This window comes from Ascaphus truei, unplaced genomic scaffold (assembly GCF_040206685.1).
Source record: "Ascaphus truei isolate aAscTru1 unplaced genomic scaffold, aAscTru1.hap1 HAP1_SCAFFOLD_1856, whole genome shotgun sequence".
Taxonomy (NCBI): Eukaryota; Metazoa; Chordata; class Amphibia; order Anura; family Ascaphidae; genus Ascaphus; species Ascaphus truei.
Window position 1 is genome coordinate 1 of NW_027454759.1, and position 61,575 is coordinate 61,575.

The 61,575-nt window shown below is 52.1% G+C and overlaps 1 protein-coding gene across 1 annotated transcript; it reads right to left on the reverse strand.

Annotated features, from left to right (window-relative positions):
* Positions 1-497: 497 nt before the first annotated feature.
* LOC142477007 (atrial natriuretic peptide receptor 1-like) lies at positions 498-56,218 on the reverse strand. The gene is made up of 10 exons (XM_075582064.1): positions 56,129-56,218; positions 34,387-34,586; positions 30,862-30,975; positions 21,222-21,357; positions 19,617-19,708; positions 19,386-19,521; positions 17,840-17,924; positions 16,826-16,946; positions 1,062-1,136; positions 498-715 (listed from the first exon to the last, which is right to left on the reverse strand). The coding sequence occupies exons 2-10, from the start codon at positions 34,558-34,560 to the stop codon at positions 611-613; spliced, it is 1,038 nt and encodes a 345-aa protein (XP_075438179.1). The 5' UTR covers positions 34,561-34,586; positions 56,129-56,218; the 3' UTR covers positions 498-610.
* Between the last annotated feature and the right edge of the window lie 5,357 nt (positions 56,219-61,575).

Consider the following 61,575-nt stretch of genomic DNA (forward strand, 5'->3'; position numbering starts at 1 on the left):
GAGAGGGGAGGGAGAGGATGGGGAGAAAAAGAGAGAGAGAAGGAGGGGGAGAGCAGAGAGAGGGAGGGAGAGAAAGAGAGAGGGAGGGAGGGAGGGAGAGAGAGAGAGAAAGGGTAAAAAAAAGGCCAAAGAGGAGAATAAAGAGAAAAAGGAGCGAAAACTATAGATAAAGGGCACATTCTTTCTATCAGGAGGCTCGTCACTGTCACATGAGGGGGACAGTCGGCCTTTAAGAGCGGGGAAGATCCCAGGCAGGGATCCAATCCAATTACAGCCCCCTGGGGAGGTGTGCGTGTGTGTGTGTGTGTGTGTGCATGCGTGTGCGTGTGCACGTGTGGGAGAAGGCCAGCTCATCCCACCCAGGTTAAGTAGAGGGGAGACCTGTCCTGCGCAGACAGTAAAACTGCGCTGTTTATGGAGTTTTCCTGCAGTGTCAGCAGCTTCTCCTGGGACTCAGAGCCAGGGATGTGTCTGCCCCAGTGACAGCTCCAGGTGGGCCTGGTGAGCACAGCAGGAGGCGGCTCCTTACAGCAGGGAGGGTGGGGGGTTATAGGAGTGAAGTGGTCACTGGGAGACTGGTCATTTAGTGGTCAGCAGGAGGGGCCCCAGATCAGTGGTGGCCCCCAAAGTTACTTACGTGCTTCAGCTCAAACAGCACATGTCGAGTCAGCTCTATCCTCTTGCGGTTGATGTGTTTAACAGCGGCTATGTTACCCTGTGAGGGCAGAGCAGGGGCGAGGGGTCACAGGTAGGGTTATTAGTGAGGCCACAGGTATAGTTATGGGTGAGGTTATAGGTTGTCTCATCCATTGGGTCGTAGGTCGGGGTATCAGTGAGGTCACAGGCGGGATCATTGGACAGGTCACATACAGGCTCATGGGAAAATACTCAGAGAGGGCCACATTTAGGGGCAATGACTATGTCAAAGTCACAGATGGAGCTATGGAGTTCTGATTGAGTTGAGTAGGACCAGTTTGCCGAGATCAGAGGTCAAAGCCCAGCAGGTTATGGCCAGTGCCAGGAAGAGGTCACAGGGGGACAGGAGAAGGAATCCTACCTACCTTGTAATACGTAGTCTTGGCATAAACTTGGAACTGACCTTCAGTGGTCAGCAGGGAGCCGTAGTTAGAACCTCTCTGGGGAGAAGACAAGGAGCAGACACATATCCATGAAAAAAAGCACACCGGAGGGGGTAACCAGGCTACACAATAAAGGGTTAAGCCCATTCTGGTTACCCCTGAAACCGTGGGGTCCCTGGCAGCTATATAGCACCATAAGCCAGGTACCAGGGATTATACATGGAAAATAAAGGGACCCGCTTTTCCTGTTTACATGTTCCCTTTGCCCTAGAAACGTGAAGCTTCTTACGTGTAAGTTTTATGTGGGATATTTGGGTCAAAATGCAATTATTTTGTTTGCAGGAGCTCGGGGGCCAAAGATACCGGCAGTCCCCTAATTCTCCCCGACGTGCAGGCACTATTTGCCGGTACGCGAGGGGAATTACACCGGGGCTGCCCGGTGTCCCCCAGACTCCTGGTTTTCGAGCCAGTGAGCCCAGATCCATCTCCCGCACAGATATGGGTCTCCCCAAGACATATTGTGTAATAAAACATATTTTATTATGAGTTGTGCATTTACTATAAATATCTATTCTGCCAGCCCGGGCACATACCAAGGTGCCAGGAAGTCTGGATAGACATCGTAGTTTACAGGCGAGACAGGATGTTGAGAGGTGTCAGGGCGCTAAGTGACCGGAGCATGGCGGAGTACTGAGTCCGGAGAACAGAGACTCCCTGCGGGGAGGATCCTCTGGTCTGCCACTCAGTGGTGGCAATGGGTTGACTGGGGGAAGCGGCAGAATGTCGGCGCGTTTCCCATTGGTCAATTCGTATGTCCCACCCACGGGGCATCCCGACCGGTTTAGCACGCCCCTCCTCTGACATCAGCCAAAGCACGAGCCCTTATTCCTATTGGCTGGCGGGAAGGAATTCCCATGCTCTGATTGGTCGCTCCTCCTACATCCATGCTGAGGATAGCTCAGTGGAGGGTATGTACGGAGAAGCCCCAGTCAGCGAACCAGGCCATCTTGTGGCTTGAGTTGATGACGCGAGGGCGGGCTTTTCAAAGTGGCTCTGTTCCAAATAGCAAAGCAACCGGCTTCGTTTTGAAGCTAAGAAAGTCTGCCCTGCAGAGACTGCGCTTATCGTGCTGGCGACAGCACGCTTGCGGCCGCTGGGAAAATCAAATTGACTTGACTTCCAGCGATCGCTGGAAGCGCACGCGATGGCGGCAATACATCTGTTTTGCCGCGACGTCGCACCGCCGGCACTATAAGCGCTGATTAAGGCCTCGGACATGGTCAGCACTTATGCGCTGACCCGTGCTGAGGCGCGCTGCTGCTCGGCAGTGAGCCCCTGCAGCCGCAATGAGAGCGTACGGAAGAGTAGATCTTAGCAAACTTTTAAATTCAAGCGCTCATGGGAGCGCAGGGCCGGTCACGTGAGCGGTTCGCCCAATGAGGGCGAACCAGCTCCGTGACGTCACAGGCCCCCCCCCCCCTCCCGACACGCCCCCGGACGGCACGCGGACCTAGGCCAGGGAAAGCATCCGCTTTCCCTCAGCCTCCGCGCGCCTCCACACGGCTGCAGTCCTATGGACGCAGCCTAAGTCAGACGCGAAGACTAAGTTCTCGTTTTGACGGTCGCAGCTAGGAACTGAAGCCGGAAAGAGGACCAGGAAGCCCGGGTGTAGATCCCGGTCAGGTAAGCCGTCCGAAGCGGGCGTCCTGCACCTATTTTAGCCCAGATTTCACCCCCAGCGCCCCAGCAAGTGTGTATACTTCCTGTATCTTGGTACGTCACTGTGTGCCGCGGGTTTACCCGAATAAACCTCATTTTATTCCACTACTGTGTTTTGCCTAGTGAATGATCCCGGTATAAAAGTGTTAAAGGACCTGGTCTCCCGTGACACCCCTACTATATACACACAAATACATCTATGCATACCTGCACCCCCTCACCCCTCTACACATGTAGTGTATTATATATACAGTGACACATATATACACAATGTGTTGTGATCTGGAATAGAAGGCGCTCCGAGCTCAGCAGGACTCTTGGGACCTCGGATGAGATAAAGAGGTTTAGATGATCCTGAGTACATCACTGCGCTATCCTCCGTACACCAGTTCCCCCAATTCCAACTCTTCAAAAGCAACAGTATCCCAGTTCCACAAATCGCCCAACCCCCCTCACGCTGCAGCAATGAACTCCACCTCCTTCTTACCACCATAGAACCATCAACAGATCAATCACGTACCCACGCCTATCCCCACTTCTTCTACAGCTCAGTGGTAACACCTCTCCTAAATCCTGGTCCCACTCACATGCCCACCCTCTCACGTTCCACCCCAATCCTCCTAACTTTTCCTCTCCATACACCACTAACCCCCTCCTGCCTCCCCTTAGCTTCCCCCCCAGCCCCCCATTTCTCCTTTTCTTGGGGGAATGCCCGCTCTGTCTGCCATAATGTTACAGTAGAGATGGGTGAGGGGGAGAAGGTATTCTTCTCTCTCCCAGGGGCAAATTTAAAGCCATACCCACCCGCCCATTCTTCTCATTGTCATCCTTCAAAGTTCATGCTACCCGTCCCTTCTCTCCTTTCCCTCTCTGTGGTGTCCACCCCCCCCCCCCCCCCTGGGCCACCCGCCCAATTCCTTGGTAACTTTACTGCCTGGCTCACACATTTCCTTTGCTCTGGCACTTCTACCGTGATTTTAGCTGATTTCAACATGTCTATTAGCAACTACAATGTCTCTCGGTGGACCAACTCTTCCACCTTTCATGATGGAAACTCCCTTGATTTTGTATTCTCTAATCTTTTGTTTTTTTTAACATACCCAGCCCCTGTCCAATCACCACCTCCTCCTCTCTTTCACCCTCCCTGTACCTCCTGTGACTCGCACTGTTCCTCTCTCCTCACGCTTTTCACGCAATCTGCTCGCACTAGACTTCATCCAATTCTCCAACTCTCTAGCCCAGGGGTGGGCCAACTGCAGTCCTCAAGGGCCACCAACAGGTCAGGATTTCAGATATCTATACATATATATTTAGGCACTGTACCGTGTATAGGTTTCACTGGATGTGCATTGAGCTCTGTCTGTGTTTCATGTTCTGTCTCTGGTTTTAAATATATATCGCCATGCTCAGTAGCACTCCTCTGTGACACCTATATGCATATATATATATATATATATATATATATATATATATATATATATATATAGTTGGTTCAATATGAGCTTGTAGGTGTCCTGTATGTTTTACAAATCTTGTTCAGCTGGTCTTAGCTGATTGGAGGGTGGCAACCTCCTATCTTGTTGAAGCTCACCCCCTCCCACATTTAAAAGGTTAAAAGCTTACTCCATAGCATCTCCCACTCTCAGGGGAACTTGCTTGCTTGCAATATGATTGTGACAAATCTAATACAGAGTGCTTTTCCTGGTAATGTACAGGTTAATAAAAGCTTCAATCAGACTTAAAACTATGCAACTAATTTTGACAGATTTATTATAAATCATTCTTCCTGTTACTACACAGGTTATTAAGAATTTATATTAGTGTTAGGGACCCTTGAGATGTGGTCTGCCGTGTAGTGGCTCAGGGGCTTACAACACTTTGGCCAAAATGTTAACCTAAAAGACCATTTATTTAATAGATATCTATACATATATATTTAGGCACTGTACCGTGTATTGGTTTCACTGGATGTGCACTGAGCTCTGTCTGTGTTTCAAGTTCTGTCTCTGGTTTTAAATATATATCGCCATGCTCAGTAGCACTCCTCTGTGACACCTATATGCTTATATATATATATATATTGTGACAGAAACCAGGGGATGGTAATAAATTCCATATATAGGGCTCCCAGGATACTGAACAGTTTCTATCCTGTCTGGCCTGGGAGTGCAGCCTTATAATACATGCACTCCATCCCACAGTTTTGGGCAAGCGCTGGAACTGAGGGATTTCTGTCACCTGTCATGCTAATTAGAAATCAGGTATGTAAGACTGATTTCCTGTTTGCTCTTGTCTCTTCTCCAGAGCCTGGAAGGCTGCTGAACACAGTGGGGAGAAGCCCCTTCCCCACACAGGTTCAATTGTTCTGTTCATTTGGCTAACTCTGCAAAAGTACCTTGTTTTGTTGTTGGAAAGTGGAAAAGCCACTTCCACCCTGAGTTAGGGAAATCTAAGTTAAGTTATCGCTCAGGTGAGCAGCTTTTGTTTTGATGTGTTTTGTTGTATGCACTGTGGCAGTCTCAGTGCCTGGGACTGAATAAACCAGGCACAGCCTGTTTAAAGGAACAGTACGTGACGCCTCCTCATTTAACCTACCCCAAAAGACCGTGTTCTAACCGTCCCGGACAAGCAGCGGAGCCCCGGAGTAAGCTGTTTGTCACATATGGTGGAGAATGCGGGCAGAACACTAAAAGGTCTGGGGGTTAAAGAACTTTAAAAAAAAAAAAAAAAAAAAGTTTTTTTTCTCTCTCTCCAAACAAGATGGAAGACGTGGTGAGTGCGCTGGTACGCAATGTCGCTGTCCAGAAAGACGCGAATGAAGCCCTGCAACAGGCGAATGCAAACCAGCAAGAGACAAACCGCTTGCTGAGAGAGGAGCAACAGCGGTTCGCTCAGGGCTTACAGCAGGAACTCGAGATCCTGAGGGGGACTATCAGTAACCTTCCACTGGCAGCGGCAGCCCCAGTTCCGAAAATGACCAGGGCAAGCCACTACCTTCAGAAGATGGGACCCTCGGATGATGTGGAAGCCTATCTTCTCACGTTTGAACGCACGGCACAGAGAGAGGGATGGCCAGAAGCTGAGTGGGCTGGTCTAATCGCACCCTTCCTAAGCGGCGAACCCCAGAAGGCTTACTTTGATCTAGAGCCAGCCGAAGCTAACGTCTATGCAAAATTGAAGTTCGAGATCCTCGCCCGCCTCGGCGTAACCACGGCTGTTCGCGCCCAAAGGTTTCACGCATGGTCCTTCACGATGGATAAAGCCACCCGAAGCCAGATGTATGACCTCATCCACCTCGCCCGGAAGTGGCTACAACCCGAGATCAACTCAGCAAGCCACATCGTGGAACGGTTGGTCATGGACCAGTTCTTGAGGAAACTTCCCTCTGCCTTACGCCATTGGGTCAGTCGGAGTGACCCCCACAATGCGGATGAGCTTGTGGCCCTCGTAGAAAGGTACAATGCAGCAGGAGAGCACCCGCAACCCCCAGTCGTGGAGCAACCCCACTACCCGAGGTTCCAGGACTCTTCCAGAGACGGTAAAAGGGTACCGGGGTTAAGGGGAGCTGAAGAGCGGCGACCACCTTCACGCAGCACCAGCAACAGTGGTTCGCACACTAAGGGCAATAGCCAACATGGGGAGCCGGGAAAAGGCTCTAAGTGGGACACAGACTATGTACCTAAATGTGTAAATTGTCATGAGAGGGGCCACACAGCAAAAATCTGCCCACTAAATGATGAGCCCATGCAATGCAACAGCGTGGAACCTTATTCGCTGTTGTCCCAATGTATGCGCCCTAGCCCAGAGGACCCCTTGAATAACCATCTGTGGGCATTTGTAAAGGTTAATGGTAGGAGGGTTCGGGCACTTCTGGACTCTGGGAGCATGGTCACACTAGTGTCCGAATACCTCTTGCCCATTAAGAAGAAACAGGGAAACAGTTCACAAAGAATGGCAATTTGTTGTATACATGGGGATAATCATGAATATTCCACTGTTGATGTTTTTTTTGAAACAGAGTTTGGTTCTTTAGATTTCAAGGTGGGTATTGTACCCAAACTGGCACATGATGTGTTAATAGGGACCGACTTTCCCCATTTTCTAAAAATGTGGTCCCCCGCTCAGAATAGCGCCCAGAGTTCAATAGCGGACCATAACGAAGTATTAGAAGAAATAAATCCTTTCCCGTTTTCAGAAATGGAGGTTGACGAGGGCCCAAATAAGAAGGGGGAAAAGGAGGAGTGCTGTAAAATTCCCTTCCCCATCACTACTTTGGTAGGGAATACCCCAAATCAGGATGTTGATCAGACACTTACCACCTCAGAACCGGATAAGACCCTCGCTGACCTAGAGGTCAGTCCTGGGAGTTTTAAGAAGGCCCAGTGGGAGGACCCCACATTAGAGGTAGCAAGGGGAAATATACGGGACCTGAATAGTACTCTTGGCCAACCAGATAGGTCGCTTGCTTACCCCTACTTCGAGGTAGAGAACGACCTAGTATATCGGGTTGATAAAAGAAAATCAGTTACAACTAAACAATTGTTGGTACCACGGACATTCCGTAATGTAGTCTTACACCTCGCACATAGTCATCCATTGGGGGGACACCTAGGGGTGGAAAAGACAAAAGAAAAGGTTCTCCGAAGCTTCTATTGGCCTGGGGTTCTGGCAGAAATTACGAATTATTGTTCCTCATGCCCAGCATGTCAGATCACCGCCCCGTTCAAGGCGTACCGCAGCCCATTGGTACCCCTTCCCATAATAGAGGTACCATTTGACCGGATTGCTATGGATCTAGTAGGACCCCTAATAAAGTCTGCTAGGGGACATCAGCATATATTGGTAATATTAGATTATGCCACCCGATATCCGGAGGCAGTTCCCCTACGTAGCACCTCGGCCAAAAACATAGCAAAAGAGTTAGTAGTTCTGTTTTCCCGGGTTGGAATTCCTAAAGAGATTCTATCTGACCAGGGAACACCGTTTATGTCCCAAGTAACAAAAGAGTTATGTAAACTCCTAAAAATCAAGCATCTCAGAACCTCAGTCTATCATCCACAAACAGATGGTTTAGTGGAAAGGTTCAATAAAACCTTAAAGAGCATGTTACAGCGGGCGGTCGATAAAGATGGGAAAAACTGGGATTGTTTGTTACCGTACCTGTTATTTGCCATTAGGGAAGTTCCCCAATCATCCACAGGCTTCTCCCCGTTTGAACTATTGTATGGCCGACACCCAAGGGGCTTACTGGATATAGCCAAAGAGACTTGGGAACACGAGGTTACCCCTTACAGAAGTGTAATAGAGCATGTTGCCCAGATGCAGGACCGCATTGCTGCAGTCCTACCCATAGTGAGGGAACACATGGAGAAAGCTCAAGAAGCACAGAGGAATACGTATAATAAGGGTGCTAGGGTCAGAATTTTTTTTCCAGGTGATAGGGTACTAGTTCTGGTTCCCACCGTGGAAAGTAAATTCCTTGCTAAATGGCATGGGCCATATGAGGTCTTGGAAAGAGTGGGAGAAGTAAATTATAAGGTAAGACAGCCAGGTAGGAGGAAACCTGAGCAAATTTACCATATAAACCTACTCAAGCCCTGGAAAGATAGAGAAGTCTTGTCAACCCTAGTAACCCCAGGTCCGTCAGAGAGTCAAGAAACTGACCCAGAGGTTAGCATAGCTGAAACCCTGTCTGTTCATCAGAAACAAGAGGTTCAGAATTTAGTGAGCAGAAACAAAGAAATCTTCTCTACACAGCCAGGTAGAACTAGCGTAATTGAACATGACCTAGTCTCTGAACCGGGGGTCCGAGTTAACCTTAAACCGTACCGAATCCCAGAGGCCAAAAGAGAGGCTATAAGTTTAGAGGTTAAAAAAATGCTAAAACTAGGCGTAATTGAGGAATCCCAAAGTGGGTGGAACAGCCCTATAGTCTTAGTCCCAAAGCCAGATGGTACAACAAGGTTTTGTAATGACTACCGGAAACTAAACGCGGTGTCAAAATTTGATACTTACCCTATGCCCAGGGTAGATGAACTTGTAGAGAGACTGGGCAAAGCCCGATATCTCACAACCCTAGACCTAACAAAAGGGTACTGGCAGGTTCCCCTCACAGAAAGGGCAAAAGAAAAGACAGCCTTCTCAACCCCAGACGGCCTCTTTCAGTATAGGGTGCTGCCTTTTGGCTTACATGGAGCTCCCGCCACATTCCAAAGAATGATGGATAAAATTTTAAAACCACATGCTCGGTATGCTGCTGCCTACCTGGATGATGTGGTAATCCATAGTGAAGATTGGCAATCCCACCTTCCAAAGGTCCAAGCTGTGCTCGACGCAGTTCGGTCTGCTGGACTAACTGCTAACCCCGCTAAATGCACCATTGGTCTGGAGGAGGCCAAGTATCTGGGGTATTCTATTGGCAGAGGTTTACTCAAACCCCAAACACTCAAAGTGGAGGCGATACAAGGTTGGCCAAGGCCAGTTACAAAAAAACAAGTAAGGACCTTTTTGGGGTTAATTGGGTACTATAGAAGGTTTATTCCCAATTTTGCGACTAAGGCAACCCCACTAACCGACCTCACAAAAGCAAGAGGACCACTTATGGTAAAGTGGTCCCCCGAAACCGAACAGGCCTTTAGAAGCCTGAAAGAAGCTCTCTGTGCCCAACCAGTGTTGGTCACACCTGACTTCTCCAAAGAGTTCGTAGTCCAAACCGACGCATCTGAGGTAGGGCTGGGGGCGGTACTCTCCCAGGAGTCTCAAGGGGAGGAACACCCCATCCTTTATTTAAGTAGGAAACTAAATCCCCAGGAGAAAAATTACTCCATAGTAGAGAAAGAGTGTCTCGCAATAAAGTGGGCTGTAGAGACGCTCAAATACTACCTGTTGGGGAGAAAATTCCGGTTGGTCACAGATCATGCACCCCTTACCTGGATGTGTCAAAACAGGGAAAAGAATGCTAGAGTGACCAGGTGGTTCCTAAGCCTACAACCCTTTAAATTTTCTGTGGAACACAGGTCAGGGCACAAACATGGCAATGCTGACGGGTTGTCAAGGATGCACTCCCTAATATCCATGGTCGCTCATCCCTCAGGGTCTGAGCTGGGGGGGAGGATATGTGACAGAAACCAGGGGATGGTAATAAATTCCATATATAGGGCTCCCAGGATACTGAACAGTTTCTATCCTGTCTGGCCTGGGAGTGCAGCCTTATAATACATGCACTCCATCCCACAGTTTTGGGCAAGCGCTGGAACTGAGGGATTTCTGTCACCTGTCATGCTAATTAGAAATCAGGTATGTAAGACTGATTTCCTGTTTGCTCTTGTCTCTTCTCCAGAGCCTGGAAGGCTGCTGAACACAGTGGGGAGAAGCCCCTTCCCCACACAGGTTCAATTGTTCTGTTCATTTGGCTAACTCTGCAAAAGTACCTTGTTTTGTTGTTGGAAAGTGGAAAAGCCACTTCCACCCTGAGTTAGGGAAATCTAAGTTAAGTTATCGCTCAGGTGAGCAGCTTTTGTTTTGATGTGTTTTGTTGTATGCACTGTGGCAGTCTCAGTGCCTGGGACTGAATAAACCAGGCACAGCCTGTTTAAAGGAACAGTACGTGACGCCTCCTCATTTAACCTACCCCAAAAGACCGTGTTCTAACCGTCCCGGACAAGCAGCGGAGCCCCGGAGTAAGCTGTTTGTCACAATATATATATATATATATATATATATATATATATATGTTGTGGTTATTTTGGGGGTTCAATATGAGCTTGCAGGTGTCCTGTATATCCCTGCTTCAGCACAGGTGGCTCAATCAGTCCCTGCTTCAGCACAGGTGGCGCAATCAGAGGCTCAGTCTTTGACTGAGCTCCTGATTGAGCCACCTGTGCTGAAGCTGGGATATCCTAAACTCTGACCTGTTGGTGACCCTTGGGACTGGAGTTAGCCACCCCTGCTATTGCCCCTCTCCCCTGTTGACCTTCTGTGGCCCAGAGTTAGCAACGTCCACCTACACCTGTATCCTCTCATCTACCCTAAACCAATCTTCTCCCGCTACCACGCACAGCTCTCACACTAGCACAACCCACTACCTCCAACAATGGCCCCGCACTGCCGACCGTCACAGGAGGAAACCTCGCTCAAAAAAAGGAACGGATTTCCTCCACTACAAATGCACTCTCTTTCTGGCACTCTCTTTCTGGCACTCTCTGGCACCCAAAACCATCGCTTGCCAAACAAACATATTTCTCAGCTCTTATTTCCACGCTATCTTCCAGCATATTTTCTCCACTGTCCATTTTCTTCTTTAACCGGCTGTTCTCCCTGCCTTTCCTGGCCAACATTGAGCAACCTATTTTGCTCAATCTAGATGTAAACCCAGCATGAAATCACATCCTGTCAGGCTCCATGTGCTTCAGCGGGCCCTCCCTGTGCTCCCAACGCAATCCTGGAATTCCTCTCCCCTGTGACTGAGGGAGAAGTCCCCCGCCTTCGCTCCTTACCTCCCACAGCCTGCACACGTCACACCCCACTTCACACTTCCACCTCTCCCTCACTGTCATTCCTACCTTAACTCACATCTTCAACCTCTCAACACTGGTGTTTTCCCCTCATCCTTTCCGGAAGCTGCTGGGACACCTACATATACTGAAGAAGCTTTCTCTTGCGCCTATGTTTCTTCTCCCTGGTGCCTCCAAATGACTCGGTCAGTTGGTACACAATGGCATGCCAGATTCTGGGTTTGCTAACTCACTCCTTGATATAATGCGGACTGGCTTCTGCCTTAACCACTCCACCGAGACTGCCCTACCAAACATAGCCAATGACATGTGACAGGACCATCCCAATGGTCCTTCTCCTTACTCATGCCACGCAACCTCTCCACTGCTTTTGACACTATAGATCAGAGGTGGGAAGCTCCAGTTCTCAAGGGCTACCAACAGGTCAGAGCTTCGGGATATCCCTGCTTCAGCACAGGTGGCTCAATCAGTAGCTCAGTTGAAGATCATCCCCTCCTCCTCCATTCTGTCCAATTTATTGGTCTCTGTAACACCGCTCTCTCTCGGTTCCCTTGTTATCTGTCTAATCGCTCCCCAGTGATTCCTCTGCTGGTACTTTTAGAAGAGCTGTAAGCTTTTCGGGGAAGGGACGCTTTCCCCTAATGTTACTTTTATGCCTGTAGCGCTTAATCCCATTAGGTCTCTGTAACAGGGACTTAACCCTATAAAACTGCCTCTAAATTGTCTGAGGAATTCAGCAGGGAGCTGGTTGGTTGCAGACAGTCAATTAACCAGGCTCCACCTGGCTAATCAGAGCTCTAGAAAAGCCACCTGTGGGAAACTGCTAGGAGAGACTCCTTAGCATACAACTGTGCTGACATGAGGAGAGAGTCTTGCGCACACCAAGACACCCGGACACCACTGACCTGAAGAAGGGCCACCAGCTTTAAGGTACCGCGTGAGACTTTGGGGTGGTAGGCTGGTAAGAGGCTTTTCCTCTCAGTCTTGCAGATAGGGACTTGGGAGTGAGTTAGCCCTTACACAGGGATAGGTGTGTGTTGCTTTGTTTATTTTGTTTTTGGGACAGGCTCAATAAAGCCATGTTTGAATTTCCCCAAAACTATCTGTGTGCAACGTCTCTGTGTGCAACGTCTCTGTGTGCAACGTCTCTGTGTGCAACGTCTGTACCTGCCTCTTACAGTCTCATATTATGTTATCCCGTGAATTACTGCTGTGACGTGCTATGTACGTGTATTATTGCTGTGACGTGCTATGTACGTGTATTACTGCTGTGACACGCTATGTACGTGTATTACTGCCGTGACGTTCTATGTACGTGTATTACTGCCGTGACGCGCTGTGTACGTGTATTATTGCCGTGACGCGTTATGTACGTGTATTACTGCTGTGACGTGCTATGTACGTGTATTACTGCCGTGACGCGCTATGTACGTGTATTACTGCCGTGACGCGCTATGTACATATATTACTGCCGTGACGCGCTATGTACGTGTATTACTGCCGGGACGCGCTATGTACGTGTATTACTGCCGTGACGCGCTATGTACGTGTATTACTGCCGGGACGCGCTGTGTACGTGTATTACTGCCGTGACCCGCTATGTACGTGTATTACTGCCGTGACCCGCTATGTACGTGTATTACTGCCGTGACGCGCTATGTACGTGTATTACTGCTGTGACGCGCTATGTACATGTATTACTGCCGCGACGCGCTATGTACGTGTATTACTGCCACGACGCGCTATGTACGTGTATTACTGCCGTGACGTGCTATGTACGTGTATTACTGCCGGGACGCGCTATGTACGTGTATTACTGCCGCGACGCGCTATGTACGTGTATTACTGCCGTGACGCGCTATGTACGTGTATTACTGCCGTGACGCGCTATGTACATATATTACTGCCGTGACGCGCTATGTACGTGTATTACTGCCGGGACGCGCTATGTACGTGTATTACTGCCGGGACGCGCTATGTACGTGTATTACTGCCGGGACGCGCTATGTACGTGTATTACTGCCGTGACGCACTATGTACGTGTATTACTGCCGCGACGCGCTATGTACGTGTATTACTGCAGTGACGCGCTATGTACGTGTATTACTGCCGTGACGCACTATGTACGTGTATTACTGCCGTGACGCGCTATGTACGTGTATTACTGCCGGGACGCGCTATGTACGTGTATTACTGCCGTGACGCGCTATGTACGTGTATTACTGCCGGGACGCGCTGTGTACGTGTATTACTGCCGTGACCCGCTATGTACGTGTATTACTGCCGTGACCCGCTATGTACGTGTATTACTGCCGTGACGCGCTATGTACATGTATTACTGCCGTGACGCGCTATGTACATGTATTACTGCCGCGACGCGCTATGTACGTGTATTACTGCCACGACGCGCTATGTACGTGTATTACTGCCGTGACGCGCTATGTACGTGTATTACTGCCGCGACGCGCTATGTACGTGTATTACTGCCGCGACGCACTATGTACGTGTATTACTGCCGCGACGCACTATGTACGTGTATTACTGCCGCGACGCGCTATGTACGTGTATTACTGCCGCGACGCACTATGTACGTGTATTACTGCCGGGACGCACTGTGTACGTGTATTACTGCCGTGACCCGCTATGTACGTGTATTACTGCCGTGACGCGCTATGTACGTGTATTACTGCCGTGACGCGCTATGTACATGTATTACTGCCGCGACGCGCTATGTACGTGTATTACTGCCGTGACGCGCTATGTACGTGTATTACTGCCGCGACGCGCTATGTACATGTATTACTGCCGCGACGCACTATGTACGTGTATGTGTCAGGGCCGCCGACAGCTTTTCCAGGGCCCAGGACTAGAGTTTACACCAGCAAGCACCCTCCTCTCTTTCACTCCCCCGCTCTCTCACACACACACACACACACACACTTCCGCCCTCTCTCCCCATGTATTTCTCTCCCCCTCTCACTCTTCCTCCCCTCACGTGACGCGTCTGTCGCTCTCCAAGACAAAATCACTTGTCTCCACAGCTTCAGGTCGCCATGTCGCTACGCAGCGCTGCCACGGTCACGCCCACTATGCCCGCCGTCACTATATGCACAGCCTTACACCGACATTCACTATAAACACTAATTACGCGGCCGTAGCTCCGGTACCCTAAGTCCGATGCCTAGGAGTCATCTTCAATTCCTCCCTCTCCTTCATCCCACACACCCCACCTCGCCAAATAACACCGCTTCCACCTCTGCAATGTTCCCAGAATCCTCCCTTTTTCCCCACAGAGACCACCAAAATCCTAACCCCTCCCTCTCAACATATCCCACCTTGGATACAATTATATCCCCCCTGGCACGGTTCCCTCTCTGCTCTCTATCCCCCTCACCCCCCCCCCCCACCCCCCGGGCCCGTTCTAAATGCTGCTGCCAGACTCCTTTATCTCACACACCGCTCCTCCTCTATACAAATCCCTAACCCAGGCTACCGGTCTCACGCAGAACCAAATGAAGGATCAGCAGGGAGAGATGGAGCACTACTGGAAAAAATTGCTGGAGAGTGTGTTCCCAATAAAAATAAGGTTTATTGGATCAGAGCATGATAACACGAACGAGCCCTCGCCTTGAGAAAGAGCGGAAGCTCGAAACGCGTTGGTGGGGGCCCTAGGGCTCGTTCGTGTTATCATGCTCTGATCCAATAAACCTTATTTTTATTGGGAACACACTCTCCAGCAATTTTTTCCAGTAGTGCTCCATCTCTCCCTGCTGAACCTGTTGACAATTCTGGAGAACCGGCAGCACACACCAGTGACGTAAGAGACCCACTGAAGACCCATCTGCAAAACAGTGAGTGATTTGCTCCTTTACACACCACAGGAATCCTTTTCAATGTAAAAGACCGGACACAAGCAAGTGTGAGTATTCATCATTCAAAAGGTGTTACTCTTCCGGTGTATTGATATTATGGATGTGGTGTCTTAGATCATAGATGGTCCATTAAAGTGTGGGATACTTCTAGGAATGGAATGATTTTTTATTATGCCTTAAATAACCAATACTTGGTTAGGTCTATGTTAGAGCACCATACAGCTTTGTTTGCAAATGAAGGATCACCCGTGTCCTCACATACCCAGCTCATCACAATACGGCCCCCACCTACCTCTCAGAACTCCTCTCCAAATACCACCCACACACCCACACACCCACACACAATCTCTTCCCTCTGCCCACCTCCAAGACTTCTCCCAGGCAGCGTCACACGTATGTAATTCCCGACCCCGCTACATCGCTTTCCCCCACCTCTCACTCATTTAAACCTGACCTGAGGTCTTCAACCTCCTTCCTCCAGCCTCTCCCATAATTCCGATCCCCTGTTATACAGCTATGAGATTCCCATCTCAGTAACTCCTACCTCCGGCCTCTCCCATAATCCCGCTCCCGTTATACAGCTATGAGATTCCCCACTCAGTAACACCAACCTCCTACATCCGGCCTCTCCCATAATCCGATCCCCTGTTATACAGCTATGAGATTCCCATCTCAGTAACTCCTACCTCCGGCCTCTCCCATAATCCGATCCCCTGTTATACAGCTATGAGATTCCCCACTCAGAAACACCAACCTCCGGCCTCTCCCATAATCCCGATCCCCTGTTATACAGCTATGAGCTTCCCCACTCAGAAACACTAACCTCCTACCTCAGGCTTCTCCCATAATCCCGCTCCCCTGTTATACAGCTATGAGATTCCCCACTCAGAAACACACCAACCTCCTACCTCTCCCATAATCCCGCTCCCCTGTTATACAGCTATGAGATTCCCCACTCAGTAACACCAACCTCCTACCCCCGGCCTCTCCCATAATCCCGATCCCCTGTTATACAGCTATGAGCTTCCCCACTCAGTAACACACCAACCTCCTACCTCCGGCCTCTCCCATAATCCCGATCCCCTGTTATACAGCTGTGAGATTCCCCACTCAGTAACACACCAACCTCCTACCTCCGGCCTCTCCCATAATCCCGATCCCCCGTTATACAGCTGTGAGTTTCCCACTCAGTAACACCAACCTCCTACCTCTCCCATAATACCGCTCCCCTGTTATACAGCTATGAGATTCCCCACTCAGTAACACCAACCTCCTACCTCCGGCCTCTCCCATAATCCCGATCCCCTGTTATACAGCTGTGAGATTCCCCACTCAGTAACACTCCTACCTCTCCCATAATCCCGATCCTCTGTTATACAGCTATGATCTTCCCACTCAGAAACACACCTACCTTCTACCTTCTCCTGTACCTCATGTTTCCACGCTCCCTTCCTTATAGAGTGTAAGCTCCTGGGCACAGAGTCTGCTAACTTACTGTACCCGTGTACCTTAAGGTTGATATTTTATTGTGACCGTCCTCTGACCCCATTGTATGGCTGAATACGTTGTCCCGTTATGAATACGTGGATCGCAATAATAACTCATGCTGAGGTTTTGGAGCAAGTGGTTCTGGTGCCGTTACCAAGGACAGGGTGAGTTTGCTGCCAGCCCTGCGTAAAGTCTTCTCCATATTGCTGGTCTGGATGTCCTCCCAGCGGATTCGCCACAGCTCTGCCGCCAGCTCCTTCTCCAGACTTAACTTCCTGCGGGGGGAGAGCTTGGCTGAGACCATTCCCACCCAGTGAGAGAGACATTAAACTCTGCAGAACCTCAAAAGCCCTTCCTGGCTCCGGCAATGACAAGTGGGTATATAACACTAGCCTACCAGTTTCCACCTTATCTTATTATCCCACTTCCTCTCAACACGCTCAGCAACCAGACATCGCTGTATATAATATTCTCTGCCCGCTGTGTTTCTGCCATACCCGAGGAAGGACCCAGAGAGCTTCCAACGCTTGTAACAGATCAACAATGTGTCGGTCCAATTAAAGGTTTCATACCCCCTACTCCCTCCTGTGTTATTTTACCTCCTAGTTTAGAGACACTCCGGGGAAAGCTTATTAAAGCACAATAGCTGAATGACTGATATTACACAGTATAGTTACTGGTCATTAATGAAGGTCCCTACATACCATCCTCATCACAGCGAAGGCTGCTACCTCTGTTCTGTCACCACTACCTGTACATAACCCTACAGTAAAAGCTTGTGTCACAACGGTGGAGGTTATTGGGCTCTGCTGGTCCCTGAAGGCTTCATCCATAATCCTTGTTCTCTTCCCTACTTGGTTTTGACAGCTGCAGTTTAACTGCAAACCCAGCCAATTACATCCTCAGCCTGCAGCTCTCATGGAAACAAGGTGAGAAGGTTTGCAAGAGCCTAACAAGGTCTCCCATGATTCACAAACACAAACTCTCCCTCCCCCATCCACCAGTATCCTGAGAATCCCCCTTTTCAATTAGCAGCTCCATGGCTGAGCCACAGGCGGAGGAAACAAGGAGACAGGGCGATACAAATAGGCAGGGAGAGCTACAACATGCCGCATGTCTGCACTCCTGGAAGGGCTGGCTGCAGAGCTTACCTGTATATAAAGCTTACCTGTATATAAAGATGAAGGATATGGTTATCGCCAGTAGGATGAAGCACACCACAATGGACATTACTTCCAGAATGGAGAAGCTGGCTGCAAAAAAAAACAGCACATGAAGAAAATGATGAAGAGGACACCAAGCACGTGTGGGACACAGGCAGCAGCACAACCTCACACTCACACACTCACACAGCTGGACACCTATACAATCCCAATGCAAACCCAACAAAGAGAACCCAGGACACAACTCCAGCAATGTGCGTCTCATACACAATGCAGACAACACAATGCAAACCCAGTGAGGGATGCCAGGAATACCAGAATAATCTCAACACACCCAAAGCCGCACCAGATCGCACAAGAACAAGCCACACAACTGCAACGCAAAATCATAACAATGAGCACAAACAACAATGCAGTCGAGAGAAATCCAGCACAAACCCATCACACACACACACAACACATCCAGACCCGCAGAAATCCCAACAAGATCCCAGGACATATCCAAGTTACAAAGCCAACATACACAATATCTAACACAACCTCAGTGGCGGCTCTGAGTCTTGTGGGGCCCTAGACTGTAAAATGACAGGCGCTCTCACCTTCAACGTCTCGCTGCTTTTTTGTAGTAATAATAATAATATGTTGAAGATTTATTTTAATTCTTTTTATTAGTTGATGCAGCACAATACCAGGTATTGTGAGCTACACCTGTCACATGACAAGGAAGAACAGTTTTGTTCATTGTTTGCCTTCCTCTGGATCAATAAGGAAGTATAGATATAGGATAAAGTATCTGTTGTCTACATTTAGCGCAGGTTGAACTTGATGGACGTACGTCTTTTTTCAACCACATCTACTATGTAACTATGTAACTGTAACTGTGTAACTATGTAACTGTGTAACTATGTAAGGGGTACAGTGTACACATGTGGCCATGTCCATGTGCCCGCAGTTTGCCAGGAAAGCAGCACCGAGACAAACTGTGTTAGGACGGAAAGCTGGCAATTGCATACTATAAATCAGTCGTGGTCATCCGTGGCTTCATCTCTCCAGAGCCACGACAGAGGAATTTTCTTTGCTACGCCTCTGGGGACAGTTAGTTATTCTCCATCAATAACTTTGCACTTGGAAATTAGAACATTTGATGTAGCTTAATTGATGCAAAATCATTTTCTTTATATACACATGTGAGCCTCTTCTTCACTCTGTGCTACACTGAGTTATATCCCCGATACTGTGTGTAACTCCTGTGCTGGCTGACAGAGCGCCGTGCGAGTCTCCCCCCTTTGTGTCTGGTGTTTCTACCTCCTCTGTCATGTCCTTCAATATCTGCCGGTCTCCAGTTTGACCTCACGGTGCCCTTGGTCGCCACCTCTGTTGCCCAACGCCACTTCCACTTCTAGCCACAATGAGGCAAGACTTCCCACCACCACCACAACGCATGGCAGACCCAACACTCAGTGTACACAAACTGCATACACAACCAACCCACCCCATTCAGATGCAACGACAACCCCCAAATTCCAACACACAACAGCACACACCAAGCACCTTTTAAGCACTCTGGGTTTTCCTTGTTAAAGCCGCAGGGTGGGGCATCCCTGGGGATCCGGTTTCCCGGCCACTGAATCTCCCGGCCGGGCACTGGGATGATGCTCCGCATTGTCCCGTTGTAATTGGACACAATCTGTGTGTTAGGGGTGGGGAGAAGATCCAAACGTAAATGACCAGGAGATCCCCTCTACCACCAGTCGTGGTGTCGGGCTTCCCCCACCCTCTCACCTGGAACACCCCGTGCTGTTCCGACATGTCCCACAGGGAATAGTCATTCTCGCGGTCACCGTTCTCATCAATCTTCATGAACCCCGAGACCCCTGGGACAGAAACACTGCACGTTACTCTCATGCAGCTGCCACTGCTTACGCCAATGCTGACAGAAAGTAGTGGTACCGTGCACAGCTCTTTCCAGATGTACTCAAGGGAGTACTGCTTCACCAAAGGGGTAGTTGTACCATGGAGTAGCCCCCAACAGAGATGGCAGAGGCAAATACCATAAGGGAAATCAAACCGGCACAGGTCTGCAACCCTGCCCTTCCCCGTTATCTCTTAGCATACAGTGCTTCCACTGGAACCAGGGAGTCTGGGAAATGACATGCAAATGAGCACACGGTGTGTCACCTTGCATGTCATTACCCAGAATCCGCTGCTGCAGTGCGGGATTTGAATTTTTTGATTTGCTCCTCTTTATGCCAACTTTGTCCCGTGTCCAGTGATCTGGTGGCACAGTGAGGGTGTCAGCTCTGTGGGTAAGTCACTTTACCTCCCTAGATTGTATGGTCTACAGGGCAGCAATTGTTCCCATTACGCTGCAGTGGTACACAGTGATGTGTACATTAGTAGCACTACAGAATAGTGCTTCGCTATTACTATAATACTACTAGTGGTAACCCAACTCCTATAGTATACAGAATGACATTGCTGGGTTCCAGTTGTCCAGAGCAGATATTCAGGCCCCAGAAGTGCGTATATCTGAATATTTAGTCTCTCAGGGCGGCTGTCACAGACCAGTCCTCCCAGCTGTGGCATTTCAACAGCTCTAATTAACACTCTGCCCTAACGGGGTCCTCTGTCACAGGCGGGGGGGGGGGGGGGAGGATCAGGGGGGGGGAGCGTGTGTGACCCCCATCATGTGAGCTACAGCAGAAAAAGTCTCACAGTTCCCTGTTCATCAAACGTCTGAGAGAGACAGAGAGGTGAGAGAGTGATGGGGGGGGGGGGGGGGGCGGGAGAGGGAGGGAGAGATGGAGTGGTGAGAGAGTGATGGGGGAGGGAGGGGGGGAGAGGGAGAGAGAGATGGAGAGGTGAGAAATGGGCAGAGGAGAGAGAGAGTGATGGGGGAGAGAGAGAGAGATGGGGAGAGAGAGAGAGATGGGGAGAGAGAGAGAGGGAGAGAGAGATGGGGAGAGAGAAAGAGAAGGAGAGATGAGGAGGTGAGAAATGGGCATAGGAGAGAGAGAAGGAGAAGGAGAGAGAGGGGGAGGGAGAGAGATGGGGAGAGAGAACGAAAAACAAAGAAGTTCGGAGAAAGATGGCCCCTCTATTCCCAGCCGAGATCTGCAAGACTCTCACTGCTCACTGCACCTTATGTCATTGGATCCAGCAGTTAGTGCCTTTAGTTAGTGTCTTTATGCACCCAAATTCCCTGACCTACTACCAAGGACAGCGCAGACAGGGTGAGGGCTCCCTCCCAAAGTTAGAACGTTAAGAGGTTGCTTCAAGTATATTCAGGTTCCCCAAAACTAGACACGTATAAAAGCGATGCTGAGCAACAATGCCGCGGTAACACTGGGAGGTCTCAGGGGCTGCTCTCTGAAGTGGGAGCCGTACCATAAAACGTTCTGTTCCACATCTGCTTGGTGACGGCGGTGGCGTTTTTCATGCTGTAGCCCTGGGCACGGATTTCACTAACAGCGTTCGCGTAAAGCAGGACAGCGTCGTGGAACGAAGCAGCAACACAATTCATCTGTGAACAGAGGTCTGCTTACACTCAGGAGGTAACCTAGTAATGTAGTGTACACACACACGTACACACTCAGGAGGTAACCTAGTAATGTAGTGTACACACACACACGTACACACTCAGGAGGTAACCTAGTAATGTAGTGTACACACACACACGTACACACTCAGGAGGTAACCTAGTAATGTAGTGTACACACACACACGTACACACTCAGGAGGTAACCTAGTAATGTAGTGTACACACACACACGTACACACTCAGGAGGTAACCTAGTAATGTAGTGTACACACACACGTACACACGTACACACTCAGGAGGTAACCTAGTAATGTAGTGTACACACACACACGTACACACTCAGGAGGTAACCTAGTAATGTAGTGTACACACACACACGTACACACTCAGGAGGTAACCTAGTAATGTAGTGTACACACACACACGTACACACTCAGGAGGTAACCTAGTAATGTAGTGTACACACACACGTACACACGTACACACTCAGGAGGTAACCTAGTAATGTAGTGTACACACACACGTACACACGTACACACTCAGGAGGTAACCTAGTAATGTAGTGTACACACACACACGTACACACGTACACACTCAGAAGGTAACCTAGTAATGTAGTGTACACACACACACGTACACACTCAGAAGGTAACCTAGTAATGTAGTGTACACACACACGTACACACGTACACACGTACACACTCAGAAGGTAACCTAGTAATGTAGTGTACACACACACACACGTACACACTCAGGAGGTAACCTAGTAATGTAGTGTACACACACACACGTACACACGTACACACTCAGAAGGTAACCTAGTAATGTAGTGTACACACACACACGTACACACTCAGGAGGTAACCTAGTAATGTAGTGTACACACACACACACACACACACACACACACACGTACACACTCAGAAGGTAACCTAGTAATGTAGTGTACACACACACACACGTACACACTCAGGAGGTAACCTAGTAATGTAGTGTACACACACACACGTACACACGTACACACTCAGAAGGTAACCTAGTAATGTAGTGTACACACACTCTCAGGAGGTAACCTAGTAATGTAGTGTACGCACACACACTCTCAGGAGGTAACCTAGTAATGTAGTGTACGCACACACACTCTCAGAAGGTATCCTAGTATTGTAGTGTACACACACACACACACACACACACTCAGCAGGTAACCTAGTAATGTAGTGTACACACACACACACACACACACACACACACACTCTCAGGAGGTAACCTAGTAATGTAGTGCACACACACAAACACACACACACACACACACACACACACACACAGGTACACTCTCAGGAGGTAACCTAGTAGTGTAGTGTACACACACACACGTACACGTACACGTACACACACATGTACACACACACAGTAGGTAACCTCGTAATGTAGTCAGAGATAGCAAGGCTCGGTGAGCAAGAGCACGCAAACTGACACATAATAATAATAATAGCATGTTCTTGTATAGCGCTGCTAGTTTTACGTAGCGCTTTACAGAGACATTTTGCAGGCACAGGTCCCTGCCCCACAGAGCTGACAATCTATGCTGTTGGTGCCTGAGGCACAGGGTAATAAAGTGACTTGCCCAAGGTCACAAGGAGACAACACCGGGAATTGAACCAGGCTCCCCTGCTACAAACTCTCAGTGCCAGTCAGTATATTTACTCACTGAGCATCACTTCTACATACACAAACACAAAACAGGCACATACACTCGTACACACACAAACTGACACTTACACACATGCACACATGCAAACCAACAGATACACACACAAACTGACATGTACACACCAATAAACTCTTGCACGCTCCCTGCACACACGCCTCCCTGCACACAAGCCTCCCTGCACACACGCCTCCCTGCACACACACGCCTCCCTGCACACACACGCCTCCCTGCACACACACGCCTCCCTGCACACACACGCCTCCCCCCTGCACACACACGCCTCCCTGCACACACACACGCCTCTGCGTGAGCACACACGCCTCCCTGCACACACACGCCTCTGCGTGAGCACACACACGCCTCCCTGCACACACACACGCCTCTGCCCATGTGAGCACGATTACCGACTGGTACGCACAGCTGCGGCCAGGAGTGCGCACACTGCACATGGGAACACACGTACACACAGCCGCGGGCAGGAGAGTACACACTGCACACGGGAACACACGTACACACAGCCGCGGGCAGGAGTGCGCACACTGCACACGGGAACACACGTACACACAGCCGCGGGCAGGAGAGCGCACACTGCACACGGGAACACACGTACGTGCAGCGGCGGGCAGGAGAACGCACACTGCACACGGGAACACACGTACACACAGCCGCGGGCAGGAGAGCGCACACTGCACACGGGAACACACGTACACACAGCCGCGGGCAGGAGAACGCACACTGCACACGGGAACACACGTACACACAGCCGCGGGCAGGAGAGCGCACACTGCACATGGGAACACACGTACACACAGCCACGGGCAGGAGAGCGCACACTGCACACGGGAACACACGTACACACAGCCGCGGGCAGGAGAGCGCACACTGCACACGGGAACACACGTACGTGCAGCGGCGGGCAGGAGAGCGCACACTGCACACGGGAACACACGTACACACAGCCGCGGGCAGGAGAACGCACACTGCACACGGGAACACACGTACACACAGCCGCGGGCAGGAGAGCGCACACTGCACACGGGAACACACGTACGCACAGCCGCGGGCAGGAGAGCGCACACTGCACACGGGAACACACGTACGCACAGCCGCGGGCAGGAGAGCGCACACTGCACACGGGAACACACGTACACACAGCCGCGGGCAGGAGAGCGCACACTGCACACGGGAACACACGTACGCACAGCCGCGGGCAGGAGTGCGCACACTGCACACGGGAACACACGTACACACAGCCGCGGGCAGGAGAACGCACACTGCACACGGGAACACACGTACACACAGCCGCGGGCAGGAGAGCGCACACTGCACACGGGAACACACGTACACACAGCCGCAGGCAGGAGAGCGCACACTGCACACGGGAACACACGTACACACAGCCGCGGGCAGGAGAGCGCACACTGCACACGGGAACACACGTACACACAGCGGCGGGCAGGAGTGCGCACACTGCACACGGGAACACAGGAACACACAGCCGCAGGCAGGAGAGCGCACACTGCACACGGGAACACACGTACGCACAGCCGCGGGCAGGAGTGAGCACACACACGCCTCCCTGCACACACACACGCCTCTGCCCATGTGAGCACGATTACCGACTGGTACGCACAGCTGCGGCCAGGAGTGCGCACACTGCACATGGGAACACACGTACACACAGCCGCGGGCAGGAGAGTACACACTGCACACGGGAACACACGTACACACAGCCGCGGGCAGGAGTGCGCACACTGCACACGGGAACACACGTACACACAGCCGCGGGCAGGAGAGCGCACACTGCACACGGGAACACACGTACGTGCAGCGGCGGGCAGGAGAACGCACACTGCACACGGGAACACACGTACACACAGCCGCGGGCAGGAGAGCGCACACTGCACACGGGAACACACGTACACACAGCCGCGGGCAGGAGAACGCACACTGCACACGGGAACACACGTACACACAGCCGCGGGCAGGAGAGCGCACACTGCACATGGGAACACACGTACACACAGCCACGGGCAGGAGAGCGCACACTGCACACGGGAACACACGTACACACAGCCGCGGGCAGGAGAGCGCACACTGCACACGGGAACACACGTACGTGCAGCGGCGGGCAGGAGAGCGCACACTGCACACGGGAACACACGTACACACAGCCGCGGGCAGGAGAACGCACACTGCACACGGGAACACACGTACACACAGCCGCGGGCAGGAGAGCGCACACTGCACACGGGAACACACGTACGCACAGCCGCGGGCAGGAGAGCGCACACTGCACACGGGAACACACGTACGCACAGCCGCGGGCAGGAGAGCGCACACTGCACACGGGAACACACGTACACACAGCCGCGGGCAGGAGAGCGCACACTGCACACGGGAACACACGTACGCACAGCCGCGGGCAGGAGTGCGCACACTGCACACGGGAACACACGTACACACAGCCGCGGGCAGGAGAACGCACACTGCACACGGGAACACACGTACACACAGCCGCGGGCAGGAGAGCGCACACTGCACACGGGAACACACGTACACACAGCCGCAGGCAGGAGAGCGCACACTGCACACGGGAACACACGTACACACAGCCGCGGGCAGGAGAGCGCACACTGCACACAGGGACACACGTACGCACAGCCGCGGGCAGGAGAGCGCACACTGCACACGGGAACACACGTACACACAGCCGCGGGCAGGAGAGCGCACACTGCACACGGGAACACACGTACGCACAGCGGCGGGCAGGAGTGCACACTGCACACGGGAACACACATACACACAGCCGCGGGCAGGAGAGCGCACACTGCACACGGGAACACACGTACGCACAGCCGCGGGCAGGAGTGCGCACACTGCACACGGGAACACACGTACGCACAGCCGCGGGCAGGAGAGCGCACACTGCACACGGGAACACACGTACACACAGCGGCGGGCAGGAGTGCGCACACTGCACACGGGAACACAGGAACACACAGCCGCAGGCAGGAGAGCGCACACTGCACACGGGAACACACGTACGCACAGCCGCGGGCAGGAGTGCGCACACTGCACACGGGAACACACGTACACACAGCCGCGGGCAGGAGAGCGCACACTGCACACGGGAACACACGTACACACAGCCGCAGGCAGGAGAGCGCACACTGCACACGGGAACACACGTACGCACAGCCGCGGGCAGGAGAGCGCACACTGCACACGGGAACACACGTACACACAGCCGCGGGCAGGAGTGCGCACACTGCACACGGGAACACACGTACGCACAGCCGCGGGCAGGAGAGCGCACACTGCACACGGGAACACAGGAACACACAGCCGCGGGCAGGAGAGCGCACACTGCACACGGGAACACACGTACACACAGCCGCGGGCAGGAGAGCGCACACTGCACACGGGAACACACGTACACACAGCCGCGGGCAGGAGAGCGCACACTGCACACGGGAACACACGTACACACAGCCGCGGGCAGGAGAGTGCACACTGCACACGGGAACACACGTACACACAGCCGCGGGCAGGAGAGCGCACACTGCACACAGGAACACACGTACACACAGCCGCGGACAGGAGAGCGCACACTGCACACGGGAACACACGTACACACAGCCGCGGGCAGGAGAGCGCACACTGCACACGGGAACACACGTACACACAGCCGCGGGCAGGAGAGTGCACACTGCACACAGGAACACACGTACACACAGCCGCGGGCAGGAGAGCGCACACTGCACACGGGAACACACGTACACACAGCCGCGGGCAGGAGAGCGCACACTGCACACAGGAACACACGTACACACAGCCGCGGGCAGGAGAGCGCACACTGCACACGGGAACACACGTACACACAGCCGCGGGCAGGAGAGCGCACACTGCACACGGGAACACACGTACGCACAGCCGCGGGCAGGAGAGCGCACACTGCACACGGGAACACACGTACACACAGCCGCGGGCAGGAGAGCGCACACTGCACACGGGAACACACGTACACACAGCGGGCAGGAGAGTGCACACTGCACACGGGAACACACGTACACACAGCCGCGGGCAGGAGAGCACACACTGCACACGGGAACACACGTACGCACAGCCGCGGGCAGGAGAGCGCACACTGCACACGGGAACACACGTACGCACAGCCGCGGGCAGGAGAGCGCACACTGCACACGGGAACACACGTACGCACAGCCGCGGGCAGGAGTGCGCACACTGCACACGGGAACACACGTACACACAGCGGGCAGGAGAGTGCACACTGCACACGGGAACACACGTACACACAGCCGCGGGCAGGAGAGCGCACACTGCACACGGGAACACACGTACACAGCCGCGGGCGGAGAGCGCACACTGCACACGGGAACACACGTACACACAGCGGGCAGGAGAGTGCACACTGCACACGGGAACACAGGAACACACAGCCGCGGGCAGGAGAGCGCACACTGCACACGGGAACACACGTACACACAGCCGCAAGCAGGAGAGCGCACACTGCACACGGGAACACACGTACGCACAGCCGCGGGCAGGAGAGCGCACACTGCACACGGGAACACACGTAAACACAGCCGCGGGCAGGAGAGCGCACACTGCACACGGGAACACACGTACACACAGCCGCGGGCAGGAGAGCGCACACTGCACACGGGAACACACGTACGCACAGCCGCGGGCAGGAGTGCGCACACTGCACACGGGAACACACGTACACACAGCCGCGGGCAGGAGAGCGCACACTGCACACGGGAACACACGTACACACAGCCGCGGGCAGGAGTGCGCACACTGCACACGGGAACACACGTACACACAGCGGGCAGGAGAGTGCACACTGCACACGGGAACACACGTACACACAGCGGCGGGCAGGAGTGCACACACTGCACACGGGAACACACGTACACACAGCCGCGGGCAGGAGTGCGCACACTGCACACGGGAACACACGTACACACAGCGGCGGGCAGGAGTGCACACACTGCACACGGGAACACACGTACACACAGCCGCAGGCAGGAGAGCGCACACTGCACACGGGAACACACGTACACACAGCGGCGGGCAGGAGTGCACACACTGCACACGGGAACACACATACACACAGCCGCGGGCAGGAGAGCGCACACTGCACACGGGAACACACGTGCACAGCCGCGGGCAGGAGAGCGCACACTGCACACGGGAACACACGTACACACAGCGGCGGGCAGGAGAGCGCACACTGCACACGGGAACACACGTACACACAGCCGTGGGCAGGAGAGCGCACACTGCACACGGGAACACACGTACACACAGCCGCGGGCAGGAGAGCGCACACTGCACACAGGGACACACGTACGCACAGCCGCGGGCAGGAGAGCGCACACTGCACACGGGAACACACGTACACACAGCCGCGGGCAGGAGAGCGCACACTGCACACGGGAACACACGTACACACAGCCGCGGGCAGGAGAGCGCACACTGCACACGGGAACACACGTACACACAGCCGCGGGCAGGAGAACGCACACTGCACACGGGAACACACGTACACACAGCCGCGGGCAGGAGAACGCACACTGCACATGGGAACACACGTACACACAGCCGCGGGCAGGAGTGCACACACTGCACACGGGAACACACGTACACACAGCCGCGGGCAGGAGAGCGCACACTGCACACGGGAACACACATACACACAGCCGCGGGCAGGAGAACGCACACTGCACACGGGAACACACGTACGCACAGCCGCGGGCAGGAGAGCGCACACTGCACACGGGAACACACATACACACAGCCGCGGGCAGGAGAGCGCACACTGCACACGGGAACACACGAAGACACAGCCGCGGGCAGGAGAGCGCACACTGCACACGGGAACACACCTACGCACAGCCGCGGGCAGGAGTGCGCACACTGCACACGGGAACACACGAACACACAGCCGCGGGCAGGAGAGCGCACACTGCACACAGGAACACACATACACACAGCCACGGGCAGGAGAGCGCACACTGCACACGGGAACACACGTACACACAGCCGCGGGCAGGAGAGCGCACACTGCACACGGGAACACACGTACACACAGCCGCGGGCAGGAGAGCGCACACTGCACACAGGAACACACGTACACACAGCCGCAGGCAGGAGAGCGCACACTGCACACGGGAACACACATACACACAGCCGCGGGCAGGAGTGCGCACACTGCACACGGGAACACACGTACACACAGCCGCGAGCAGGAGAGCGCACACTGCACACGGGAACACACGTACACACAGCCGCGGGCAGGAGAGCGCACACTGCACACGGGAACACACGTACGCGCAGCGGCGGGCAGGAGAGCGCACACTGCACACGGGAACACACGTACACACAGCCGCGGGCAGGAGAGCGCACACTGCACACGGGAACACACGTACACACAGCCGCGGGCAGGAGAGCGCACACTGCACACGGGAACACACGTACACACAGCCGCGGGCAGGAGAGCGCACACTGCACACGGGAACACACGTACACACAGCCGCGGGCAGGAGAGCGCACACTGCACACGGGAACACACGTACACACAGCCGCGGGCAGGAGAGCGCACACTGCACACGGGAACACACGTACACACAGCCGCGGGCAGGAGCGCACACTGCACACGGGAACACACATACACACAGCCGCGGGCAGGAGAGCGCACACTGCACACGGGAACACACGTACACACAGCCGCGGGCAGGAGAGCGCACACTGCACACGGGAACACACGTACACACAGCCGCGGGCAGGAGAGCGCACACTGCACACGGGAACACACGTACACACAGCCACGGGCAGGAGAGCGCACACTGCACACGGGAACACACGTACACACAGCCGCGGGCAGGAGAGCGCACACTGCACACAGGAACACACGTACGCACAGCCGCGGGCAGGAGAGCGCACACTGCACACGGGAACACACATACGCACAGCCGCGGGCAGGAGTGCGCACACTGCACACGGGAACACACGTACACACAGCCGCGGGCAGGAGAGCGCACACTGCACACGGGAACACACGTACACACAGCCGCGGGCAGGAGAGCGCACACTGCACACGGGAACACACGTACGCACAGCCGCGGGCAGGAGAGCGCACACTGCACACGGGAACACACATACACACGTATACACATATGTATGTGAGTGTGTGTCTGTGGGGGGGTGTTAATACTGGGATACACCCCCTAACATCCACACTCCCAAACTTTAGCGGGATCAGCGTTGCGACTGGACCTAACTCCACCCTGAGGCATACTCAGTCCCACTTTACCTTTTGTTTCAACTTTGCCCCTTATTCCCTGTAGAGTGTAAGCTCTCAGGATCAGCGCCTTAGTGCCTCCTTTATCCGTCTGCGCGTCTGTCCTTGTTTAGTTTGTCATTCTGCTTATGTCATTTATATCTCTATTCCCCCGCAGTACCGCGCTGCAGGACACATTTATATCACTCTGTTCCCCCGCGGTACCGCGCTGCAGGACACATTCATATCACTCTCGCTGCAGGACACATTCATATCACTCTGTTCCCCCGCGGTACCGCGCTGCAGGACACATTTATATCTCTGTTCCCCCGCGGTACCGCGCTGCAGGACACATTTGGAGTAATAACTGTGCGTGGGATGGGTCAGCGCTGGAATAGCAGAGCCCTCTCACCCTAGGTCCCCACTCACCCTAGGTCCCCACTCACCCTAGGTCCCCACTCACCAGGCTGTTACTTGTAGTGTAGTTGAAGCGCTCAGCAGCGTAACGCTTCAGATCCAGCAGGAAGTCTTTATATTCCACGTTGTCCGGCTCCCTGTACGTGATAATCATCACTGCCTGGCCACGAGAGAACCTCCATTAGCAGCCACATCAAGCGTGCAACTCTGCAGCCATACTCAGTACTGATTTATATAGCCGTGCATTTCTGAGCCCTCTTGCGAACGTGTTGCGGGGTCTGTAACCCACAGGGGCCGATGTAAGGTCCTAAATAGCTGCGGAGGGGACACTGGTCATCTATAACGCGCCCCCCCCCCCCCCCCCTCAGGCACAACATGATAACCCCCCTCCTACTGCGGGGGGGGGGGGGGGAGACCATGAGCCAGGGATGGCAGTGGAGCGCGGTGACAGTGATGAGCCGGGAGGGGCGTCACTTCGGCCGTCACGGTGACAAACACAGAGGGTGACATCCAGTTCCAGCAGAGTGTGTGAGGGTGTGTATCTGATGAAGTGCCTTTTTGCACAATGTCGCCAAAAGACTCAGTTTAAGGATTGGGGAGAATGCTCCGTGTGTTCCAGGATTACTTATTTCCTCTCTCTTCTCCCTCACCTTTCTTCTAGCGCCCTCCCTGCTTCTCACCCTCTCACCCTCTCCCTCTCACTTTTTGTATTCATCTCTTTCTCACCTTTTCCACCTCCCCCCACCCCATCCCTCTATCTCCTCCCTGTCCCCTCTCTCCCCCCACTTCCCCTCTCTTTCCCCCTCAACTCTCTCTCCCCTCTCTCTCTCTTTCCCTCTCTGCTCTCTCGCCCCTCACTCTTCCCTCCCCTCTCCCCCAGCTCTCTCTCCCCATTTTCTTTTTCCCCTTTCTCTCCCCTTTCCCCTCCGTCTTTCCCCAATATCTCTCCCACCCCTCTCCCCTCCCCTCTCCCCCAGCTCTCTCCCCATTTTCTTTTTCCCCTTTCTCTCCCCTTTCCCCTCCGTCTTTCCCCAATATCTCTCCCACCCCTCTCCCCTAGCTCTCACTCCCGCTCTTTCCCCCTTCTCTCTCTATATCCCCTCTGTCACTCTATCCCCTCTATCTCTCTCTCACCCTCCCCCCTCTCTCTCCCCCCTCTCCTATCTCTCCCCCCTCTCCTATCTCTCTCTCCCCCTATGCCCCATCCCTCTCTCTCCCATCTCTCCCCTTTCCCTCCTCCCCTCTCTGTTCCCACTCTCTATCTCCCCCTCTACCCTCTCTCTCCCCCCCTCTCCCTCACCCCCTTTCTCTCTCCTCGTAGTCACAGTAAGTGAGTAGTGAGTATCTTTCTCTCTGCCCTGGTTGGGTTTTTTTTTTGCGGGATGGGGATGGTGCAGGACGGGGAGGGTGCAGGACGGGAGGGTGCACGGTACGGGGAGATTGCATGGTGCAGGGCGGGGAGGGTGCAGGACGGGAGGGTGCACGGTACGGGGAGGGTGCAGGGTGCAGGGTGCAGGACGGAGAGGGTGCAGGACGGGAGGGTGCACGGTACGGGGAGGGTGCACAGTACGGGGAGGGTGCACGGTACAAGGAGGGTGCACGGTACAAGGAGGGTGCACGGTACAAGGAGGGTGCATGGTACGGGGAGGGTGCACGGTACGGAGAGGGTGCAGGACGGGAGGGTGCACTGTGCAGGACGGAGAGGGTGCAGGACGGGAGGGTGCACGGTACGGGGCGGGTGCACGGTACAGGGAGGGTGCATGGTACAAGGAGGGTGCACGGTACAATGAGGGTGCACGGTACAAGGAGGGTGCACGGTACGGGGAGGGTGCAGGGTACGGGGCGGGTGCACGGTACGGGAAGGGTGCACGGTGCGGGGAGGGTGCACGGTGCGGGGAGGGTGCACGGTGCGGGGAGGGTGCATGGTGCGGGGAGGGTGCACGGTGCGGGGAGGGTGCACGGTGCGGGGAGGGTGCACAGTGCAGGACGGACAGGGTGCAGGATGAAGGGTGCACGGTGCAGGACGGGGAGGGTGCACGGTGCAGGACGGGGAGAGTGCACGGTGCAGGACGGGGTGAGTGCACGGTGCAGGACGGGGAGGGTGCATGGTGCAGGACGGGGAGGGTGCACGGTGCAGGATGGAGAGGGTGCACGGTGCAGGACGGAGAGGGTACACGGTGCAGGATGGAGAGGGTGCACGGTGCAGGACGGAGAGGGTGCAGGACGGGTGGGTGCACGGTATGGGGAGGGTGCACAGTGCAGGATGGAGAGGGTGCAGGATGGGAGGTTGCATGGTGCAGGATGGAGAGGGTGCAGGAAGGAGAGGGTGCAGGACGGAGGGTGCACGGTACAGGGAGGGTGCACAGTGCAGGACGAAGAGGGTGCAGGATGGAGAAGGTGCAGGGTGCAGGATGGAGAGGGGGCAGGACGGAGAGGGTGCAGGACGGCAGGTTGCATGGTGCAGGACGGGGAGGGTGCTGGACGGGAGGGAGCACAGTACGGGAGGGTGCACAGTACGGCGAGGGTGCAGGACGCAGAGTGCACGTGCAGGACAGAGAGGGGGCGCGGTGCAGGAAGGGAAGGGTGCAGGACGGGGAGGGTGCACAATACGGGAGGGTGCACGGTGCTGGACGGTGAGGGTGCCGGAAGGAGAGTGCACAGTGCAGGATGGAGAGGGTGCCGAACGGAGAGTGCAGCGTGCAGGACGGAGAGGGTGCACGGTGCAGGACAGGAAGGGTGCGGGACGGGAGGCTGCACACACTCTGCCCTCACACACAGGAACACACTGCATCTGTACATGCGTTTCCTCTCCTTTATATGATCTGTCAAAACAGATGAGTTATACAAAACGGAGCTGGGGTGTGTTCCAGGGACCCTGACCGGCGGACAGGGAAAGACTGGCAGACAGGGGCACAGACAGGGAAAGACTGGCAGAGAGACAGACTGGCAGAGAGACAGAGAGACAGATAGGGACAGACTGGCAGAGAGACAGGGACAGACTGGCAGAGAGACAGACAGACTGGCAGAGAGACAGACAGACTGGCAGAGAGACAGACAGACTGGCAGAGAGACAGATGAACTGGCAGAGAGACAGACAGACTGGCAGAGAGACAGACTGGCAGAGAAACAGACAGGGACAGACTGGCAGAGAGACAGACAGGGACAGACTGGCTGGTAGAGAGACAGACAGATAGGGACAGACTGGCAGAGGCAGACAGGGACAGACTGGCAGTGAGAGAGACAGACAGGGACAGACTGGCACAGAGAGAGAGAGACAGGGACAGATTGGCAGTGAGAAGCACAGACAGCCAGGGCCACCGACATTGACAGACTGGCAGAGGGACAGACAGACTGGCAGAGAGACTGATAGGGACAGACAGAGATAGGCAACTGGGCAGAAATACAGACAGGCGGTTTGTTTCTGTGGAGCAGAATGTATATGGTACCCAGGACACTTGTCCAATGAAATGACACATGTCTAATCCACTTCAAAGGCATGCTTCCCTTTCCCGTATGTATATAAGCACAGACTGAGGTTTTCTATTATAAGGAGACATCTGTTGTTTGTTACCTTAAATGCCTCCCTTGCGAAGGCATCGTCGGCGTCCCCCCTCTTCCATGGCCGTTGGGGCTCGGGGAAGCTGGAGCCCTGCAGGCTGTCACCGTACACATCGATGTAGAAGAAGACGTAGTCCCCAGTGCTGAGCCCTTGACGCCAGACTTGTATCATGAACTGGCGGAACATGTCCGGGTAGCAGCAGATGTAAATGACTGGGGGGGAGGGAGGTGGAGAGAGGAGGTCAACACAGCAAGGTCCACATCCACTGATCCAACCAAGGAGAGACAACTCCACAGCCACTGACCCAAGAAGAGACACTGCTCCCCATTCACTGGCTCAACAGGAGAAGAGACACCACTCTCTCACCCACCAACTCAACAGGAGAAGAGACACCACTCCCTCACCCACCAACTCAACAACAGAGAGACTCCTGCAGTGTGCAAATGCTACATACACCATAAAGGGAGGAATTTGTCATGGAAGACAACTACAAATCCATGATGGGGAACGGTCACAGAGCATTATATTAACTGTAAATGTTTTTCACAATGGCACCATCTTTGTCCAAGGCCATGAGAGCCGTCTGCAGGAATTTGAGAGAAGTTTCCACGTACTTAAAGTCCAGGCAAGAACTGAAGAAAGAGAGCTTCCCTCAAATAAGGAAAACAGTGTGACAGAGAGCAAAGAAATACACATCAAAAATCGAGCCCCAATCAGAAACACGGCCAGCAAAGATGTCACACCAAGCCCCAGCACATCATATCCCCCCACCAGCACTATCACAGACAGCCTGCCCCAGCTGGAGAGGGACTTCACACTATTCAAAGAAGACTTGTTAAGTAAACAATCTCAAGAGGTGAGCACTGACCAGCTAAGGGAAGAGATTAGGAAAATAAAAAATGAATCCATGGCAAATATGCAAGAACAAAAAACTACTATTATAACCCTGCAACAGGACAACAAGCAGATCAGAGACGAGCTGAGAAAATTCGAAGAGAAACATGCTCTGTCCGGCCATGTCCCCTCTCACTGCCTCCGAGCGCCCTCTCAGCACCAGCCCTCGCGCTTACCGCCGCAGCCCTCTCACTGCCTCCGCCCGCCCTCGCGGTTACCGCCGCAGCCCTCTCACTGCCTGCGCCCGCCCTCGCGCTTACCGCCGCAGCCCTCTCACTGCCTCCGCCCGCCCTCGCGCTTCCCATCGCAGCCCTCTCACTGCCTCCGCCCGCCCTCGCGCTTCCCGTCGCAGCCCTCTCACTGCCTCCGCCCGCCCTCGCGCTTCCCGTCGCAGCCCTCTCACTGCCTCCGCCCGCCCTCGCGCTTACCGCCACCACCCTCTCACTGCCTCCGCCCGCCCTCGCGCTTACCGCCGCAGCCCTCTCACTGCCTCCGCCCGCCCTCGCGCTTACCGCCGCAGCCCTCTCACTGCCTCCGCCCGCCCTCGCGCTTACCGTCGCAGCCCTCTCACTGCCTCCGCCCGCCCTCGCGCTTACCGCCACCACCCTCTCACTGCCTCCGCCCGCCCTCGCGCTTACCGCCGCAGCCCTCTCACTGCCTCCGCCCGCCCTCGCGCTTACCGCCGCAGCCCTCTCACTGCCTCCGCCCGCCCTCGCGGTTACCGTCGCAGCCCTCTCACTGCCTCCGCCCGCCCTCGCGCTTACCGTCGCAGCCCTCTCACTGCCTCCGCCCGCCCTCGCGCTTACCGTCGCAGCCCTCTCACTGCCTCCGCCCGCCCTCGTGCTTACCGCCACCACCCTCTCACTGCCTCCGCCCGCCCTCGCGCTTACCGCCGCAGCGCTCTCACTGCCTCCGCCCGCCCTCGCGCTTACCGCTGCAGCCCTCTCACTGCCTCCGCCTGCCCTCGCGCTTACCGTCGCAGCCCTCTCACTGCCTCCGCCCGCCCTCGTGCTTGCCACCACCCTCTCACTTGCTGCGCTTGTGCTGCCACTGCCTCCGCAAAAATGGTAATACCGGACACATAGGTGTATTACCTCCAATTTTATACCGGACAGGCATCGGAATTACCGGCCTGTCCGGGTGAAAACCGGACACCTGGCAACCCTACCCCTGCAAGACAGGACACTGCACCATGGACCCAGACTACACAGATCTCATGAGACACAGAGATACCCACATACACAGCAGCATTGGGACAACCACCCAGCATCACAGAAAAGCATCACAACAACAACCTCCAGAACCAGACTAACGGCTAGCAACGAACTAAAGGAAATCCGGGCACTGCTCACTACCATCTGCACCACACTGATGTTAAAAAATGCATAATCCTACCAACATCACTACCACAAACAAGCATACACCACTACATGCAGAGAAAGAGAAGTACAGAAATAGTAAGAATGAATGTACCCACATTTATTGTATCAACAAAGACTAGTAACAAAAAAAACAAAAAAACACTTGCCTATTAGCTCACTGGAATATATAAGATATATCATTTATACTATATCCAAGATGGGAACTTTTAAAATTAGCAGCTAGAACATTGAGGGCCTGAATGCGTCGGCATTTGGTTCTAAACCACAAGATCCGGACTTCATAAACAATGTGATGAACGTAGACATTTTTATCCTCCATGAAACATGGATCCAATCGGAGGAGATGTCTCTCATACCTATGGGTTACAGGCAGCTCCTAGTCCCAGACCAAAAACAGAAAGGTGTGAAACGAGGCCGCCATTCAGGAGGAATCATAATATGGTACAAAGAGCTTAACAGCCAAATAAACCCAATGAAGAGAGGAGATACCCACTTATGGCTACAAATAAAAGGCTCCATGTTCACCCATCTATATGACACATACCTATGTGCAGCATACATCCCCCCCTCCGACTCCCCATACTACAATCCAGACATCTTCGAGACCCTGCAGACAGAGGCCATCCACTTTCAGACCCTGGGTAAAGTGCTGATATGTGGAGACCTCAACGCCAGAACAGGACTACATATCTACAGATGGAAATAACTACATCTTTGGAAATGACACTTGCTGTCATAGCTCTGTGACACGCCAAAGAACCAGGTACGACAGCGCAACAAACAAGAATGGTAAAGAGCTCCTAAACCTGTGGCATGGTCTGGGACTGTACATTATCAATGGACCGACAAGGGGAGACTCTGGGCAGATACACATACAGCTCTGTGCTGGGCAGCAGCGTATTGGACTACGCAATCACTGATATAGACCCACAAGCCATCAGTGCTTTCATAGTATGTATGTCTTTATTTATATAACACCATTAATGTACATAGTGCTTCACAGCAGTAATACACGTGACAATCATATAAATAACAAATAATACAAATAACAGATCATGGGAATAAGTGCTTTAGACATAAAAGTAACATTTCAGAAGAGGAGTCCCTGCTCTGAAGAGCTTACAATCTAATTGGTAGGTAGGGGAACGTATAGAGACAGTAGGAGGGCATGCTGGTAAGTGCGTCTGCAAGGGGCCAAGGTTTATGTATGAGGTGTATAGTATTATCCACGCTGCTACTCATATGCTTCTTTAAGCAAGTGTGTCTTAAGGTGGGTCTTAAAGGTGGATAGAGAGGGTGCTAGTCGGATATTGAGGGGAAGGGCTTTCCAGAGGTGTGGGGCAGTCAGTGAGAAAGGTTTAAGGTGGGAGAGGGCTTTAGATACAAAGGGGGTAGAGAGAAGACATTCTTGAGCAGAATGCAAGAGTCGGGATGGTGCATAGCGAGAAATTAGGGCTGAGATGTAAGGAGGGGCAGAAGAGTGTAAAGCTTTAAAAGTGAGGAGGAGAATTGAGTGTGAGATGCGGGATTTCATCGGAAGCCAGGAGAGGGATTTCAGGAGGGGAGACGCTGAGACAGATTTAGGAAAGAGCAGAGCGATTCTGGCAGCAGCGTTTAGGAAAGATTGTAGGGGAGACAGGTGAGAGGCAGAAAGGCCGGACAGCAGGAGGTTACAGTAATCGAGGCGGGAAAGAATGAGGGCCTGAGTCATAGTTTTAGCAGTTGAGCAACAGAGGATAGGGCGTATCTTTGTAATATTGTGTAGGAAAAAGCGACAGGTTTTAGAGATGTTTTGAATGTGAGAGGAGAAAGTGAGAGAGGTGTCAAGTGTGACCCCTAGGCAGTGTGCTTGGAAGTTAGTACTTCCAACAGTAATGTGGAAGGAGGTAGTAGGGCCATGTTTGGGAGGAAGTATGAGGAACTCTGTTTTTGCCATGTTAAGTTTAAGTCGGCGGAGGGCCATTCAGGATGATATCGCAGAGAGACGTTCAGAAACTTACACCAGCATCACCCCTATCAGACCACAATAAAACCCTGCTCTTTATTAAGAGACCAGACCAACCAAGCACACCACAAAAAACCCTCTCCAACGTTCATAGCCTGAAAGTCACCTACAAATGGACAAAACAGAGCCTCGCGACATACACAGAAACAATCAACAGCTCAGAAGTTGGAAACCTACTCCAAAGCTTCCAGAACACAAATTACGAACAGAACAAACACGGTGTAAACCTGGCAGTAAGAAACCTCATCAAAATATTCCATCTAATTGCAAGAAAATCAAACCTGAAAATTACCCAGCCCTAATAGACCAACAACAAACGCCAAAATCAAAGAAAAATGGTTTGATAAGGAATGCAACACCCGTAGAAAAAGCCTGCGAACAATATCAAACCAAAAACACAGAGACCCAAACAATACAGAACTACGAATAAGGTACCACCAACACATCAAGCACTACAGGCACACCCTAAGGAAGAAAAAACAAAACCACATTGCCCAAAAATTAGAAAGCATTGAAGAAGCATTGGATGAAAATACTTTTTGGCAAACCTGGAAACATCTGGATACAAAGCAGAATAACAGACACCTGGCCATTCAGAATGGCAACATCTAGAAAAACCTTTACCAAGAAATCCCAGAAGAAAACCTGACACAAGAACAAAAACATATCCTCACCAAACAAACATCACTGGAGAACATTATAAAAGATAACCAAAACCCCCTGGACATACCAATCCCAATCCAGGAAATAAAAGAACAAATAATACTAATAAAAACCAAGAAAGCCAGCGGATCAGACGGCATTCTGCATGAGATGCTGAAATACAGCAACCCATCTATACAAGAAGCTCTACCGAAAATGTTCAACCTGGTCCTCACTACTGGCTACTTCCCTGAACTGTAGAACGAAGGACTGATAACCCCTATCCACAAGAAAGGAGACAGGATGGACCCATCCAATTACAGAGGAATCTGTGTCAGCAGCACCCTGGGGAAACCGTTCAACAGCATCTTGAACAGCAGAATCCTCACCTTCCTGACAGAGCGGAGTGTACTGAGTACGAGCCAGACAGGCTTCCTGCCAAACCACCGCACCACGGATCACATCTATACCCTACACAGCCTGATCAATAAGCACGTCCAAAACACCAACATGGGCAAAATCTTTGCTTGCTTTGTGTACTTTAAAAAGGCCATCGACTCCATCTGGCATCCAGGCCTATTGCTGAAAATACTAGAGAGCGGAATAGGGGGGAGAACATACGAGACCAACAAAAGTATGTACTCTGAAAACAAATGCTGCGTGAAAGTAAATAACAAAAGGACAGACTTCTTCCATCAAGGCCGTGGAGTTAGACAGGGCTGCAGCCGGAGTCCCACACTTTTTAACATCTACATCAATGAGCTCGCAGCAGCCCTAGAATCCTCCTCAGCACCTGGGCTCAACTTGGCTGGAACAGAGATTAAGGCCGGGGTCCCGCTGCTTCCGATGGCGCGCGCGTGCGCGTCACTCACCGGACATGAGTTCCTCCAGAGCCGGCCCCAGTCCCCCCTCCCTGCAAGGCTCGCTGCGCACTGCAATGCGTCAGCCAGCAGGGGATACACGAGGATCGTGAACCCAAGCGGCGACGCGTCACGTGGTGCGGCAGGGAGCCAATGAGGGGGCAAGGGGGAGGGGGGAAGCTCAGGTGCCCGTTTCAGGCTGCAAGTGCTGGGGAGGTTGCGGCCAGCAGCAGATGGATGGAATATGGGGGGGGGGGGAAAGCTCCACTAACTCTTCCCCTGCCACAGACCTGTATTAAACGTTGCTCCAGTCCATTAACCCTTCCCCGCACCCCCCTTCCCCCCGCGAAAACCGGCTCACCCAGTGCTGCGCTGCTGTCCCCCCCCCCCCCACACACCCCAGTGCTCAGTACCCATGTGGGGACGGATGGACCGACGGGGAAGGGGGGGACAGCACGGAGAGCCCTCTGCTCGAACCACGCCCCCCCCCCCACTCCGGCTCCCGCTCCCTACAGACCGCAGGTAGCGGTCAATTGCCTGTCAGCGCGCTGCCTGCATGCAGTGCGGGCGCGCAGACTCAGGGAGCGGGGCTTCAGCCTTAGTCTCTACTATACACAGACAACCTTCTCCTGCTGTCTCCAACAGAAACTAGCAATACTAGCAGAATTCAGCCAGACCTGGGCACTCTCTGTGCACATAGAAAAAAACAGAATAATGGTATTCCAGAAAAAATCTAAAACACATACAACCATATCACACTTCACACTGAATGACAATGCACTAGAACAGACAGCGAGCTACACATACCTTGGTCTAACAATCAGCTCATCAGGGAAATTCAACCTGGCATAAATACACTGGAGGAGAAGGCCAGCAGAGCACTCTATGCAATAAGGAAACAGATGTACAACCTCAAACCACCAATAAGAATCTGGATGAAAATATTTAACAGCATCATCACACCCATCCTTCTGTACGGCAGCGAGGTGTGGGGCCCTGTAACATACCCAGACTCCACAAAATGGGATACCAGCCCAACAGAAATACTGCATCTGGAATTCTGCAAACACCTTCTCCAAGTACCCAGGAGTACATCAAACAATGCATGCCGGGCTGAGCTGGGCCGCTTTCCTCTACTGCTCACGGTACAGAAGAGAGTACTGACATTCTGGGCCTAAACAACAGTCACCCACAGTCTTACTGCTACAGAGCAATGAAAAACCAGGACCTCCTCACTAAGCCCTGTGCCATCAAACAACTTGTCCTCTCACTCCAAGAACAAAACCCCACACAGATCCACAACCTGCAGAAAAAAACACATCAACTCAATCGCCAGCGAAATGAAGAAGCAGAATGTGACTGTATGGGAAAATGATATCCAGCGCTCAAAGAGCTGGAGACCTACCACAGAGAATACACTCTGGCACCCTACCTACTGAAGGTAAAAGACCCAAAGCTGAGACAGACCTTAGCCAGTACAGAATGAGGGACCACAGCCTGGAAATAGAAACAGGCAGACACAGACAGAACTGGAGGCCCCTGGAGATGAGACTGTGCCAGCGATGTGAGCTAGGAGAGGTGTGTGAGAGACACAGGCAGACACAGACAGAACTGGAAGCCCCGGGAGATGAGACTGTGCCAGCGATGTGAGCTAGGAGAGGTGTGAGAGAAACAGGCAGACACAGACAGAACTGGAAGCCTCGGGAGATGAGACTGTGCCAGCGATGTGAGCTAGGAGAAGTGTGTGAGAGAAACAGGCAGACACAGACAGAACTGGAAGACCCGGGAGATGAGACTGTGCCAGCGATGTGAGCTAGGAGAGGTGTGAGAGAAACAGGCAGACACAGACAGAACTGGAAGCCTCGGGAGATGAGACTGTGCCAGTGATGTGAGCTAGGAGAGGTGTGTGAGAGAAACAGGCAGACACAGACAGAACTGGAAGCCCCGGGAGATGAGACTGTGCCAGCGATGTGAGCTAGGAGAGGTGTGTGAGAGAAACAGGCAGACACAGACAGAACTGGAAGCCCCAGGAGATGAGACTGTGCCAGCGATGTGAGCTAGGAGAGGTGTGTGAGAGAAACAGGCAGACACAGACAGAACTGGAAGCCCCGGGAGATGAGACTGTGCCAGCGATGTGAGCTAGGAGAGGTGTGTGAGAGACACAGGCAGACACAGACAGAACTGGAAGCCCCGGGAGATGAGACTGTGCCAGCGATGTGAGCTAGGAGAGGTGTGTGAGAGACACAGGCAGACACAGACAGAACTGGAAGCCCCGGGAGATGAGAATATGCCAGCGATGTGAGCTAGGAGAGGTAGAAGATGAAACACACTTCCTGTTGCGCTGCACACAATACTCTGATGTGAGGAGTGCCCACCTGGAGAAACTCACAGCTCTTATCAAGAACTTTAATGATATAGAAGAGAACCAAAAAATAGCGATCCTCATGGGAGAAGATGAGACCACAGCAGAACTGGCTGCACACAATATCAGCACCTGCCACAGGCTGAGAGATGTCCACTAACCCCCACATCCCAGTGTGAAACTGTTACCCATATACCGTGCGATCATTATACCCTACCCTGTGTTATTCATGTACTGTGTAAGCATTATACCCTACCCCCTATTATTCATATACTGTATAATCATTGTACCCCACCCCCTATAATTCATGCTTTGGAAATACAGAAATGTTCTTACGTCATACCAATAACGCTTATTTGATTTGATTGGACTTCATTTCCCAACCACTGGCTCAATAGGAGGAGACACACCACTCCCTCACCCACCAACTCAACAAGACGGAGACTCCACTTCCCAAACACTGGTTTAACAGGAGGAGAGACACCACTCTCTCACCCCGCAACTCAACGAGAGACTCCGCTTCCCAACCACTGGCTCAACAGGAGAGACACCACTCCATCACCCACCAACTCAACAAGATGGAGACTCCGCTTCCCAACCACTGGTTCAACAGGAGGAGAGACACCACTCACTCACTCACCAACTCAACTAGACGGAGACTCCGCTTCCCAACCACTGGTTCAACAGGAGGAGAGACACCACTCCCTCACCCACCAACTCAACAAGATGGAGACTCCGCTTCCCAACCACTGGTTCAACAGGAGGAGAGACACCACTCTCTCACCCACCAACTCAACAAGATGGAGACTCCGCTTCCCAACCACTGGCTCAACAGGAGAGACACCACTCCCTCACTCACCAACTCAACTAGACGGAGACTCTGCTTCCCAACCACTGGTTCAACAGGAGGAGAGACACCACTCCCTCACTCACCAACTCAACAGGAGAGATACAGAAGGTGTGAGTAATTAACCCCCTAGCGATGCTTCCCTGAGGAAAGTCCAAATAGTATACACTGAAGGCTCAGTCTCTGCATATGATAAATTCCCAAAACAGTTTAATTAAACTTAGAGGAAATATTCCACGGTGTCAGCAATAAATACTGAAATCACTATTAGATATATGTTAAAGTCTTAATAGACTCAGCACGGTACTAGCAGGTTAACAAGCCCTATCCTTGAGGCAAACAATGTTAACGCCGCATTGACAGAGCAAGGTGGTAAACATCTGGGGTATTGTCAGTAATGTTTAATAAATATGTACTCACTCCTTTCCGTTGATCCTCATTGTGCTGTTAACAGGAGAGAGACTTCACTTCCCAACCACTGGCTCAACCGGAGGAGAGACACCACTCCCTCCCTCACATACTCATCAGGAGAGAGACTCTGCACCCCAATCACTGGCTCAACAGGAGGAGAGACACCACTTCCCCACCCATCAACTCATCAGGAGAAAGACTCCACTTCCCAACCACTGGCTCAACAGGAGGAGAGACACCACTCCCTCAGTCACCAACTCATCAGGAGAGAGACTCCACTTCCCAACCAGTGGCTCAACAGGAGGAGAGACACAACTCCCTCACTCATCTACTCATCAGGAGAGAGACCCCACTTCCCAACCACTGGCTCAACAGGAGGAGAGACACCACTCCCTCACCCACCAACTCATCAGGAGAGAGACTCCACTTCCCAACCACTGGCTCAACAGGAGGAGAGACACCACTCCCTCACTCACCTACTCATCGGAAGAGATTCTGCACCCCAACCACTGGCTCAACAGGAGGAGAGACACCACTCCCTCACTCACCTACTCATCGGAAGAGATTCTGCACCCCAACCACTGGCTCAACAGGAGGAGAGACACCACTCCCTCACCCACCAACTCAACAGGAGAGAGACACTGTATGGGACAGAAAACTCAGAGGTTCCCAAATTAGGGGGATGGGAGCAGAGGAAGGCATAGGCAAAGAACCAAAAAGAGATATCGAAAGAGAAGAACTGTGAAAATGTTGGAAAGAAAGAGTGTGGTGAGGAGAGAGAAGAGAAAATGATGGGACAAGGTGCGAAAAAAGAAAGTGAGGGAATGACAAAAAAGAGAGGAGGTGTGAGGAGAAATGGAAAGCGTGTAAGGCCCGGGCCATACAGGGTTCAGCAGAGCGGAGGCGCGAAGGGAGCCGGGGGGAGGTGGTTGGAGGCAGGGCAGTGACGTCGCTGGGCCAATCGCCCACGACGCACTGACATCAACGTCACGGCGCCGACGTCATGGCGCCGTGACGTTGACGCTGCTTCAGGCTGATTGGATGTTTTCAGTCGACAGCGCGCTGAAAAACAGCTTGGCTGTCGGCTGAAAATTCCAAAGCCTCAGCACGCTTGCGGACGCTCGCGTGAGCCCCCTCTCGAGGCATCCTCATTGAGGATGCAGGGGCTCAGCGCGGAGCATCCGCACGGCTCAGCGCTGCTTGTCCTTCTATGGACGCAGCCTTAGAGAGATGGACACAGAAACAGGGAAAAGACAAGAAAGAACTATGTAAAAAAGCAAAAATGGTGGGAGCAAAATGGACAGATTAGGCCTCGATTAACTAAACGGCGATATTGCGCTATAAAACATTTGTATCGCAGTGGTAAGAAGTTATAAGTGGTTTTCAGTGATAACACCGAGTTAAATACCGCTAGCGATCCAAATAAACGAACTCCTAGTAATCAGCGCTAACGGTGCGATAATAGGAGGGAGATGTTCATGGTCCCACGGCTCAGCAAAGTATCCGGACGTTCCTCCTTCTCCTACCGTGCACCCCAAAACTGGAACAACCTACCGGAGACTCTCACATCCACCACCAGTCTAAGTTCTTTCAAATCTAAGGCTGTCTCACACTTTAATCTGGTCTGTAACTGTTTCATACGCTCATAATATATATTTTCTTTAACTGTGCATGCAATGTCTTATATATAATGTATACCCTGTAACTGTATTTGTAACCATGTATTATTTGTTTTACTCTGTGCCCAGGACATACTTGAAAACGAGAGGTAACTCTCAATGTATTACTTCCTGGTAAAATATTTTATTAGTAAATAAATAAATAAAATAAATAAATAGATTGCGTGGGTTAAGCTCGGGTTATGGGGTTAAGTTCGGGGTATGTTACGGCCGCTTAACTAAACCCTCTGACAGAGAAACAGTGAAACCCTTTGATGCCTGAGGCCGCCAACGCATCTCTACTGTATACTATCATTCAGAAAGTGTGTTTGTTTGTCCGGCTATACAAATCCACACGCACGGACTGATTGAGCCACCTGTGCTGAAGCAGGGACTGGGGAGATGTAGGGGTCAGACTGGTGATGGGGGAGATGTAGGGGTTACACTGGTCATAGGGGAGATATAGGGGTCACAAAGGTGATGGGAGGGTATAGGGGTTCACACAGCTGATGGGGGAGATGTAGGGGTCACACAGGTGATGGGGAGATATAGGGGTCACACTGGTGATGGGGGAGATGTAGGGGTCACACTGGTGATGGGGGAGATGTAGGGGTCACACTGGTGATGGGGGTATGTAGGGGTCACACTGGCGATGGGGGTATGTAGGGGCCAAATGAGTGATGGGGGGTATGTAGGGGTCAAATGAGTGATGGGGGTATGTAGGGGTCACACAGGTGATGGGGGGTATGTAGGGGGTCACACTGGTGATGGGGGGTATGTAGGGGTCAAATGAGTGATGGGGGTATGTAGGGGTCACACAGGTGATGGGGGTATGTAGGGGGTCACACTGGTGATGGGGGGGTATGTAGAGGTCAAATGAGTGATGGGGGTATGTAGGGGTCACACAGGTGATGGAGATGTTAGAAAGAGAAAAATATATATTTTGAGCTCTCCCTACTTTGGACATTAACGGCCTCATACAGTAAGCAGCGATAAGCCACTTATCGCCAAAAAAGCCTACTGCGACTCAGTAAGCCCCGATAAGCTGGCGATAAGAGCAAAAATCGCCGTTTCCCCCCCCCCACCCCGGAAAAAAAACCCGCTGACCACTCAGCGATAAGCCACCTTTCACCGCTCATCGCCAGCTTTTCAAACTCGCTGTATTCTAGTAGCTCCGGTCAGCTTCTCGCAGCTGATCGCCGCTCTAGAATGGAGATTTTCTCTCCAAATCGTCCGCCACAAGAAGTTGGCAAGAAGGTGGTGAGACGCTGCGGATGAGCAGCGAGACGGCACTTAGAAAAAAACAGGCCTTTTTCCTGCATCAGAGTGATGCCGGGGTCTCCGGAGCTGATATCCATTAATATCAGCACCTGAGACCCCCCGCATGAATCAGATGCATGAAAAATGCATTTACTGCCCACTTCATTACCTTAGCGGCTAACCGCTAAGGCAATGAAGGGGTTAACCATCAGAACCATGCTTATTGTGGGTAGCGGGGGTGTGTGAAGGTGGTATTTGGCCCTTGGTGGGTGTTTAGGCCTTGCAGGTGGATAGCGGGTGGACTTAACCCCTTCATTACCTTAGAGGTTAATACCGCTAAGGTAATTAACCCCTCCCGCTACCCACCCGCAAGGCCTAAACACCCATCCTTGGGGCTACAACCCCCTTCACCCACCCCTGCTACCCACAATAAAACAAAATACTCACAACAGCCCCACTACCCACCTCCTAGGCCCCCAATAAACATTACAATATCTAATACACAAACCACCCCCTGTGCCCCCCCCCCCCCCCCCGATAAATAACATTATTTATTTTTTTACACACAGGATTAATACCACAGGCCGGCATTATGAAGGGCGTCCTCGTCAGCTTACTGCAGGGCCATGTCCTCCGTTGCCAGAAACAAAACATAGCAGAATACATTCTAATGTCACCTAGTCCCTTAATCACCTTAGCGGTTAATAACTGATAAAGTAATTAAGGGGTTAACCCACCCTGCCCCAATACCAACCCGGGAGGCCTAACCACCCACCCCGGACCCACTATACCCACCCTGCACCCATTGAGTGGCATAGTGGTACATCATACCCATATAATATAGGCCTAATAAGCCACTATAGCACTCAATGGGCACCTAATCAAAATATGCGGATCTCTCTCTGCAGCAGATACAAGTCGCCGGGTAAGCTCTTTTCGGAGGGCAGGTCCTATCGCCGCCGGCGACTCGCCATGTTTGGAAATGCTGCTCTCACTGGTATTCGGGGCTTTCTGCATACCGTGAGAGCAACTCGGCAAAAACATGGCGAGTTCAAAATCCTGCCAATAATTTCTATCGGACTTTACTGCATGAGGCCCTAAATATTCGTGAAAACGTCGTTTTTTTCACGCTACCTCCTCAGAGAATTGTTTGATTTACTTCACATTTTGGAATGTAGCTACTGTACATATTTGGAGGAGACATAATCGGTCCACAAAGCACCGGTTCAGTACTTCTGGTTCCGGTTCGAAAGCGTTTTTCTTGATTTTAGCTAAATGCCTCACGCTTTGTACTTACGTTCCACCGCGAACAGCGCAAACGAAACAAAAGCGCGTGAATAAAGAGCGTTTATTTTGAAATGTTAGCTTTAGTGCCATCTTTTCCGGGTAAATTGATTTCGCTACGTGCACACGTTAGGCGTTTAATAGCCAAAGAGACCAGCTAGTCAGGAGGTGACCACGTGTGGCTGTCTACTTGGTTTCTAAGGGGTTAATGGGTTACTAGAGACAGCTAGTGAGAGAAGGGTGGGAAGAGACAGCTAGAGGGAGAAGAGTGGGAAGAGACAGCTAGGAAGAGAAGGGTGGGAAGAGACAGCTAGAGGGAGAAGAGTGGGAGAGAGCTAGAGAGAGAAGGGTGGGCAGAGACAGCTAGAGAGAGAAGGGCGGAGAGAGAGCTAGAGAGAGAAGGGTGGGGAGAGACAGCTAGAGAGAGAAGGGTGGGGAGAGACAGCTAGAGAGAGAAGGGTGGGGAGAGACAGCTAGAGAGAGAAGGGTGGGGAAAGACAGCTAGGGAGAGAAGGGTGGGAAGATACAGCTAAGGAGAGAAGGGTGGAAAGAGACAGCTAAAGAGAGAAGGGTGGAAAGAGACAGCTAAAGAGAGAAGGGTGGGAAGAGACCGCTAAGGAGAGAAGGGTGGGGAGAGACAGCTAGAGAGAGAAGAGTGGGAAGAGAGCTAGGGAGAGAAGGGTGGGAAGAGACAGCTAAGGAGAGAAGGGTGGAAAGAGACAGCCAAGGAGAGAAGGATGGGAAGAGACAGCTAAGGAGAGAAGGGTGGGGAGAGACAGCTAGAGAGAGAAGGGTGGGGAAAGACAGCTAGAGAGAGAAGGGTGGGGAAAGACAGCAAGGGAGAGAAGAGTGGGAAGAGACAGCTAGAGAGAGAATGGTGGGAAGAGAGCTAGAGAGAGACACAGGAGGAGAGACCCCAAATCATGACTGTCACGGAACCGGACGCCCCCACAAGTCACGCGTGTGTGTCCCTGCTCCGAGTCCGGCCTCTGCGGTGTTAAAGTGCGTTTCAAATGCAAATAGCGTCTGGGAATATTTATACCATAAATAATGGATGCAGCAACCTTACGCGTTTCATTATTTACACCTTGTCAGTGACTCCAGCAGAGCAGGGAGAAGAGTCGAGCTGAGCGTCCCACAGGGGGCAGGTGGGTAAAATGTCAGCATCTGGAGCTCCTCACTGCAGCAGAGACCCCTGTAATACACGCCCAGCAGACACTGCATGCGCATCAGAGACAGAGAGGGGACACCCCCCCTCTCCCTCCCCGCAGACTGTCCTGTGACCCTCCGCCGTGTGTAGGAGAAACACACTGCAGGGTGACACAGAACAATGATATCATGATGTGGATGTATAGAGCGGTAACAAGCCCTGCTGTATATACCCTTCCAGAACGTAGCATAGTGTGTGAGGTTCTCTGTATCCTCGTGCAATATTAGGGCCGTTACTCAGCCTCTGCTGGCACATTACAGCCTGTCCTTACTTAATGCATCTTGTATATATTACACAGGCAGCGAGGACCATCCGTCCCAGCAAATGGCTTAACAGCGGGGGTCTCAAATCGTCCTCAAGACCCCCCAACAGGGCAGGATTTCAGCCTCTCTCTGCTTCAGCACGGGTGGCGCAATCAGTCCCTGCTTCAGCACAGGTGGTGCAATCAGTCCGTGCTTCAGCACAGGTGGTGCAATCAGTCCCTGCTTCAGCACAGGTGGCTCAGTCAGTGGCTCAGCGACTGAGCCACTGATTGAGCCACCTGTGCAGAAGCTGGGATCTCCTTAAAACCTGACCGGTTCAGGGGGGCTTGAGAACTTGTTGGGGATGGGGGGGGGGGGGGAGTGGAGAACAATATATCCCTGCAGCATTCTCTATGTCCTGATAGTACTCAGTACTCTCCTGAGTACCTGATGCTCACCCATCTAATGTGACCCCCCACCCCTCTCTCCCCTCCTCCTGCCTACAGCTGTGCTCTGTAGCTTTGGGGATCCCCGCAGGGTGACAGTCCCCGCATACCTAAGTGTCACACCAGCAGTGTGACATTTCTAAGGAAGAGGAGAGGGAACGCTGCACTCTCACAGCAGGGAGCCAGACCCCCTCCCCCAGGTCTGCATCTAAGGAAAGAAAGCAGTGGTACTGTGCCTCATGTAGACATGTATTTGAGTCGTGTTTTTATACTTGTGACCTCTCTGCTTTCATGGGAGAGGCAGCCTCATAATACACCCCAAAAATGTGTTACTTTCTCCCTGAGGAAAATCAGAGATACCCACCGCCACAGGCCAGAACGGGCGAGACGTGCCAAAAAGTGACATTTTAATGAAAAGGTGCAGATTTGCAGTCAGTAAGTCTCCATCAAAATCTATGAGCGCTGAAAATTCCCCACAACCCAAATTAGGGACATCAAACAAGCTCCCCAACCCAAACCAGGGACATCGGAAAAAGCCCCCCAACCCAAATCAAGGACATCGGAAAAAGCCCCCCAACCCAAATTAGGGACATCGAAAAAGCTCCCCAACCCAAATCAGGGACATCAGAAAAAGCCCCCCAACCCAAATCAGGGACATCGGAAAAATCCCCCCAACCCAAATCAGGGACATCGGAAAAATCCCCCCTAACCCAAATTATGGACATCGGAAAAAGCCCCCCAACCCAAATCAGGGACATCGGAAGACTCCCCCCAACCCAAATCAGGGACATAGGAAGACTCCCCCCATGCTGTAATAATTAGGATGGAGAATCTCACAGAAATCCCTTGTTTGTTGGAAATAACGCTGTGACACTGGGAGTGCAAATACAAAAAGCAGTGGTACTCTGTATGCCCTTGTGCCCCCACACTGCACGGCCACGGGAGATCTCCTGACACGCAGGAAACAGGAGCGCGCTGCTCCGGAGAAAACGGGGAACACAACTGGAATTGCTAATAACAATAGGTTTTAATTTACGGAGCCGCTTGGCAACATTGCAGTCACACAAATAGTCGTGTGTTTTTGTGTGTGACTGCAATGTGGCCAAGCGGTTCCGTAAATTAAAACCTATTGTTATTAGCAATTCCAGTTGTGTTCCCCATTTTCTCCGGAGCAGCGCGCTCCTGTTTCCTGCGTGTCAGGAGATCTCCCGTCTACCTTCACTTCGGAGACCGCGCGCCCACGGAGTCCGGACCCAGCGGTGGCGGGTGCCACGTGTTTCACATGTGCTGATGCTTCAGCTTAATGAGCCAAGACGTCAAGTGTATCCGAGTTGGGGAGATTGCAAGTTTGATCTGTGGAAGGAGAGGATTGGCCTAGCTGTATGGGGTCTTCACTGTGACCGTGACAGGAGCGTCCCCCTCCCGCATCTCCCCTCCCCCCTCAGTACCTTATTCCCTCATTGCATTGGTATACGGAAGTGTTTATATATACCAGAGGGACATATTTAATGACAAATACACTGAAAGACTTTATCTCTTCATTTACATTGCTACTCGCCAGGACTCCATTCATTTTCTCAGTGAGATACATGGGTACAGGCATACCCCGCATTAACGTACGCAATGGGACCTGAGCATGTATGTAAAGCGAAAATGTACTTAAAGTGAAGCACTACCTTTTTCCCACTAATCGATGCATATACTGTACGGCAATCGTCATATACGTGCATAACTGATGTAAATAACGCATGTGTAACAGGTTCTATAGTCTCCCCGCTTGCGCACAGCTTCGGTGCAGTAGGGAGCCGGTATTGCTGTTCAGGACGTGCTGACTGGCGCATGCGTGAACTGCCGTTTGCCTATTGAGAGATATGTCCTTACTCGAGAGTGTACTTAAAGTGAATGTCCTTAAACCGGGGTATGCCTGTATATACCTTATCAGGACCTGCTTCACCTATCGGGCACTAGCACGGGACTTTTGAGTTTCGGAACCTCTCCATTACTCAGGGACCAGTACATATAACCCACCTCCTCTCGTGCATCTCTTCCCGGGAACCAGTGTGAGAGCTGAGGCTGGTCTCGGCTGTCCCTGCCGCAGGGGTTAAGAGCTGTGGTATGTGCAGTGAGAGGGGCCGATGTCCTTCCTCTGCTGCCATTTCCCCAGGAAAAGCCTTTGGAAGCGCTGCCAGGAAGCTAATTATCCACAGATCTGCTTCCTTCCCGTGTGTGAGTGAGTGTGTGTAAAGGTGTGCGTGTGTATGATTGAGATTGTACATGTGTGCATGTAAAGGTGTGTCCGTGTGTATGTGTGTATAGGTGTGCATGTATAGGTGTGTCCGTGTTTGTAGGGGTGTGCGTGTGTGTACAGGTGTATGAGTATGTGTGTATAGGTGTGTACGGGTGCATGAGTATGTGAGTATAGTTGTGTGTGGGTGTATGAGTATGTGTGTATAGGTGTGTGTGGGTGTATGAGTATGTGTGTATAGGTGTGTGCGGGTGTATGAGTATGTGTGTATAGTTGTGTGCGGGTGTATGAGTATGTGTGGGTGTATGGGTATGTTTGTATAGGTGTGTGTGGGTGTATGAGTATGTGTGTATAGATTTGTGAGTATGTGTGTATAGATGTGCGAGTATGTGTGTATGTGGGTGTGTGAGTATGTGTGTATAGTTGGATGAGTATGTGTGTATAGGTGTGCGAGTATGTGAGTATGTGTGCATAGGTGTGTGTGTATTGGTGTGTGCGTGAGCATGTATATGCGTAAGTGTTTAGGTGTGTGCGCGTGTAGGTGTGTGTGTGAGCATGTACGTGCGTAAGTGTTTAGATGTGTGTGTATAAGGTGTGTGCGCGTGTAGGTATGTGCGTGAGCATATACATTGGTGTGAAAAAGAAAGTACACCCTCTTTGAATTCTATAGTTTTACATATCAGGACATAATAACAATCATCTGTTCCTTAGCAGGTCTTAAAATTAGGTAAATACAACCTCAGATGAAGAACAACACATGACATATTACACCGTGTCATGATTTATTTAACAAAAATAAAGCCAAAACGGAGAAGCCATGTGTGAAAAACTAAGTACGCCTTATGATTCAATAGCTTGTAGAACCACCTTTAGCAGCAATAACTTGAAGTAATTGTTTTCTGTATGACTTTCAGTCTCTCACATCGTTGTGGAGGAATTTTGGCCCACTCCTCTTTACAATGTTGCTTCAGTTCATTGAGGTTTGTGGGCATTTGTTTATGCACAGCTCTCTTAAGGTCCCGCCACAGCATTTCAATCGGGTTGAGGTCTGGACTTTGACTGGGCCATTGCAACACCTTGATTCTTTTCTTTTTCGGCCATTCTGTTGTAGATTTGCTGTTGTGCTTGGGATCATTGTCCTGTTGCATGACCCAATTTCGGCCAAGCAATAGCTGTCGGTCAGATGGCCTCACATTTGACCCTAGAATACTTTGGTATACAGAGGAGTTCATGGTCGACTCAATGACTGCAAGATTCCCAGGTCCTGTGGCTACAAAACAAGCCCAAATCATCACCCCTCCACCACCGTGTTTGACAGTTGGTATGAGGTGTTTGTGCTGATATGCTGTGTTTGGTTTTCGCCAAACGTGGCGCTGTGCATTATGGCCAAACATCTCCACTTTGGTCTTGTCTGTCCAAAGGACATTGTTCCAGAAGTCTTGTGGTTTGTTCAGATGCAACTTTGCAAACCTAAGCTGTGCTGCCATGTTCTTTTTAGAGAGAAGAGGCTTTCTCCTGGCAACCCTTCCAAACAAACCATACTTGTTCATTTTTTTTCTAATTGTACTGTCATAAACTTTAACATTTAACATGCTAACTGAGGCCTGTAGAGTCTGAGATGTAACTCTTGTTTTTTTTGCGATTTCTCTGAGCATTGCACGGTCTGACCTTGGAGTGAATTTGCTGGGACGTCCACTCCTGGGAAAATTGTCTTTCCTCCTTGGCATTGTGTTAACACACACCTGAATGCTCCAGACCAGCAAACTGCTAAAACTTCGGCTTTTATAGAGGTGGTCACACTGGCTGATGATCAATTAATCACGGGCATTTGATTAGCAGCACCTGTCTGCTACTTAGCATCTTAATTCCTATGGAAGCAGTAAGGGTGTACTTAGTTTCACACATGGCTTCTCCATTTTGGCTTTATTTTTGTTAAATAGATCATGACACGGTGTAATATGTCATGTGTTGTTGTTCCTCTGAGGTTGTATTTACCTAATTTTAAGACCTGCTAAGGAACAGATGATTGTTATTATGTCCGGATATGTAAAACCATGGAATTCAAAGAGGGTGTACTTTCTTTTTCACACAACTGTATGTGCTTAGGTGTGTGTTTAGGTGTGTGTAAGGTGTGTGCGCACGTGTAGGTGTGAGCGTGTGTGTAAGGTGTGTGCGCACGTGTAGGTGTGTGCGCAGCACTGTACCCTGCCAATGACAAACGTGTATGTGTATGGCACTGACCATGCGCGCAGCACTGTACCCAGGAACGCTGAGCTCCTGCCATGACAAGCTTACAAAGTATAGTCCAGATGCAGAGATCTCCCACTTCAAAGGCTGTTCCACCACCTCAGGGTCACTTTCTCTCCCTACAGAAGAAGATTGGACTCCCCTGTGACCTGTGGTCATTACCGGTGGAACAAATAAAACCCCCGTTAATGTGCCCGGGAAATCTTTTCATGCAAATCCCTACATTTAGAAGAGAAAGATTTGAAACTGTAAATGTGCAGTGCTGCTCAGTCCTGCTATATACCGCAGCAGCATCCTTTTCATGGGTTCCTGCCGGTCAAAAATAACTTCCCTAATAAAATCTTTCCCTCCATCTGTCTCCCAGAGGGACCTGTGCAAACAATCTACTCTTTCAGTGGCATTGTTCGTGGAGAAGGGATTTCTTATAGTTTGGGCCGCAATTAATGGACTAACGGAACCGCTCTTCATAGGCCGGCATGTACAGTGTTTAAAGCTCAGTACACGTGAGGAAGAGACCTGTGAGGCTAGGAAAGCACTGTATACATGAAGAAGAGACCTGTGAGGTTAGGAAAGCTCTGTACACGTGAAGATGCGATCTGTGAGGTTTGGGAAGCTCTGTACACGTGAAGAAGAGACCTGTGAGGTTTGGGAAGCTCTGTACATGTGAAGGAGAGACATGTGAGGTTTGGAAAGCTCTGTACATGTGAAGAAGAGACCTGTGAGGTTTGGCAAAGCTCTGTACACATGAAGAAGAGACCTGTGAGGTTTGGGAAGCTCTGTACACATGAAGAAGAGACCTGTGAGGTTAGGAAAGCTCTGTACACGTGAAGAGACCTGTGAGGTTAGGAAAGTTCTGTACATGTGAAGAAGAGACTTGTGAGGTTTGGGAAGCTCTGTACGTGTGAAGGAGAGACCTGTGAGGTTAGGAAAGCTCTGTACACGTGAAGAGACCTGTGAGGTTAGGAAAGTTCTGTACATGTGAAGAAGAGACTTGTGAGGTTTGGGAAGCTCTGTACGTGTGAAGGAGAGACCTGTGAGGTTTGGGAAGCTCTGTACACGTGAAGAAGAGACCTGTGGTGAGATTTAGGAAGCTCTTTACATGTGAAGAAGAGACCTGTGAGGTATGGGAAGCTCTGTACATGTAAAGAAGAGACCTGTGAGGATTGGGAAAGCTCTGTACACGTGAAGAAGAGACCTGTGAGGTTTGGGAAGCTCTGTACATGTGAAGAAGAGACCTGTGAGGTTTGGAAAGCTCTGTACACGTAACAGAGAGACCTGTGTGGTTAGGAAAGCTCTGTACAGTATATGTGAAGAAGAGACCTGTGAGGTTTGGAAAGCTTTAAACACGTGAAGATGAGACCTGTGAGGTTGGGAAGCTCTGTACATGTGACAGAGAGACCTGTAAGGTTAGGAAAGCTTGGTACATTTAATCTACCCAAGATCTCCATCTGACCCACTATAAAGTGTCACAATTTGCTGCAAATCTCTGAATACCCTGAGCCGTGGGTAGAAACGCCGGCACAGATTGTGAAACGCTGCAGTTTGTACATAACATAAGTTAGATCCTTTTATCGTTGCCTCTCTCCCCAGAAACGTCGCTCCAGCCACGGCCGCTGCTCGCCGTGCTGCCGTCACTCACCACAGCAGCAGCTGGAGTGGAGGAGACTTGGGAGAGCGCAGGCAATGAGGCAGCATTTCCCCTGGCACTGGAGGGGTTACGTGCTCAGGCGCAATAAAAGCATTTATATCTACGCCTCACCTTCTTATGCAACGCCCGGTGCGAATAACCCAGCGCGTGGCACCGTGCCAGCGGTCACAGGAAGTGTGCATTACTGCCCGCCTCACCGCCACGCAGCGCCAAGCAGCGGGTGCTATAAAATGGACGTCCTGAGGCCTTTAAAGGTCAACTGCTTCTCTAGGTTATTTATTCACTAGGTTTGTGCTCAAACCAGTTCCCCCCCCCCCCCCAACAGCCCGGACTGGGTAATAGTTTTGCATTACAAGAGGGGGCAGGGAGGGGTAAAGGAGCCGTGTATGTCTACACAGTATGTGTGTGTGTGTGTGTGTGTGTGTGTGTGTATATAACCCACCATAACTTAACTAAGTATATATATATATATATATATATATATATATATTTTATATATACATATCTCACTCACTAGAATGGAATCTCACTCACTAGAATGGAGTCTCACCCACTGGAATGAGTCTCACCCACTGGAATGAGTCTCACCCACTGGAATGAGTCTCACCCACTGGAATGGAGTCCCGCTCACTGGAATGGAGTCCCGCTCACTGGAATGGAGTCTTGTTCTCTAGAAGGGAAGTCTCACTCGCTACAATGGAGTCTCACTCACTACGACGGAGTCTCACTACAACGGAGTCTCACTCACTACAACCGAGTCTCACTCACTACAACCGAGTCTCACTCACTACAACCGAGTCTCACTCACTACAACCGAGTCTCACTCACTACAACGGAGTCTCACTCACTACAACGGAGTCTCACTCATTGCTGGCAGACTTGCTGCACTCACAATGACTATTACTGTAGATAAGTGCCCCCCCCCCCCGTTATTTGCAGTTACTGACACTCCCTATGGTAACACTGAGAAGACTCCGGGGACCCACACGGGATTACAAAGCTGGGACCCCAATAACCTCATCTCCAGCCGAACCCCCAGAGAGGACAGGAACATTACCACGCACAATCATTGCTGGCCCAGCTGGCAGCAAAATAGGGGGGGCCTGGAGTGATAAGGATGGTGTTACCCCCATCCTCTGAGAAAAGGAAAAGCTGCTGAGCCCCTGGCTGCAAAGCGGAGCCGAGAAGATGCAGTGTTCTGCATCGGAGCCCTGTTCTGCAGCGGAGGGCTTCAGCTGCACAGAAATCTTCAGAGAATTGAGAGTTGGATCACAGTGAAAATTTCACAATCTTCCTCCGCAACCCCCACCAACCACCATTACGTATCCCTTATATCCCTTATAGCACAGGACAGGGGGAGGGCAGAGCAGACCCTCCTTCTGGGCACAGGTCAGCAAGGACTAAGGAAAACATGTTCCCCCCCCCCCCTCACTCTGCTTCCCCTTCAAAAGCACAGGCTGCACTGTATAATGGTGCTGAGTATATTCACACAGCTCCTTATCCTTAATTAAAGTGAAACATAAAAGTAGGTCATACGCTGCACCACTGTGTACTGCAGCCTGCTCAGCTCTGCTCGTGGAGGCGAGTGAGGAATGCTGCTTTAAACCATTAAGTGTGGCCCTTTTGGCATCTGAGGGGTTAAAAAAAAAACACCATCCACTTCAATAGTCATAATTCTGTCTGCAATCTACATACAGAATGCTCAGTACCGCTGCTTTATTCCTATCTGAGTGCTTTGCGTGGAACTCACACTCAGCCACGACACCACGCTCAGTACCGCTGCTTTATTCCTATCCGAGCGCTCTGCGTGGAACTCCCTCAGCCACGACACCATGCTCAGTACCGCTGCTTTATTCCTATCCAAGCGCTGTGCGTGGAACTCACACTCAGCCACGACACCATGCTCAGGACCGCTGCTTTATTCCTATCTGAGCGCTCTGCGTGGAACTCACACTCAGCCACGACACCACGCTCAGTACCGCTGCTTTATTCCTATCCGAGCGCTGTGCGTGGAACTCCCTCAGCCACGACACCACGCTCAGGACCGCTGCTTTATTCCTATGCGAGCGCTCTGCGTGGAACTCACACTCAGCCACGACACTACGCTCAGTACCACTGCTTTATTCCTTTCCGAGCGCTATGCGTGGAACTCACACTCAGCCACGACACCACGCTCAGTACCGCTGCTTTATTCCTTTCCGAGCGCTGTGCGTGGAACTCACACTCAGCCACGACACCACGCTCAGTACCGCTGCTTTATTCCTATCCGAGCGCTCTGCGTGGAACTCACACTCAGCCACGACACCACGCTCATTACCGCTGCTTTATTCCTATCCGAGTGCTGTGCGTGGAACTCACACTCAGCCACGACACCACGCTCAGTACCGCTGCTTTATTCCTATCCGAGCGCTCTGCGTGGAACTCACACTCAGCCACGACACCACGCTCAGTACCGCTGCTTTATTCCTATCTGAGTGCTGGGCTCTGCGTGGAACTCACACTCATTCTTTACATGACACCAACGGCATAAATAAGGAACAGAAAAAGCAGCGGTACTGTACCGGATTTATATATATATACATATACATATACACACATATATATATATACACACATTATGCAGCAAAGCTCATTCATTTGCGAAAGGTTTCTACAGTATGTGTGAGATAAAACCAGCCCGGAGAAGGAGCGGCTCAGCGAGTAAAGGCTCGGCGAGTAAAAGGTCAGCGAGTAAAAGGTCAGCGAGTAAAGGCTCGGCGAGTAAAGGCTCGGCGAGTAAAAGGTCAGCGAGTAAAAGCTCGACGAGTAAAAGCTCGGCGAGTAAAGGCTCGGCGAGTAGAGTAAAGGCTCGGCGAGTAGAGTAAAGGCTCGGCGAGTAAAGGCTCGGCGAGTAAAGTAAAGGCTCGGCGAGTAAAGGCTCGGCGAGTAGAGTAAAGGCTCGGCGAGTAGAGTAAAGGCTCAGCGAGTAGAGTAAAGGCTCGGCGAGTAGAGTAAAGGCTCGGCGAGTAGAGTAAAGGCTCGGCGAGTAAAGGCTCGGCGAGTAGAGTAAAGGCTCGGCGAGTAGAGTAAAGGCTCGGCGAGTAAAGTAAAGGCTCGGCGAGTAAAGGCTCGGCGAGTAGAGTAAAGGCTCAGCGAGTAGAGTAAAGGCTCGGCGAGTAGAGTAAAGGCTCGGCGAGTAAAGGCTCGGCGAGTAGAGTAAAGGCTCGGCGAGTAAAGTAAAGGCTCGGCGAGTAAAGGCTCGGCGAATAGAGTAAAGGCTCGGCGAGTAGAGTAAAGGCTCGGCGAGTAAAGTAAAGGCTCGGCGAGTAAAGGCTCGGCGAGTAGAGTAAAGGCTCAGCGAGTAGAGTAAAGGCTCGGCGAGTAGAGTAAAGGCTCGGCGAGTAGAGTAAAGGCTCGGCGAGTAGAGTAAAGGCTCGGCGAGTAAAGGCTCGGCGAGTAGAGTAAAGGCTCGGCGAGTAGAGTAAAGGCTCGGCGAGTAGAGTAAAGGCTCGGCGAGTAAAGGCTCGGCGAGTAGAGTAAAGGCTCGGCGAGTAGAGTAAAGGCTCGGCGAGTAAAGTAAAGGCTCAGCGAGTAGAGTAAAGGCTCGGCGAGTAGAGTAAAGGCTCGGCGAGTAAAGGCTCGGCGAGTAGAGTAAAGGCTCGGCGAGTAAAGTAAAGGCTCGGCGAGTAAAGGCTCGGCGAGTAGAGTAAAGGCTCAGCGAGTAGAGTAAAGGCTCGGCGAGTAGAGTAAAGGCTCGGCGAGTAGAGTAAAGGCTCGGCGAGTAAAGGCTCGACGAGTAGAGTAAAGGCTCGGCGAGTAGAGTAAAGGCTCGGCGAGTAAAGTAAAGGCTCGGCGAGTAAAGGCTCGGCGAGTAGAGTAAAGGCTCAGCGAGTAGAGTAAAGGCTCGGCGAGTAGAGTAAAGGCTCGGCGAGTAGAGTAAAGGCTCGGCGAGTAGAGTAAAGGCTCGGCGAGTAGAGTAAAGGCTCGGCGAGTAGAGTAAAGGCTCGGCGAGTAGAGTAAAGGCTCGGAGAGTAAAGTAAAGGCTCGGCGAGTAAAGGCTCGGCGAGTAGAGTAAAGGCTCAGCGAGTAGAGTAAAGGCTCGGCGAGTAGAGTAAAGGCTCGGCGAGTAGAGTAAAGGCTCGGCGAGTAGAGTAAAGGCTCGGCGAGTAGAGTAAAGGCTCGGCGAGTAGAGTAAAGGCTCGGCGAGTAAAGTAAAGGCTCGGCGAGTAAAGGCTCGGCGAGTAGAGTAAAGGCTCGGCGAGTAGAGTAAAGGCTCGGCGAGTAAAGTAAAGGCTCTGCGAGTAAAGGCTCGGGGAGTAGAGTAAAGGCTCAGTGAGTAGAGTAAAGGCTCGGCGAGTAGAGTAAAGGCTCGGCGAGTAGAGTAAAGGCTCGGCGAGTAGAGTAAAGGCTCGGCGAGTAAAGGCTCGGCGAGTAGAGTAAAGGCTCGGCGAGTAGAGTAAAGGCTCGGCGAGTAGAGTAAAGGCTCGGCGAGTAAAGGCTCGGCGAGTAGAGTAAAGGCTCGGCGAGTAGAGTAAAGGCTCGGCGAGTAAAGTAAAGGCTCAGCGAGTAGAGTAAAGGCTCGGCGAGTAGAGTAAAGGCTCAGCGAGTAGAGTAAAGGCTCGGCGAGTAAAGTAAAGGCTCGGCGAGTAAAGGCTCGGCGAGTAGAGTAAAGGCTCGGCGAGTAGAGTAAAGGCTCGGCGAGTAGAGTAAAGGCTCGGCGAGTAAAGTAAAGGCTCGGCGAGTAAAGGCTCGGCGAGTAGAGTAAAGGCTCAGCGAGTAGAGTAAAGGCTCGGCGAGTAGAGTAAAGGCTCGGCGAGTAGAGTAAAGGCTCGGCGAGTAAAGGCTCGACGAGTAGAGTAAAGGCTCGGCGAGTAGAGTAAAGGCTCGGCGAGTAAAGTAAAGGCTCGGCGAGTAAAGGCTCGGCGAGTAGAGTAAAGGCTCAGCGAGTAGAGTAAAGGCTCGGCGAGTAGAGTAAAGGCTCGGCGAGTAAAGGCTCGGCGAGTAGAGTAAAGGCTCGGCGAGTAGAGTAAAGGCTCGACGAGTAGAGTAAAGGCTCGGCGAGTAGAGTAAAGGCTCAGCGAGTAGAGTAAAGGCTCGGCGAGTAGAGTAAAGGCTCGGCGAGTAGAGTAAAGGCTCGGCGAGTAGAGTAAAGGCTCGGCGAGTAGAGTAAAGGCTCGGAGAGTAAAGTAAAGGCTCGGCGAGTAAAGGCTCGGCGAGTAGAGTAAAGGCTCGGGGAGTAAAGGCTCGGGGAGTAAAGACTCGGGGAGTAAAGGCTCGGGGAGTAAAGGCTCGGCGAGTAAAGTAAAGGCTCGGCGAGTAAAGGCTCGGCGAGTAGAGTAAAGGCTCGGGGAGTAAAGGCTCGGGGAGTAAAGGCTCGGCGAGTAAAGGCTCGGCGAGTAAAGGCTCGGCGAGTAAAGGCTCGGCGAGTAAAAGCTCGGCGAGTAAAGGCTCGGCGAGTAAAGACACTGACTGATAATGACACAGTGTGTAGCAGGGGAACCTGGTTCAATTCCCGGTGTCGTCTCCTTGTGACCTTGGGCAAGTCACTTTATCTCCCTGTGCCTCAGGCACCAACAGCA

Excerpts from the sequence above, each read along its gene's own strand:
- LOC142477007 (XM_075582064.1), bottom strand. The coding sequence starts at position 34,560 with ATGTTCCGCCAGTTCATGATACAAGTCTGGCGTCAAGGGCTCAGCACT. Across the intron at positions 16,947-17,839 it reads TCCTTCATCTTTATATACAG|GAAGTTAAGTCTGGAGAAGG; the intron begins GTAAGCTTTATA and ends CTCCCCCCGCAG. Across the intron at positions 1,137-16,825 it reads GCAAACTCACCCTGTCCTTG|AGAGGTTCTAACTACGGCTC; the intron begins GTAACGGCACCA and ends TCTTCTCCCCAG.